A 67,583-nucleotide genomic window follows, 5' to 3' on the forward strand; every position below is an offset into this window, starting at 1 on the left:
ATGTCCTGTTTTTAAAGTGCCAGTTGCTTCAAAACTATTGTTATTTTTTCTTAGCAGTTCACATTAACACCAACACTGAGCTAGCTGAGCCATTTATGTAGGCTAGATGTCTGTAGCCATCTGAAATTCAGATACATAGTTTGTATCAATAAATACGTCATAGCAAATTTATCCGTCTGTACTGACATGTACTGACAAAGATAAAGAAACGTGGGGAGAGTATTCATTTTGGCACAATTTATGTGTCCGCCTAGTGAAACGGGAAGAAGAGGCCAGCGCTGAAAATCTTGAAATCGTGAACTTCTCTTGGGAGATCTTGAATGGTAACATAGTGAGTGGAAAAACCTTGGCGTTAACAGGCATGAGTTCACTTTTACCACAGTTCAACTTATAACCTGATATATTACGAAATGCACCCAGTATATTCAATACTTGGGGAATGGATTTATCTGGATCTACCAGGAGCAAAAGTAAATCATCTGCATACAGACCTAGTTTATTCTCGACTCCTCCTCTAGTAATACTCACCACATTCCTATTTGCCCTCAATGCAATGGCAAGTGGCTCTATCATGATAGTGAATAACAGTGGAGGAAGTGGACATCCCTGCTTTGCTCCTCTGCCAAGTAGGAAGCAGAGGTGTCACCTTCTCAGAAAAAGTCTTTAAAAATTCAATTGGAAAGCCCGGGCCTGGGCCTGGGCCAGGGCACTTGCCACTTTGCATTGATCTCAGGGCTTGGACAAATTCCTCAGTTGTAAAGGGTTTCTCCAGATCAGCCTACTGGTCAGTGTTAATGGAGGGTAAATCAAAATTTTAAAAGAAGTGATTTAAATGTTATGGACTGTGGATTTCCCTGAGAGGTGTAAGTCTACGTTTTTAAACTCAGTGTTTATTGTAAGTGGGTCGATTGAGGGACCAGTGGGTGTGTCAGTTTGGATAATATGATTTGAGGATGATGTTTGATGGAGTTGGTTTACAACTTACTCAAATTCGTTAAGATTATGTCTAGTTCCCTGTAGCATTTCTGCATCATCTTTTGAAACCAACAACTCAAACTCAGCCCTAACTGTGAGAATTTCTTTGTAGAGATCAGGGCTAGGTGACAAGACATAATTTGATTCTAGGTTTAATAAAAGCTGGCAAAGTTTAGCCCTGTTTGCAGCATCCTGCATCCAAAAGAAACAGATTGATATGAGAGAATAAGTGGTGAACACGGGTGTTCACCAATGTGTAGTATATTTTTGGGTTAAGGAGGCACATTTGTCCACCCGGAGAGGCTAAAGTGTCCAATCATAGAAAACCTGTTAAATATTAAAAAAAAAAAAAAAAAAAAAAAAAAGGATTGTGAGAATTTGGTTAAAGGGGAAATTTGGCATTCAACACCCCGGACTCCACTCCCCCATCCACCCCCATCCAAACGAATGGCAGGAGCACCAACATCCGGAATCGCTCCAGCCGGAAGCACGGGACTGCAACCTCGAAGCCTGCCCCAATGCACCCCAATGGGGCATACGCAAACGGAGATGTGAATGGAGTTGTGAAAAGCAGCTGACATTATCAATAGGCAGTGGCGGTTCTGCCTATGTTGCCGCCCTAGGCGAAATTACTGGCTTGTGCCCTTCCATGTTACTACTCCTACTGCCCCCCCACCCCCCACTCTTAAAATCTTACGTTCTAAATTCTTAAGTTCTTGATAGAGTTACAGCTACACAAATGATTGTTAGTGTATTGTTCATGTAATACAGTAATTTTAACAATAGTAATATACATATATTTTTAATTAATAATTCACAGCAGATAATGTCTATGCAAGCAGTGGCTTTTTAAAGCACTTTAAACTTCCTGCATTTCAAAATAGACCTAATGTTAGTTATTCAATGCTTTTTCAAATAAAACAGATTACTGTGTAAATTGGTTCTTTGCTACTGATGACACATGAGTGAGAGAGGTATAGCTCGTGGCTAAAACTACAAAAAAATATCTAGCCATCGCCTAGTTGTATGTTGATGGCATTCCTTAGTGTTAAATATAGATCAATAGCTTCCAGAGGGCTTTTACTGGGGAACTGTAAGCCCAGTTCCTCAACAAGTATCATGCAAAGATCAAATATATCTTCATCACAAAGAACAGAACTCCAAAACACACATTTTCCTGAAAATATCCTCAGTGTCCTCAGTGTCCCATAACTCTGGAGTGGAGTACATCACATTTGGGATTCCATAGGGCACATTTGGGTTGGACACAGGTTGGATTCGGTGTGAATTCCGGACATCTTTAATGTTATTCAGCTCTTCCTAAAGACAAATATAAACTACTATAACTACTATAATGACCAAAATGAAACAACATACTGGATAATCACATTAATCACTGAATAAGTCATAGTCATGTGTCATTTTAATGGCCTGATATAATGTTTTGCAAATAGTCCATGTGTGACCACATTAACACCTAATCATCATACCTGAACTAGTCCCGTTATGCACAGCTGAAGTATGGCCTTGTCCAGTAAACCTCCATCAAACCCTCCTTCATCCCGTAGTTCCCCAAGAAGCTGGATCCAATATTCCATACCCTCTTTCCGGAGGATGCCCCACCAACTCTCAATGCGTTGGTTTGCTGTACTCACTCCAGTGAGGTAGCTTCGCTCTCCCAACAAATCATCCTCATGGTTTGTGCGTAAACGTCTGCAGCCTTTGTACAAGACAGTTTTCTGTGCCACGGTCAGTGCGCACAAGTTTGGGACAGATATTTAGTTTTTCTGAAGATTCTACAAAATAGCCTCCAATAACTCTCGGGTCACTGCTGGTTTTGTAGGCATTCAGCCAAATTATTTTCTGAGAGAAGCCGTCAATACACCCATTAATACACACACCAAAAGGTTTTAACTTGTCATATGAATCGATGTGCCAGCGGTAATTGGGTCCCTGTGAGAAGTACTGTCTCCTATGAAGCCTCCGTTGCTGTCTGTAAGCTGACCCTTTGGGATCAAGCTCAGCCAATATAACTCTGACTTCTTCTTTTTTTGCTCCTAAATCTGCGCAGTCCTTCCTTCGGCTGAGCCTGTTGTCCTTCAGTATGCGCATCAAATGATTCCGGCTTATAACAATCCCATGTCTACGTGCAGGAGCAGCAAGAATTTCACTGTATGACATTCCAAGATGAAAATAAAACTTGATTAGCTCAGTTCTCTCCATTATATGGTTGCTGTTTGCATCGGAAGTCATTAGAGACACATATGAGTATAGACCCTTTCACAGCTTGTAAACAATGTGACGTAATATGGGGGGCGCGGCTTAGCTGGAGGTAAAACATCTCAAACGTGCTAGCTTGTCAATGCGGATTAGCATGTTTTAACGGAGTGTTTATGCTAAAATGGACGAGGAAAACGACAATTTTAGTGGATATGTGAGTACACTCACTCTTCACGACCATGAATGTTATCTAAAAAAAATTGACTCTCGCTGATGGGACGAAATTCCCCAACCCCTACACGATCACTCATTGGATGGACGATTTGACGGTACTGCTCGAAATATATTACAAAAGAAAGATAGCCTATTACAAGAGATATTACAAGAAGTCAGCGGAACCACTGCGGGGCTTAACGCAGCATGCTACTCCTGCCTGGGGTCCGTTTCACGAAGCAGGTTCAACAAACTCTCGGCATAATCTCATGCGTGGTCTTCTAACCATCTCCTGACGAATATTTAATGCTCTGCGCAGTATCACTGCACCTTCATCCACGGGATCTTTGTCGAAAGGACATGCCATGTTCATGAAAACAGTCGCCACCTAACTACTAATGGACTTCAAATAAAGGCCTACTGACTGTTTTTTTTTTGTTTTTTTTTTAAATTAACAGACGGCAGAACTAATATGCCACACCAAAACTGGCCTTCTGACTGACTGACTGAATGAATGAATGAATGAATGAGGAAGTTATCGTGTAATAATAATAATACTACCGTGTGTGGCTGAAAGAGGGCGGACACAGAGAGAAACTCAAGGTTTCATGAGAAAAACCTGGTCCCAACCAGGTTAGTTTCATGGAGTCTGTTACTGCGGTAACTGACCGAGAGTTTAAGTTACCTCCCTCTGTGAAACAGGCTAGAGTTACCCCTCTTTCTCTGCTTTGACTTACCTCCCTCTGTGAACAGGCTAGAGTTACCCCTCTGTCTCTGCTTTGACTTACCTCCCTCTGTGAAACGGAAAACTCAGAGTTTCCCTCATTTCAGGGTTAACAGACTCAGAGTTGTTACTAAACCTGCTTTGTGAAACGGACCGCTGGACAACACTGAGTTAGGTAGCAGTTAGCATTAGCGTCAACATGTAAATACCTAATGTTATTTCAGTCACTATTTAGTCTAGTCCATGAGGTTATTCAGGCTGCAACTGGTGATATATTGCATATTAACCACCTTACCTGATATGAAGTGTGCGCTGCAAATACGGGCGTTTTTTGATTATATTTTCGGTCTGTGCTGGCTGAGTACAACTCCCGCCAGCAGGAGGTGCTATTTTCCTTTGTGTTCATTTTATGTGTGTTCCAGGAGCCAATAGAAATAGTTGAGAGAAACCAGGAAACAGGAAGTGTTGTGGCTGATAGGGAGAGAGATTATTTGAGTTGTGACTTACCTGCATCCATCCACCTTTGTTGTTCATGCAAAGCATTGTCTGTAAGTACTTCTTGTGTTTAACATGTCTTTGAGCAGTATTTCAGACAATTTCTGGGTTTAGAAATGTTTTAATGGATCGCAGTGACGATGTTTATGCTGGTGGCATACAGTGGGTACGTACATGGTGATGTGATTTCAGAGTTTGCATCTTTGCTTCTTACAGAAATTATGATGTATATGCAGCTATATTTTGTTTATGGATATGTTTAGTGTGTTAATTACACAGGCCCTATTCATGTACTTTGTACTTTGTATGTGCTGCATACGTTTTATGTTCGCATTTGCACGCATTTGTAATGCATTTACATATGTTAATATTCACACTACAACCAATTATTTTTTTTGCAGTTTCACTCTGTTGTCATGTGGAGGAAAACGTCTTAATAAAGAAGACAACACTCCTGTCATTTGTCAAAGAGTTTATCTGTCTGCTTAGCTGTGTTCAGCTCGAACAGTGAGAGCAGAACACGGTCCAATCCTTTCGTTTAATCGCGTTCAACCACCGCTGTCTACGATTTTTTTGAGTTGCAACTGCTGGTATTCGATACAATTTTAAGTTTGTGTTTTTAGTTTTTAGGTTTTGGCACCCAAAAACACAGCAGGACCGCATTCTTCGTACAGAGTGTACAGTGCTTGCCTCCAGCTTCAGTTTGTTTTGCCTCCAGCTAGCGTCGTGACGTCACAGTGACGTATGTCATGAGGGGTTCTATAGTATAGTTCATAGTGTGCACAAGATAAATAACTTGTGTGCATAAGATACTTATTTTGTGCACACAAGATAATTATCTTGTGCGCACAAGATAAAAAAAAAATACCACTTTTTGGGACTTTAGGGGCTCCGTAGGCTTCTAATTCAGCTACAGCAGGTCCTGTAACAGTAAGGCGATAACTCAGATAAACAGTCTCATTCTACTCAATAAATACCACATTCATTTATGCAAATATAGAAAATACCTGTGCTTCAAAAAAAAAGTTCATGTTTCAAGTTTCATCTTGATTGTTAGTTAAGGCAATTCCTTTGCAACAAGGAAGTATTATAAGAAACAGTTTTTGCTTTAAACAGCAAGACTGAATGACTTGAATGACTTTTTTATGTTTCTAAAATGTATTTAGGAAAGTGAATCAACTGTAAGAGTATATACTGAAGTATTCATAATTGTTCATTAAAATAAAACAAAAATTTCCTGTAGAATATCTAATTCTGTGAATTTCTCTATATCCATCCTTTTTGATGAAAAGGGTTTTTTTTCTTTCAATTGATTTGGCATACTTAGCAAAACAAAGGTCCATGTCGTCAATACTATGCAACTCCTCTTTTTGCCCCTTGAGACGAGTGTATTTTCAAGAGCAGTCCTCCTCTCTCTTAGTTGGTCAAATTACTGCTCCAGCACTTGTCACACATCCTGATGAGCTGCCTGACTTGAAACAACATCTAGCCTGAGGTTGAGGTAGCTAATATCCACATGGCCACCACAGGCATCAGGGGGCAGGTAGTGAGTGCAGTCAATCTACAACAACAATAACAAGACATACTGATCCTCCCTGTGTTTTTTTAATTGTGTTTATGATGAATGTTTACGTGTTAATTTACATTGTTAATGCTTTCCTGTGTTGTTGCAGCAACGACTGCCCTGCTTTGTGGCGATTAGCCTCACACTGACTATGTTAAAAATATGTAAAGCAATTTCATGTGCATTTCTTTGTAGTAAAATGGCACCTGGCAATATGAGAGTCATTTATAGTCAGCCTGTTGTTATTCCCTGGTTTCCTCTAAGTTTGTACCAGCCAGACAACACAGTCCTTCTAATCCAACCTCTTTGCCATTATCAGTTTCAAGTTTCATTCAAAGCTTCTATGAAATGGCAATGAATTGAAGCTCAGAGACAGTAAATAATCCAAGTAATCCAACAGGAGCTCTGTTAGAGTAAAATGTGAACCTCATTTTTTTGGACAAACACATGCAATTTGCTGAGGGGAAAAATGATTGTGGGTGTGTTTACCAATGGTGCAGCTGTGACATGCACAAAAGAAACTAGATTATTATGAGCAATCTAGAGTGTAGACACCTGACTGGTTCAGAAATTATGTTCAGGTTCGGTCACGTTGGCGTTATTTTAGTGAAAAATGATGGACCCAGACTCTGCTCTGAGCAACTTCCTCTATAGAGCTGGAGTTTATGTGATGATACTGAAGGCAACATGTGGGCTATTGTAGGCAGTAAATGTAACCTTACGATGAAGGTCAAGTAAAATCTGGGGCTTGGGTCAGGTTCAGACAAAAAAAAAAAAAAAAAAAAAAAAAAAGCCTGTCGAGTTCAGGTTCATTCATTCATTCATCTTCTTAACCGCTTATCCTCACTAGGGTCGCGGGGGGGTGCTGGAGCCTATCCCAGCGCACATAGGGCGAAGGCAGTGAAACACCCTGGACAGGTCGCCAGTCCATCGCAGGGCAGACAGACAAACACTGACATTCACACACACAGTCATACCTAGGGGCAATTTAGCTTCTCCAATTCACCTAACTTGCATGTCTTTTGGATGGTGGGAGGAAACCGGAGTGCCCGGAGGAAACCCACGCAGACACGGGGAGAACATGCAAACTCCACACAGAAAGGACCTTGGGTGGGAATCGAACCCAGGACCTTCTCACTGTGAGGCGACAGTGCTAACCACTGCACCACCGTGCCGCCGAGTTCAGGTTGAGTTTGGTTACTATGCTCCTCTCAGGTTGGGTTCTGCCAAACTTAAGTGGCCCCTGAAGCAATCAGACTCTAAAGCAATCAGGTTAAGGTAAGAAATCGGGTAACATACTTACATGTGTAGTGTTATTTCGATTACTCATTCACCCCAGTTTAAATATAGGAGGGTTACCTGTTACTGCAGCTGACTGCTGTGTTGCAGCCACATGAAGCTGCTGCAATGCACCACAATACCTGGAACTTGCTTTCATGTTGTGCTGTTTTGGAATGAGTTGGGGATCAGAAATCAGGGCATTAACACTGTTTTCTAATTGCACCTGGGACTTCAGTTCCCAGGACAGCTTTAGCAGAGCACTGGATTATTTGTGGGGAATGAACAGATGAGGAATGAACAGATGAGACACCAAAAATACAAAAAAAAAAAAAAAAAAAAAAAACAGGCAGAGGTACAAAGACATCAGGCGAAGAGAGAAGTTCAAAAACAGGCACAGGTCAAAAACAGGCACAAGTCAGAAAGATCCAAACAGGCAAAAAACACTGCAGCAAGCAGGAGCCAAACCTACAATCTGGCAAACTACAACGCCCAGCTGACTGGTATGAATGCTTGTTAATAAACGAATTAACAAGCAACGGGTGTGGCAGAATGAGCAGGCTGATTGACACTGCAGGAGGAGTGTCAGTGGGCGTGGTTGGTGTAGTGGAGGGAAGAAGCTGGCAGATGTTGACTGGAGACTGAGCAAAGGTGTGTGTGTGTAGGAGAAGCTGCAGGAAGGTGGGGATTAAGAGAAGCAGGAAGCTACAGAAGTGTCCATGACAGAGATACAGAAGGTAAAACTTGAAGCACTAGCTTACAAGTGGCCTGTACAACATGCAGCTTGTTGTTAGTTAGTTAGTTTTTATTTTTCTCAGAGTGTCATACACCATTAATGGTGCCCAGCCTTATGGGCTTACAGGACACTACAAAAGAATAAAAAGTCAAAAAGGATGGCAAAACAAAACAAGCTACATTAGATATAATGGCGAGCTACCTCACAGCAAAGAGAGTAGACTTGTGCAGCTGAAATGCATCTGACAGATATTTACCGAGTGGAAACACTTCTTTGGTAAACAAATATTGCAACATTGATTCATCGGAGACTAGATAACAGTCAGAAACTTACAGCAGAGATTGAGTCTAAGAGTATGGTACAATGGACAATAGAGTAAAAAGGGGTGGGATTTGCTATGCAAACCCTCAATAAGCTATGCGTATGCAGGACCATGAATCAGCCTTAAGTGGTCTCTCTCTCATAACTGAGTTTTTTTTGTTGTTTGTTTGTTTGTTTTGTTTTTACAATTTAAGGCCCCATGTCATGCGGAAATCTTGACGATCCAAAAGAATAGGGCACTCGCTGGGTGCGAGTGTATGAACCAGATAACATACACAGTTTGCCTTAGCAACTTTCAAAGCATTGTTGTCATGAGATATGGGGAGCTGCTTAGTTGGAAAATAACCACGTCTGATATGACAGTGGCACTGACGAAATCCCATAATGTGGGGGTAAAAACACATCCTTCGAGCCGGAATTGAACCAGCGACCTAAGGATTACTGCCACTCTGATCCTACAGTCCTCCGCTCTACCAGCTGAGCTATCGAAGGGCCTGGGCTGGTTCCTCCCCTTGTCCTGTTTTGACACATTTTTAAAAGGTAATTGGCCCAACAGTCTCACTGTAATTGACTCCAAGTTAGGAAAAGCTGAAGAAGAGCAAGGAAGATCGTTGTTACTTGGCTACCAAACACTGTCAGACTCAATCCAAGTGCCAACTTTTAGTGGGTGCTTACAGTATTTTGCTTTGGAAAGATTTCCATGAATGCTGTGATTCATGCATACAAACCTTGTGCTGCACCACCCAGCGTTCTTCCAAATACGTGTGAGGGTTTTGGTTTTTCAGAAAACGTGATGCAGTATGAGATGTTCCACAGTTTCATCCGGTCCACCGCACTTGCAGATTTGACATAACGTAGGACTGCCAGCTTTAATCTGAGGTTGGCAGCAAGCTCCCTGATGGTCTAGTGGCAAGGATTCAGCGCTGTCACCGCCGCGGCCAGGGTTCGATTCCCGGTCAGGGAAAGCTCCCTGCGAGCCCCTGAAGGCTTTAACTCTCTTAATGTGCTGTTGGCTTGTGTATGTGAGGAGCCATGTTTGTCCAAAAGCCATGCTTTGAGTCTTGGCTCCATGCACACAAAAACCCTCTGCTGTGCCAATCAGCTGTCTCCAAATAGGGATACACTTCTTGCGCTTCAGGGGAACGTGATGCAGTGCCGAACTACTGGCCTTAAATACCAAACAAGCAGCTCGCTCACCGCCGCAGTCCGTCTTCCATTCCCAATCCGTGAAAGCGTGTCCCCCAGCGTTTAAGCTCCTCAGAGTCTCCTCTCTATTTGTATGGTATTGCTCTCCAGCTTGCTCAATTCTGTGAAGAGCGGCATTCCTCGAAGAGCAAGGTTCAGCAACGTTTTGAGTTTGGGCCTCATGCATATTTGCCTTGTGCTGTCACACCCAGTGTTTCCCAAAACATGATGACACCTTTGTTTTCAGAAAACAAGAAGCAGTGTTGCTTTGCACAGTTTAATTCGGTCCAAAGTGTTTGCAGATTTGACAGAATTTAGTACTCTTGGCCTCAAGGTTGATTACGCAATTAGCTCCATGATGATCTAGTAGCTAGGATGTGACACTCTCACCGCCACAGCCTGGGTTTGATTCCTGTTCAGGGAAAGCTCCCGCCTCTACCTCCGCTCTTCCACAGGACCACGCTTGCTTTGACTTTGTCACTTGCAGCGGGAGAGAGAGGGTCCAGTATGCTGAGGGGCAGGAGCTGGCCAGTACGGGGGTCGAACCCGCGACCTTGGCGTTATTAGCACCACGCTCTGACCAGCTGAGCTAACCGGCCTGCCGGTGGGCCCCGTCCTACCAAAGTCCATTCCATAGTCAAAGAGAGGAAGTGACAGCCAATGCAGAGAAAGGTCCCGACGCAGAGATACGACAAGGTGTGGGCTCCCTCCTGCTGAGCCGCTTTGACCGGGGAATTAGCTCAAATGGGAGAGCGCTCGCTTAGCATGCGAGAGGCAGCGGGATCGATACCCGCATTCTCCAAGCTACGTGTCTTTTTCATGACACGAGTTTGTGCACGTTCTCTACAAGCACCCGGAGGCATCGTGTGACCGATGCTGGTAATGTTTGAGGACTACGCGCTGCAGACTTTGCTGGTGTTGTAAAGCCTGCCTTTTTCGGGCCTTGACTTTCACCTTTGCAGCTGGCAGCAGCATTCTGTCAGCTTGCTTGCAGTGGCAGTGAAAACATGTGCTGCTAAGGCTCGCAGCCACAGGTTATGTATTTCCGAAATTTGGCTTTTACTAGGAATGGGCATTTTCAGTGACTTCAATATTCGAGTACTCGAATTGCATTATGAACGAGTAATCGATCACTCGCGAATACAATATTTTACCGGGAAAAAAAAAAATCTTAAAAATCACTTAACATTGGTTCCGCTGGTGTTTCCAGTCGGACACGGACCTCCCCGACATGGCCTATTGTTTACTAAAAAGCAGGCTTACGGCTGTCAGAGAACATTGTTACATCACACTTAACCATTCATGTGAATAAACAGCCAACACTGTAAACCAAGCGCAATTCCAGATGCATTTATTGAACAACCGCAACAGGTCCTTCAATCACGTTGTTGTAACATTGAGCTGCCAAACGTCACAGCGCTATGGACCTCTGTTCTGTGTTGCTTAACACGTAACTCTCAATCAACAGCCTAAATCATAGACACAAAGCTCAAATAAATCTATAAATAAATTAACGCCACCTATCTTGCACTGCACGCTAGCATTGTCCTTATTGTCAAAGTATTTCCACACATCACTCTTCCTAGTCGCGGCTGACATGGTTCATGTAACGCCAAATGAGTCGTAGCCTCAAGCCTCAAGTTTGGAAATCACGAACCAGGGAATCATGGAGTTAAAGAGCGCTCGGGGCAAAGTGGGAGCTGTGTATCCTTGGACTGATGCTGACCAAATGCAAAGACAAACACAGGTTTACCTGTGCTTTGCCGAAACCCGGGATTGAACCAGGGACCTTTAGATCTTCAGTCTAACGCTCTCCCAACTGAGCTATTTCGGCACAAGCCCGCCAGAGTTTGTAGTCCCTAAGACGCATCTCCGCACTGTGCAAGGTACTTCCAAAGGACATTGAAAGCGACGCTTGTCCCAAGAGCAGAAATATCCAAATTCCTATTCTCCAAACAGGGGCTTTTCTTCAGCTGCATAAGCAGGCGCTTTTGCTTGGGAAGTACTCGGCTGCTCTGGTGGATTGCGCGTAGGTTGACTGTTGACCCGGTGCAACAGGCAACCAGGAAGCCAAGGAGCCAACCCTTTGCGAAGCAGCCGGCGATGGCATCAGGAAGCCGCGACTTCGCCTGTGCCCGAAGTTTCAAGACTCACACTGGCACGGTCAAATACCCGAATGCCTTTCAGTTTAAACCCTGGAATTCCTTTGATTCCATCATACTCGCGGACGGAGGAATTCGGGAGCTGGCGTCGTTGCCGCTGACCCTCACGGAGAGGGCTGGCTCCTAAAACACCAGCCAACCACGAAGGGAGTCGAACCCTCAATCTTCTGATCCGAAGTCAGACGCCTTGTCCTTTAGGCCACGTGGTCCTTTGGAGGCTGTGCCCAAACGTTGTGCCGGGCTGCGACATGAGTCCAAGCCAGACAAGCTCGTCATTCCTTCCGTGAAACAGGGCAAAACATGGCTACCGATTGGTCAGCGACAAATCTGCACCACTTGCTGCCGTGCAGCGGTTGCTTTGCCAGGCAAGGCATGTTCTTGGAGGGGGATTCCTGAATCTGTCTGGACAGTGGCGAGCTTCACCTGTGACTCGAAGTCACAAAGACTCTGCTCCGTTGATGTGATTTTGTGACTCATTTTGAGATGGGGGAGATTCAAGAAAAAGAAAAAAAAAAAAAACAAAAAACAAAAAAAGTCCTCTGCCCCGTGTGAGGTTCGAACTCACGGCCTTCAGATTATGAGACTGACGCGCTGCCTACTGCGCCAACGAGGCTGTCCGACGGCTTCCTTGCAACCCCTGACCCGAGCAGTTGTTTGGTGGAATCTGAGAACGTGCCGCAGTCTTCATGCCGTGCAGATTTGAGTACTGACTATTTCACCTTCGGGGGAGACACAGTTTGGGGTTCCTTTCAAAAAGAGGCATTGGTCGGCCCAGGCTGTTCTCTCCGACCCTGTCTGACCAGCACTCAAGCTCAAATCGCCAAGCCCTGCTCTACGCCCTATTAGCACATGGGCTCTCTTGCGAAGACCGTCTTCCCTGAATAGTGTTGCGTCTTCTTCCGGCCAAAAGTAGGCAAGCGGACTCAATAGCAGTTTGAGATTCAATTCTGACCCATATGTGCGATGAGTCTCAGCTGGTTTTCTCATGAGGCGTCTGTGACTAGTTGAAGCTGCAACTTTTGGCAGGGCTAAGCATTGAGAAAAACAAGGTCCCCAACGACACTGGCTGCCAGAGGGCCACGCTTGCTTTGACTTTGTCACTTGCAGCGGGAGAGAGAGGGTCCAGTATGCTGAGGGGCAGGAGCTGGCCAGTACGGGGGTCGAACCCGCGACCTTGGCGTTATTAGCACCACGCTCTGACCAGCTGAGCTAACCGGCCTGCCGGTGGGCCCCGTCCTACCAAAGTCCATTCCATAGTCAAAGAGAGGAAGTGACAGCCAATGCAGAGAAAGGTCCCGACGCAGAGATACGACAAGGTGTGGGCTCCCTCCTGCTGAGCCGCTTTGACCGGGGAATTAGCTCAAATGGGAGAGCGCTCGCTTAGCATGCGAGAGGCAGCGGGATCGATACCCGCATTCTCCAAGCTACGTGTCTTTTTCATGACACGAGTTTGTGCACGTTCTCTACAAGCACCCGGAGGCATCGTGTGACCGATGCTGGTAATGTTTGAGGACTACGCGCTGCAGACTTTGCTGGTGTTGTAAAGCCTGCCTTTTTCGGGCCTTGACTTTCACCTTTGCAGCTGGCAGCAGCATTCTGTCAGCTTGCTTGCAGTGGCAGTGAAAACATGTGCTGCTAAGGCTCGCAGCCACAGGTTATGTATTTCCGAAATTTGGCTTTTACTAGGAATGGGCATTTTCAGTGACTTCAATATTCGAGTACTCGAATTGCATTATGAACGAGTAATCGATCACTCGCGAATACAATATTTTACCGGGAAAAAAAAAAATCCAGGAGGTCCGCACTTAACATTGGTTCCGCTGGTGTTTCCAGTCGGACACGGACCTCCCCGACATGGCCTATTGTTTACTAAAAAGCAGGCTTACGGCTGTCAGAGAACATTGTTACATCACACTTAACCATTCATGTGAATAAACAGCCAACACTGTAAACCAAGCGCAATTCCAGATGCATTTATTGAACAACCGCAACAGGTCCTTCAATCACGTTGTTGTAACATTGAGCTGCCAAACGTCACAGCGCTATGGACCTCTGTTCTGTGTTGCTTAACACGTAACTCTCAATCAACAGCCTAAATCATAGACACAAAGCTCAAATAAATCTATAAATAAATTAACGCCACCTATCTTGCACTGCACGCTAGCATTGTCCTTATTGTCAAAGTATTTCCACACATCACTCTTGCTAGTCGCGGCTGACATGGTTCATGTAACGCCAAATGAGTCGTAGCCTCAAGCCTCAAGTTTGGAAATCACGAACCAGGGAATCATGGAGTTAAAGAGCGCTCGGGGCAAAGTGGGAGCTGTGTATCCTTGGACTGATGCTGACCAAATGCAAAGACAAACACAGGTTTACCTGTGCTTTGCCGAAACCCGGGATTGAACCAGGGACCTTTAGATCTTCAGTCTAACGCTCTCCCAACTGAGCTATTTCGGCACAAGCCCACCAGAGTTTGTAGTCCCTAAGACGCATCTCCGCACTGTGCAAGGTACTTCCAAAGGACATTGAAAGCGACGCTTGTCCCAAGAGCAGAAATATCCAAATTCCTATTCTCCAAACAGGGGCTTTTCTTCAGCTGCATAAGCAGGCGCTTTTGCTTGGGAAGTACTCGGCTGCTCTGGTGGATTGCGCGTAGGTTGACTGTTGACCCGGTGCAACAGGCAACCAGGAAGCCAAGAAGCCAACCCTTTGCGAAGCAGCCGGCGATGGCATCAGGAAGCCGCGACTTCGCCTGTGCCCGAAGTTTCAAGACTCACACTGGCACGGTCAAATACCCGAATGCCTTTCAGTTTAAACCCTGGAATTCCTTTGATTCCATCATACTCGCGGACGGAGGAATTCGGGAGCTGGCGTCGTTGCCGCTGACCCTCACGGAGAGGGCTGGCTCCTAAAACACCAGCCAACCACGAAGGGAGTCGAACCCTCAATCTTCTGATCCGAAGTCAGACGCCTTGTCCTTTAGGCCACGTGGTCCTTTGGAGGCTGTGCCCAAACGTTGTGCCGGGCTGCGACATGAGTCCAAGCCAGACAAGCTCGTCATTCCTTCCGTGAAACAGGGCAAAACATGGCTACCAATTGGTCAGCGACAAATCTGCACCACTTGCTGCCGTGCAGCGGTTGCTTTGCCAGGCAAGGCATGTTCTTGGAGGGGGATTCCTGAATCTGTCTGGACAGTGGCGAGCTTCACCTGTGACTCGAAGTCACAAAGACTCTGCTCCGTTGATGTGATTTTGTGACTCATTTTGAGATGGGGGAGATTTAAGAAAAAGAAAAAAAAAAAAACAAAAAACAAAAAAAGTCCTCTGCCCCGTGTGAGGTTCGAACTCACGGCCTTCAGATTATGAGACTGACGCGCTGCCTACTGCGCCAACGAGGCTGTCCGAGGGCTTCCTTGCAACCCCTGACCCGAGCAGTTGTTTGGTGGAATCTGAGAACGTGCCGCAGTCTTCATGCCGTGCAGATTTGAGTACTGACTATTTCACCTTCGGGGGAGACACAGTTTGGGGTTCCTTTCAAAAAGAGGCATTGGTCGGCCCAGGCTGTTCTCTCCGACCCTGTCTGACCAGCACTCAAGCTCAAATCGCCAAGCCCTGCTCTACGCCCTATTAGCACATGGGCTCTCTTGCGAAGACCGTCTTCCCTGAATAGTGTTGCGTCTTCTTCCGGCCAAAAGTAGGCAAGCGGACTCAATAGCAGTTTGAGATTCAATTCTGACCCATATGTGCGATGAGTCTCAGCTGGTTTTCTCATGAGGCGTCTGTGACTAGTTGAAGCTGCAACTTTTGGCAGGGCTAAGCATTGAGAAAAACAAGGTCCCCAACGACACTGGCTGCCAGAGGGCCACGCTTGCTTTGACTTTGTCACTTGCAGCGGGAGAGAGAGGGTCCAGTATGCTGAGGGGCAGGAGCTGGCCAGTACGGGGGTCGAACCCGCGACCTTGGCGTTATTAGCACCACGCTCTGACCAGCTGAGCTAACCGGCCTGCCGGTGGGCCCCGTCCTACCAAAGTCCATTCCATAGTCAAAGAGAGGAAGTGACAGCCAATGCAGAGAAAGGTCCCGACGCAAAGATACGACAAGGTGTGGGCTCCCTCCTGCTGAGCCGCTTTGACCGGGGAATTAGCTCAAATGGGAGAGCGCTCGCTTAGCATGCGAGAGGCAGCGGGATCGATACCCGCATTCTCCAAGCTACGTGTCTTTTTCATGACACGAGTTTGTGCACGTTCTCTACAAGCACCCGGAGGCATCGTGTGACCGATGCTGGTAATGTTTGAGGACTACGCGCTGCAGACTTTGCTGGTGTTGTAAAGCCTGCCTTTTTCGGGCCTTGACTTTCACCTTTGCAGCTGGCAGCAGCATTCTGTCAGCTTGCTTGCAGTGGCAGTGAAAACATGTGCTGCTAAGGCTCGCAGCCACAGGTTATGTATTTCCGAAATTTGGCTTTTACTAGGAATGGGCATTTTCAGTGATTTCAATATTCGAGTACTCGAATTGCATTATGAACGAGTAATCGATCACTCGCGAATACAATATTTTACCGGGAAAAAAAAAAATCCAGGAGGTCCGCACTTAACATTGGTTCCGCTGGTGTTTCCAGTCGGACACGGACCTCCCCGACATGGCCTATTGTTTACTAAAAAGCAGGCTTACGGCTGTCAGAGAACATTGTTACATCACACTTAACCATTCATGTGAATAAACAGCCAACACTGTAAACCAAGCGCAATTCCAGATGCATTTATTGAACAACCGCAACAGGTCCTTCAATCACGTTGTTGTAACATTGAGCTGCCAAACGTCACAGCGCTATGGACCTCTGTTCTGTGTTGCTTAACACGTAACTCTCAATCAACAGCCTAAATCATAGACACAAAGCTCAAATAAATCTATAAATAAATTAACGCCACCTATCTTGCACTGCACGCTAGCATTGTCCTTATTGTCAAAGTATTTCCACACATCACTCTTGCTAGTCGCGGCTGACATGGTTCATGTAACGCCAAATGAGTCGTAGCCTCAAGCCTCAAGTTTGGAAATCACGAACCAGGGAATCATGGAGTTAAAGAGCGCTCGGGGCAAAGTGGGAGCTGTGTATCCTTGGACTGATGCTGACCAAATGCAAAGACAAACACAGGTTTACCTGTGCTTTGCCGAAACCCGGGATTGAACCAGGGACCTTTAGATCTTCAGTCTAACGCTCTCCCAACTGAGCTATTTCGGCACAAGCCCACCAGAGTTTGTAGTCCCTAAGACGCATCTCCGCACTGTGCAAGGTACTTCCAAAGGACATTGAAAGCGACGCTTGTCCCAAGAGCAGAAATATCCAAATTCCTATTCTCCAAACAGGGGCTTTTCTTCAGCTGCATAAGCAGGCGCTTTTGCTTGGGAAGTACTCGGCTGCTCTGGTGGATTGCGCGTAGGTTGACTGTTGACCCGGTGCAACAGGCAACCAGGAAGCCAAGAAGCCAACCCTTTGCGAAGCAGCCGGCGATGGCATCAGGAAGCCGCGACTTCGCCTGTGCCCGAAGTTTCAAGACTCACACTGGCACGGTCAAATACCCGAATGCCTTTCAGTTTAAACCCTGGAATTCCTTTGATTCCATCATACTCGCGGACGGAGGAATTCGGGAGCTGGCGTCGTTGCCGCTGACCCTCACGGAGAGGGCTGGCTCCTAAAACACCAGCCAACCACGAAGGGAGTCGAACCCTCAATCTTCTGATCCGAAGTCAGACGCCTTGTCCTTTAGGCCACGTGGTCCTTTGGAGGCTGTGCCCAAACGTTGTGCCGGGCTGCGACATGAGTCCAAGCCAGACAAGCTCGTCATTCCTTCCGTGAAACAGGGCAAAACATGGCTACCAATTGGTCAGCGACAAATCTGCACCACTTGCTGCCGTGCAGCGGTTGCTTTGCCAGGCAAGGCATGTTCTTGGAGGGGGATTCCTGAATCTGTCTGGACAGTGGCGAGCTTCACCTGTGACTCGAAGTCACAAAGACTCTGCTCCGTTGATGTGATTTTGTGACTCATTTTGAGATGGGGGAGATTTAAGAAAAAGAAAAAAAAAAAAAACAAAAAACAAAAAAAGTCCTCTGCCCCGTGTGAGGTTCGAACTCACGGCCTTCAGATTATGAGACTGACGCGCTGCCTACTGCGCCAACGAGGCTGTCCGAGGGCTTCCTTGCAACCCCTGACCCGAGCAGTTGTTTGGTGGAATCTGAGAACGTGCCGCAGTCTTCATGCCGTGCAGATTTGAGTACTGACTATTTCACCTTCGGGGGAGACACAGTTTGGGGTTCCTTTCAAAAAGAGGCATTGGTCGGCCCAGGCTGTTCTCTCCGACCCTGTCTGACCAGCACTCAAGCTCAAATCGCCAAGCCCTGCTCTACGCCCTATTAGCACATGGGCTCTCTTGCGAAGACCGTCTTCCCTGAATAGTGTTGCGTCTTCTTCCGGCCAAAAGTAGGCAAGCGGACTCAATAGCAGTTTGAGATTCAATTCTGACCCATATGTGCGATGAGTCTCAGCTGGTTTTCTCATGAGGCGTCTGTGACTAGTTGAAGCTGCAACTTTTGGCAGGGCTAAGCATTGAGAAAAACAAGGTCCCCAACGACACTGGCTGCCAGAGGGCCACGCTTGCTTTGACTTTGTCACTTGCAGCGGGAGAGAGAGGGTCCAGTATGCTGAGGGGCAGGAGCTGGCCAGTACGGGGGTCGAACCCGCGACCTTGGCGTTATTAGCACCACGCTCTGACCAGCTGAGCTAACCGGCCTGCCGGTGGGCCCCGTCCTACCAAAGTCCATTCCATAGTCAAAGAGAGGAAGTGACAGCCAATGCAGAGAAAGGTCCCGACGCAAAGATACGACAAGGTGTGGGCTCCCTCCTGCTGAGCCGCTTTGACCGGGGAATTAGCTCAAATGGGAGAGCGCTCGCTTAGCATGCGAGAGGCAGCGGGATCGATACCCGCATTCTCCAAGCTACGTGTCTTTTTCATGACACGAGTTTGTGCACGTTCTCTACAAGCACCCGGAGGCATCGTGTGACCGATGCTGGTAATGTTTGAGGACTACGCGCTGCAGACTTTGCTGGTGTTGTAAAGCCTGCCTTTTTCGGGCCTTGACTTTCACCTTTGCAGCTGGCAGCAGCATTCTGTCAGCTTGCTTGCAGTGGCAGTGAAAACATGTGCTGCTAAGGCTCGCAGCCACAGGTTATGTATTTCCGAAATTTGGCTTTTACTAGGAATGGGCATTTTCAGTGATTTCAATATTCGAGTACTCGAATTGCATTATGAACGAGTAATCGATCACTCGCGAATACAATATTTTACCGGGAAAAAAAAAAATCCAGGAGGTCCGCACTTAACATTGGTTCCGCTGGTGTTTCCAGTCGGACACGGACCTCCCCGACATGGCCTATTGTTTACTAAAAAGCAGGCTTACGGCTGTCAGAGAACATTGTTACATCACACTTAACCATTCATGTGAATAAACAGCCAACACTGTAAACCAAGCGCAATTCCAGATGCATTTATTGAACAACCGCAACAGGTCCTTCAATCACGTTGTTGTAACATTGAGCTGCCAAACGTCACAGCGCTATGGACCTCTGTTCTGTGTTGCTTAACACGTAACTCTCAATCAACAGCCTAAATCATAGACACAAAGCTCAAATAAATCTATAAATAAATTAACGCCACCTATCTTGCACTGCACGCTAGCATTGTCCTTATTGTCAAAGTATTTCCACACATCACTCTTGCTAGTCGCGGCTGACATGGTTCATGTAACGCCAAATGAGTCGTAGCCTCAAGCCTCAAGTTTGGAAATCACGAACCAGGGAATCATGGAGTTAAAGAGCGCTCGGGGCAAAGTGGGAGCTGTGTATCCTTGGACTGATGCTGACCAAATGCAAAGACAAACACAGGTTTACCTGTGCTTTGCCGAAACCCGGGATTGAACCAGGGACCTTTAGATCTTCAGTCTAACGCTCTCCCAACTGAGCTATTTCGGCACAAGCCCACCAGAGTTTGTAGTCCCTAAGACGCATCTCCGCACTGTGCAAGGTACTTCCAAAGGACATTGAAAGCGACGCTTGTCCCAAGAGCAGAAATATCCAAATTCCTATTCTCCAAACAGGGGCTTTTCTTCAGCTGCATAAGCAGGCGCTTTTGCTTGGGAAGTACTCGGCTGCTCTGGTGGATTGCGCGTAGGTTGACTGTTGACCCGGTGGAACAGGCAACCAGGAAGCCAAGAAGCCAACCCTTTGCGAAGCAGCCGGCGATGGCATCAGGAAGCCGCGACTTCGCCTGTGCCCGAAGTTTCAAGACTCACACTGGCACGGTCAAATACCCGAATGCCTTTCAGTTTAAACCCTGGAATTCCTTTGATTCCATCATACTCGCGGACGGAGGAATTCGGGAGCTGGCGTCGTTGCCGCTGACCCTCACGGAGAGGGCTGGCTCCTAAAACACCAGCCAACCACGAAGGGAGTCGAACCCTCAATCTTCTGATCCGAAGTCAGACGCCTTGTCCTTTAGGCCACGTGGTCCTTTGGAGGCTGTGCCCAAACGTTGTGCCGGGCTGCGACATGAGTCCAAGCCAGACAAGCTCGTCATTCCTTCCGTGAAACAGGGCAAAACATGGCTACCAATTGGTCAGCGACAAATCTGCACCACTTGCTGCCGTGCAGCGGTTGCTTTGCCAGGCAAGGCATGTTCTTGGAGGGGGATTCCTGAATCTGTCTGGACAGTGGCGAGCTTCACCTGTGACTCGAAGTCACAAAGACTCTGCTCCGTTGATGTGATTTTGTGACTCATTTTGAGATGGGGGAGATTTAAGAAAAAGAAAAAAAAAAAAAAACAAAAAACAAAAAAAGTCCTCTGCCCCGTGTGAGGTTCGAACTCACGGCCTTCAGATTATGAGACTGACGCGCTGCCTACTGCGCCAACGAGGCTGTCCGAGGGCTTCCTTGCAACCCCTGACCCGAGCAGTTGTTTGGTGGAATCTGAGAACGTGCCGCAGTCTTCATGCCGTGCAGATTTGAGTACTGACTATTTCACCTTCGGGGGAGACACAGTTTGGGGTTCCTTTCAAAAAGAGGCATTGGTCGGCCCAGGCTGTTCTCTCCGACCCTGTCTGACCAGCACTCAAGCTCAAATCGCCAAGCCCTGCTCTACGCCCTATTAGCACATGGGCTCTCTTGCGAAGACCGTCTTCCCTGAATAGTGTTGCGTCTTCTTCCGGCCAAAAGTAGGCAAGCGGACTCAATAGCAGTTTGAGATTCAATTCTCACCCATATGTGCGATGAGTCTCAGCTGGTTTTCTCATGAGGCGTCTGTGACTAGTTGAAGCTGCAACTTTTGGCAGGGCTAAGCATTGAGAAAAACAAGGTCCCCAACGACACTGGCTGCCAGAGGGCCACGCTTGCTTTGACTTTGTCACTTGCAGCGGGAGAGAGAGGGTCCAGTATGCTGAGGGGCAGGAGCTGGCCAGTACGGGGGTCGAACCCGCGACCTTGGCGTTATTAGCACCACGCTCTGACCAGCTGAGCTAACCGGCCTGCCGGTGGGCCCCGTCCTACCAAAGTCCATTCCATAGTCAAAGAGAGGAAGTGACAGCCAATGCAGAGAAAGGTCCCGACGCAGAGATACGACAAGGTGTGGGCTCCCTCCTGCTGAGCCGCTTTGACCGGGGAATTAGCTCAAATGGGAGAGCGCTCGCTTAGCATGCGAGAGGCAGCGGGATCGATACCCGCATTCTCCAAGCTACGTGTCTTTTTCATGACACGAGTTTGTGCACGTTCTCTACAAGCACCCGGAGGCATCGTGTGACCGATGCTGGTAATGTTTGAGGACTACGCGCTGCAGACTTTGCTGGTGTTGTAAAGCCTGCCTTTTTCGGGCCTTGACTTTCACCTTTGCAGCTGGCAGCAGCATTCTGTCAGCTTGCTTGCAGTGGCAGTGAAAACATGTGCTGCTAAGGCTCGCAGCCACAGGTTATGTATTTCCGAAATTTGGCTTTTACTAGGAATGGGCATTTTCAGTGATTTCAATATTCGAGTACTCGAATTGCATTATGAACGAGTAATCGATCACTCGCGAATACAATATTTTACCGGGAAAAAAAAAAATCCAGGAGGTCCGCACTTAACATTGGTTCCGCTGGTGTTTCCAGTCGGACACGGACCTCCCCGACATGGCCTATTGTTTACTAAAAAGCAGGCTTACGGCTGTCAGAGAACATTGTTACATCACACTTAACCATTCATGTGAATAAACAGCCAACACTGTAAACCAAGCGCAATTCCAGATGCATTTATTGAACAACCGCAACAGGTCCTTCAATCACGTTGTTGTAACATTGAGCTGCCAAACGTCACAGCGCTATGGACCTCTGTTCTGTGTTGCTTAACACGTAACTCTCAATCAACAGCCTAAATCATAGACACAAAGCTCAAATAAATCTATAAATAAATTAACGCCACCTATCTTGCACTGCACGCTAGCATTGTCCTTATTGTCAAAGTATTTCCACACATCACTCTTGCTAGTCGCGGCTGACATGGTTCATGTAACGCCAAATGAGTCGTAGCCTCAAGCCTCAAGTTTGGAAATCACGAACCAGGGAATCATGGAGTTAAAGAGCGCTCGGGGCAAAGTGGGAGCTGTGTATCCTTGGACTGATGCTGACCAAATGCAAAGACAAACACAGGTTTACCTGTGCTTTGCCGAAACCCGGGATTGAACCAGGGACCTTTAGATCTTCAGTCTAACGCTCTCCCAACTGAGCTATTTCGGCACAAGCCCACCAGAGTTTGTAGTCCCTAAGACGCATCTCCGCACTGTGCAAGGTACTTCCAAAGGACATTGAAAGCGACGCTTGTCCCAAGAGCAGAAATATCCAAATTCCTATTCTCCAAACAGGGGCTTTTCTTCAGCTGCATAAGCAGGCGCTTTTGCTTGGGAAGTACTCGGCTGCTCTGGTGGATTGCGCGTAGGTTGACTGTTGACCCGGTGGAACAGGCAACCAGGAAGCCAAGAAGCCAACCCTTTGCGAAGCAGCCGGCGATGGCATCAGGAAGCCGCGACTTCGCCTGTGCCCGAAGTTTCAAGACTCACACTGGCACGGTCAAATACCCGAATGCCTTTCAGTTTAAACCCTGGAATTCCTTTGATTCCATCATACTCGCGGACGGAGGAATTCGGGAGCTGGCGTCGTTGCCGCTGACCCTCACGGAGAGGGCTGGCTCCTAAAACACCAGCCAACCACGAAGGGAGTCGAACCCTCAATCTTCTGATCCGAAGTCAGACGCCTTGTCCTTTAGGCCACGTGGTCCTTTGGAGGCTGTGCCCAAACGTTGTGCCGGGCTGCGACATGAGTCCAAGCCAGACAAGCTCGTCATTCCTTCCGTGAAACAGGGCAAAACATGGCTACCAATTGGTCAGCGACAAATCTGCACCACTTGCTGCCGTGCAGCGGTTGCTTTGCCAGGCAAGGCATGTTCTTGGAGGGGGATTCCTGAATCTGTCTGGACAGTGGCGAGCTTCACCTGTGACTCGAAGTCACAAAGACTCTGCTCCGTTGATGTGATTTTGTGACTCATTTTGAGATGGGGGAGATTTAAGAAAAAGAAAAAAAAAAAAAACAAAAAACAAAAAAAGTCCTCTGCCCCGTGTGAGGTTCGAACTCACGGCCTTCAGATTATGAGACTGACGCGCTGCCTACTGCGCCAACGAGGCTGTCCGAGGGCTTCCTTGCAACCCCTGACCCGAGCAGTTGTTTGGTGGAATCTGAGAACGTGCCGCAGTCTTCATGCCGTGCAGATTTGAGTACTGACTATTTCACCTTCGGGGGAGACACAGTTTGGGGTTCCTTTCAAAAAGAGGCATTGGTCGGCCCAGGCTGTTCTCTCCGACCCTGTCTGACCAGCACTCAAGCTCAAATCGCCAAGCCCTGCTCTACGCCCTATTAGCACATGGGCTCTCTTGCGAAGACCGTCTTCCCTGAATAGTGTTGCGTCTTCTTCCGGCCAAAAGTAGGCAAGCGGACTCAATAGCAGTTTGAGATTCAATTCTGACCCATATGTGCGATGAGTCTCAGCTGGTTTTCTCATGAGGCGTCTGTGACTAGTTGAAGCTGCAACTTTTGGCAGGGCTAAGCATTGAGAAAAACAAGGTCCCCAACGACACTGGCTGCCAGAGGGCCACGCTTGCTTTGACTTTGTCACTTGCAGCGGGAGAGAGAGGGTCCAGTATGCTGAGGGGCAGGAGCTGGCCAGTACGGGGGTCGAACCCGCGACCTTGGCGTTATTAGCACCACGCTCTGACCAGCTGAGCTAACCGGCCTGCCGGTGGGCCCCGTCCTACCAAAGTCCATTCCATAGTCAAAGAGAGGAAGTGACAGCCAATGCAGAGAAAGGTCCCGACGCAAAGATACGACAAGGTGTGGGCTCCCTCCTGCTGAGCCGCTTTGACCGGGGAATTAGCTCAAATGGGAGAGCGCTCGCTTAGCATGCGAGAGGCAGCGGGATCGATACCCGCATTCTCCAAGCTACGTGTCTTTTTCATGACACGAGTTTGTGCACGTTCTCTACAAGCACCCGGAGGCATCGTGTGACCGATGCTGGTAATGTTTGAGGACTACGCGCTGCAGACTTTGCTGGTGTTGTAAAGCCTGCCTTTTTCGGGCCTTGACTTTCACCTTTGCAGCTGGCAGCAGCATTCTGTCAGCTTGCTTGCAGTGGCAGTGAAAACATGTGCTGCTAAGGCTCGCAGCCACAGGTTATGTATTTCCGAAATTTGGCTTTTACTAGGAATGGGCATTTTCAGTGATTTCAATATTCGAGTACTCGAATTGCATTATGAACGAGTAATCGATCACTCGCGAATACAATATTTTACCGGGAAAAAAAAAAATCCAGGAGGTCCGCACTTAACATTGGTTCCGCTGGTGTTTCCAGTCGGACACGGACCTCCCCGACATGGCCTATTGTTTACTAAAAAGCAGGCTTACGGCTGTCAGAGAACATTGTTACATCACACTTAACCATTCATGTGAATAAACAGCCAACACTGTAAACCAAGCGCAATTCCAGATGCATTTATTGAACAACCGCAACAGGTCCTTCAATCACGTTGTTGTAACATTGAGCTGCCAAACGTCACAGCGCTATGGACCTCTGTTCTGTGTTGCTTAACACGTAACTCTCAATCAACAGCCTAAATCATAGACACAAAGCTCAAATAAATCTATAAATAAATTAACGCCACCTATCTTGCACTGCACGCTAGCATTGTCCTTATTGTCAAAGTATTTCCACACATCACTCTTGCTAGTCGCGGCTGACATGGTTCATGTAACGCCAAATGAGTCGTAGCCTCAAGCCTCAAGTTTGGAAATCACGAACCAGGGAATCATGGAGTTAAAGAGCGCTCGGGGCAAAGTGGGAGCTGTGTATCCTTGGACTGATGCTGACCAAATGCAAAGACAAACACAGGTTTACCTGTGCTTTGCCGAAACCCGGGATTGAACCAGGGACCTTTAGATCTTCAGTCTAACGCTCTCCCAACTGAGCTATTTCGGCACAAGCCCACCAGAGTTTGTAGTCCCTAAGACGCATCTCCGCACTGTGCAAGGTACTTCCAAAGGACATTGAAAGCGACGCTTGTCCCAAGAGCAGAAATATCCAAATTCCTATTCTCCAAACAGGGGCTTTTCTTCAGCTGCATAAGCAGGCGCTTTTGCTTGGGAAGTACTCGGCTGCTCTGGTGGATTGCGCGTAGGTTGACTGTTGACCCGGTGCAACAGGCAACCAGGAAGCCAAGAAGCCAACCCTTTGCGAAGCAGCCGGCGATGGCATCAGGAAGCCGCGACTTCGCCTGTGCCCGAAGTTTCAAGACTCACACTGGCACGGTCAAATACCCGAATGCCTTTCAGTTTAAACCCTGGAATTCCTTTGATTCCATCATACTCGCGGACGGAGGAATTCGGGAGCTGGCGTCGTTGCCGCTGACCCTCACGGAGAGGGCTGGCTCCTAAAACACCAGCCAACCACGAAGGGAGTCGAACCCTCAATCTTCTGATCCGAAGTCAGACGCCTTGTCCTTTAGGCCACGTGGTCCTTTGGAGGCTGTGCCCAAACGTTGTGCCGGGCTGCGACATGAGTCCAAGCCAGACAAGCTCGTCATTCCTTCCGTGAAACAGGGCAAAACATGGCTACCAATTGGTCAGCGACAAATCTGCACCACTTGCTGCCGTGCAGCGGTTGCTTTGCCAGGCAAGGCATGTTCTTGGAGGGGGATTCCTGAATCTGTCTGGACAGTGGCGAGCTTCACCTGTGACTCGAAGTCACAAAGACTCTGCTCCGTTGATGTGATTTTGTGACTCATTTTGAGATGGGGGAGATTTAAGAAAAAGAAAAAAAAAAAAACAAAAAACAAAAAAAGTCCTCTGCCCCGTGTGAGGTTCGAACTCACGGCCTTCAGATTATGAGACTGACGCGCTGCCTACTGCGCCAACGAGGCTGTCCGAGGGCTTCCTTGCAACCCCTGACCCGAGCAGTTGTTTGGTGGAATCTGAGAACGTGCCGCAGTCTTCATGCCGTGCAGATTTGAGTACTGACTATTTCACCTTCGGGGGAGACACAGTTTGGGGTTCCTTTCAAAAAGAGGCATTGGTCGGCCCAGGCTGTTCTCTCCGACCCTGTCTGACCAGCACTCAAGCTCAAATCGCCAAGCCCTGCTCTACGCCCTATTAGCACATGGGCTCTCTTGCGAAGACCGTCTTCCCTGAATAGTGTTGCGTCTTCTTCCGGCCAAAAGTAGGCAAGCGGACTCAATAGCAGTTTGAGATTCAATTCTGACCCATATGTGCGATGAGTCTCAGCTGGTTTTCTCATGAGGCGTCTGTGACTAGTTGAAGCTGCAACTTTTGGCAGGGCTAAGCATTGAGAAAAACAAGGTCCCCAACGACACTGGCTGCCAGAGGGCCACGCTTGCTTTGACTTTGTCACTTGCAGCGGGAGAGAGAGGGTCCAGTATGCTGAGGGGCAGGAGCTGGCCAGTACGGGGGTCGAACCCGCGACCTTGGCGTTATTAGCACCACGCTCTGACCAGCTGAGCTAACCGGCCTGCCGGTGGGCCCCGTCCTACCAAAGTCCATTCCATAGTCAAAGAGAGGAAGTGACAGCCAATGCAGAGAAAGGTCCCGACGCAAAGATACGACAAGGTGTGGGCTCCCTCCTGCTGAGCCGCTTTGACCGGGGAATTAGCTCAAATGGGAGAGCGCTCGCTTAGCATGCGAGAGGCAGCGGGATCGATACCCGCATTCTCCAAGCTACGTGTCTTTTTCATGACACGAGTTTGTGCACGTTCTCTACAAGCACCCGGAGGCATCGTGTGACCGATGCTGGTAATGTTTGAGGACTACGCGCTGCAGACTTTGCTGGTGTTGTAAAGCCTGCCTTTTTCGGGCCTTGACTTTCACCTTTGCAGCTGGCAGCAGCATTCTGTCAGCTTGCTTGCAGTGGCAGTGAAAACATGTGCTGCTAAGGCTCGCAGCCACAGGTTATGTATTTCCGAAATTTGGCTTTTACTAGGAATGGGCATTTTCAGTGATTTCAATATTCGAGTACTCGAATTGCATTATGAACGAGTAATCGATCACTCGCGAATACAATATTTTACCGGGAAAAAAAAAAATCCAGGAGGTCCGCACTTAACATTGGTTCCGCTGGTGTTTCCAGTCGGACACGGACCTCCCCGACATGGCCTATTGTTTACTAAAAAGCAGGCTTACGGCTGTCAGAGAACATTGTTACATCACACTTAACCATTCATGTGAATAAACAGCCAACACTGTAAACCAAGCGCAATTCCAGATGCATTTATTGAACAACCGCAACAGGTCCTTCAATCACGTTGTTGTAACATTGAGCTGCCAAACGTCACAGCGCTATGGACCTCTGTTCTGTGTTGCTTAACACGTAACTCTCAATCAACAGCCTAAATCATAGACACAAAGCTCAAATAAATCTATAAATAAATTAACGCCACCTATCTTGCACTGCACGCTAGCATTGTCCTTATTGTCAAAGTATTTCCACACATCACTCTTGCTAGTCGCGGCTGACATGGTTCATGTAACGCCAAATGAGTCGTAGCCTCAAGCCTCAAGTTTGGAAATCACGAACCAGGGAATCATGGAGTTAAAGAGCGCTCGGGGCAAAGTGGGAGCTGTGTATCCTTGGACTGATGCTGACCAAATGCAAAGACAAACACAGGTTTACCTGTGCTTTGCCGAAACCCGGGATTGAACCAGGGACCTTTAGATCTTCAGTCTAACGCTCTCCCAACTGAGCTATTTCGGCACAAGCCCACCAGAGTTTGTAGTCCCTAAGACGCATCTCCGCACTGTGCAAGGTACTTCCAAAGGACATTGAAAGCGACGCTTGTCCCAAGAGCAGAAATATCCAAATTCCTATTCTCCAAACAGGGGCTTTTCTTCAGCTGCATAAGCAGGCGCTTTTGCTTGGGAAGTACTCGGCTGCTCTGGTGGATTGCGCGTAGGTTGACTGTTGACCCGGTGGAACAGGCAACCAGGAAGCCAAGAAGCCAACCCTTTGCGAAGCAGCCGGCGATGGCATCAGGAAGCCGCGACTTCGCCTGTGCCCGAAGTTTCAAGACTCACACTGGCACGGTCAAATACCCGAATGCCTTTCAGTTTAAACCCTGGAATTCCTTTGATTCCATCATACTCGCGGACGGAGGAATTCGGGAGCTGGCGTCGTTGCCGCTGACCCTCACGGAGAGGGCTGGCTCCTAAAACACCAGCCAACCACGAAGGGAGTCGAACCCTCAATCTTCTGATCCGAAGTCAGACGCCTTGTCCTTTAGGCCACGTGGTCCTTTGGAGGCTGTGCCCAAACGTTGTGCCGGGCTGCGACATGAGTCCAAGCCAGACAAGCTCGTCATTCCTTCCGTGAAACAGGGCAAAACATGGCTACCAATTGGTCAGCGACAAATCTGCACCACTTGCTGCCGTGCAGCGGTTGCTTTGCCAGGCAAGGCATGTTCTTGGAGGGGGATTCCTGAATCTGTCTGGACAGTGGCGAGCTTCACCTGTGACTCGAAGTCACAAAGACTCTGCTCCGTTGATGTGATTTTGTGACTCATTTTGAGATGGGGGAGATTTAAGAAAAAGAAAAAAAAAAAAAACAAAAAACAAAAAAAGTCCTCTGCCCCGTGTGAGGTTCGAACTCACGGCCTTCAGATTATGAGACTGACGCGCTGCCTACTGCGCCAACGAGGCTGTCCGAGGGCTTCCTTGCAACCCCTGACCCGAGCAGTTGTTTGGTGGAATCTGAGAACGTGCCGCAGTCTTCATGCCGTGCAGATTTGAGTACTGACTATTTCACCTTCGGGGGAGACACAGTTTGGGGTTCCTTTCAAAAAGAGGCATTGGTCGGCCCAGGCTGTTCTCTCCGACCCTGTCTGACCAGCACTCAAGCTCAAATCGCCAAGCCCTGCTCTACGCCCTATTAGCACATGGGCTCTCTTGCGAAGACCGTCTTCCCTGAATAGTGTTGCGTCTTCTTCCGGCCAAAAGTAGGCAAGCGGACTCAATAGCAGTTTGAGATTCAATTCTGACCCATATGTGCGATGAGTCTCAGCTGGTTTTCTCATGAGGCGTCTGTGACTAGTTGAAGCTGCAACTTTTGGCAGGGCTAAGCATTGAGAAAAACAAGGTCCCCAACGACACTGGCTGCCAGAGGGCCACGCTTGCTTTGACTTTGTCACTTGCAGCGGGAGAGAGAGGGTCCAGTATGCTGAGGGGCAGGAGCTGGCCAGTACGGGGGTCGAACCCGCGACCTTGGCGTTATTAGCACCACGCTCTGACCAGCTGAGCTAACCGGCCTGCCGGTGGGCCCCGTCCTACCAAAGTCCATTCCATAGTCAAAGAGAGGAAGTGACAGCCAATGCAGAGAAAGGTCCCGACGCAGAGATACGACAAGGTGTGGGCTCCCTCCTGCTGAGCCGCTTTGACCGGGGAATTAGCTCAAATGGGAGAGCGCTCGCTTAGCATGCGAGAGGCAGCGGGATCGATACCCGCATTCTCCAAGCTACGTGTCTTTTTCATGACACGAGTTTGTGCACGTTCTCTACAAGCACCCGGAGGCATCGTGTGACCGATGCTGGTAATGTTTGAGGACTACGCGCTGCAGACTTTGCTGGTGTTGTAAAGCCTGCCTTTTTCGGGCCTTGACTTTCACCTTTGCAGCTGGCAGCAGCATTCTGTCAGCTTGCTTGCAGTGGCAGTGAAAACATGTGCTGCTAAGGCTCGCAGCCACAGGTTATGTATTTCCGAAATTTGGCTTTTACTAGGAATGGGCATTTTCAGTGATTTCAATATTCGAGTACTCGAATTGCATTATGAACGAGTAATCGATCACTCGCGAATACAATATTTTACCGGGAAAAAAAAAAATCCAGGAGGTCCGCACTTAACATTGGTTCCGCTGGTGTTTCCAGTCGGACACGGACCTCCCCGACATGGCCTATTGTTTACTAAAAAGCAGGCTTACGGCTGTCAGAGAACATTGTTACATCACACTTAACCATTCATGTGAATAAACAGCCAACACTGTAAACCAAGCGCAATTCCAGATGCATTTATTGAACAACCGCAACAGGTCCTTCAATCACGTTGTTGTAACATTGAGCTGCCAAACGTCACAGCGCTATGGACCTCTGTTCTGTGTTGCTTAACACGTAACTCTCAATCAACAGCCTAAATCATAGACACAAAGCTCAAATAAATCTATAAATAAATTAACGCCACCTATCTTGCACTGCACGCTAGCATTGTCCTTATTGTCAAAGTATTTCCACACATCACTCTTGCTAGTCGCGGCTGACATGGTTCATGTAACGCCAAATGAGTCGTAGCCTCAAGCCTCAAGTTTGGAAATCACGAACCAGGGAATCATGGAGTTAAAGAGCGCTCGGGGCAAAGTGGGAGCTGTGTATCCTTGGACTGGTGCTGACCAAATGCAAAGACAAACACAGGTTTACCTGTGCTTTGCCGAAACCCGGGATTGAACCAGGGACCTTTAGATCTTCAGTCTAACGCTCTCCCAACTGAGCTATTTCGGCACAAGCCCACCAGAGTTTGTAGTCCCTAAGACGCATCTCCGCACTGTGCAAGGTACTTCCAAAGGACATTGAAAGCGACGCTTGTCCCAAGAGCAGAAATATCCAAATTCCTATTCTCCAAACAGGGGCTTTTCTTCAGCTGCATAAGCAGGCGCTTTTGCTTGGGAAGTACTCGGCTGCTCTGGTGGATTGCGCGTAGGTTGACTGTTGACCCGGTGGAACAGGCAACCAGGAAGCCACGAAGCCAACCCTTTGCGAAGCAGCCGGCGATGGCATCAGGAAGCCTCGACTTCGCCTGTGCCCAAAGTTTCAAGACTCACACTGGCACGGTCAAACACCCGAATGCCTTTCAGTTTAAACCCTGGAATTCCTTTGATTCCATCATACTCGCGGACGGAGGAATTCAGGAGCTGGCGTCGTTGCCGCTGACCCTCACGGAGAGGGCACGGAGAGGGCTGGCTCCTAACACACCAGCCAACCACGAAGGGAGTCGAACCCTCAATCTTCTGATCCGAAGTCAGACGCCTTGTCCTTTAGGCCACGTGGTCCTTTGGAGGCTGTGCCCAAACGTTGTGCCGGGCTGCGACATGAGTCCAAGCCAGACAAGCTCATCATTCCTTCCGTGAAACAGGGCAAAACATGGCTACCAATTGGTCAGCGACAAATCTGCACCACTTGCTGCCGTGCAGCGGTTGCTTTGCCAGGCAAGGCATGTTCTTGGAGGGGGATTCCTGAATCTGTCTGGACAGTGGCAAGCTTCACCTGTGACTCGAAGTCACAAAGACTCTGCTCCGTTGATGTGATTTTGTGACTCATTTTGAGATGGGGGAGATTCAAGAAAAAGAAAAAAACAAACAAAAAAAAAAAACAAAACAAAAAAAGCCCTCTGCCCCGTGTGAGGTTCGAACTCACGGCCTTCAGATTATGAGACTGACGCGCTGCCTACTGCGCCAACGAGGCTGTCCGAGGGCTTCCTTGCAACCCCTGACCCGAGCAGTTGTTTGGTGGAATCTGAGAACGTGCCGCAGTCTTCATGCCGTGCAGATTTGAGTACTGACTATTTCACCTTCGGGGGAGACACAGTTTGGGGTTCCTTTCAAAAAGAGGCATTGGTCGGCCCAGGCTGTTCTCTCCGACCCTGTCTGACCAGTACTCAAGCTCAAATCGCCAAGCCCTGCTCTACGCCCTATGAATAGTGTTGCCTCTTCTTCCGGCCAAAAGTAGGCAAGCGGACTCAATAGCAGTTTGAGATTCAATTCTGACCCATATGTGCGATGAGTCTCAGCTGGTTTTCTCATGAGGCGTCTGTGACTAGTTGAAGCTGCAACTTTTGGCAGGGCTAAGCATTGAGAAAAACAAGGTCCCCAACGACACTGGCTGCCAGAGGACCACGCTTGCTTTGACTTTGTCACTTGCAGCGGGAGAGAGAGGGTCCAGTATGCTGAGGGGCAGGAGCTGGCCAGTACGGGGGTCGAACCCGCGACCTTGGCGTTATTAGCACCACGCTCTGACCAGCTGAGCTAACCGGCCTGCCGGTGGGTCCCGTCCTACCAAAGTCCATTCCATAGTCAAAGAGAGGAAGTGACAGCCAATGCAGAGAAAGGTCCCGACGCAGAGATACGACAAGGTGTGGGCTCCCTCCTGCTGAGCCACTTTGAGCGGGGAATTAGCTCAAATGGGAGAGCGCTCGCTTAGCATGCGAGAGGCAGCGGGATCGATACCCGCATTCTCCAAGCTACGTGTCTTTTTCATGACACGAGTTTGTGCACGTTCTCTACAAGCACCCGGAGGCATCGTGTGACCGATGCTGGTAATGTTTGAGTTTCATTCTCCAAGTGATTTCTCATTTTCAAGACTTGAGTTTGTGCATGTTCTCTACAAGCCCCCATGTTTCTGGCATTCTAAAGCCAGCCTTTTTCAGGCCTTGACTCTAACTGTAAGTGGTAGGTAGTGGTTACAGGTCAGATTTGAACATAGCTGTAAGAGGAAACTAAAAAAGAAATTGGGGGAGATATTACACTCAAGAAAATCCAACAAGCCATAAAAAGTTCTGGGAAATCCCCTGGGGGAGATGGCTTCCCTCCTGATTTTTTTTTAAAGTGTTTTCTCATGTTTTAGCTCCAAAGGTATTCATAGTTCATAGATGCACTTAAAAAAGGTAGTATGCCAGAGAGTAAGAATCCTCAGAAGTGTGGAAGCTATCATCCTGTCTCATTAATAAATGTGAATATCAAAATATTGGCTAAGATCTTAGCTTCAAGACTGGAGAAGTACTTGCCCAGTCTTATTCACCTGGACCAAGTGGGTTTTATTAAGGGGAGGTCTTCTGCAGATGATGTTCGTAGGTTATTGCATTTGATTTGGCACACAACAAATAACACTGAACCTATTGTTGCTTTCTCCCTTGATGCTGGGTGTTTGATAGAGTGGAGTGGAGGTGTTTATTTAGGATAATACATAGGTTTGGGTTAGACTCTTCATTTATAAATTGGGTTAGGCTGCTGTATAGTAATACTAAAGCCTCAGTACTAACAAATGGGACATAGCACTATCCTTTGAGCCCACTGATTTTTGCCTTAGCACTAGAGCCTCTGGCGGCTGCCATTAGATGTAATTCAAATATTGAGGGCATTCATGCAGGAAACATATATTATTGTTACACACAGATGATGTATTGTTACTAACTTCAAATCCACAAACAGCTGTACCTCATGGGCTCTGGTTTCGCAGACCGGGTGAGGTGGGGGCACAGCGCAGCTGCACTTCGCCAACTGGGTATGGCCAGGTGGATTTTGCAAGTTTGGCATGCCGTGCGCCGTGGCGCAAGTACTCTGCCGTCCCTCCTACCGGCGCAAAGGATGAGAGAAGGCGTGGAGTGGGTTTGACACTGCCGATTCACTTTAAACCAATGAAATGAGCCCCTGACCTTGCCTTTAAAATGCGCTGCATGAAGACGTAATGAACGTTTACACAATTGACATGGAGGTCTGCTGTCCCGGGCAAGGCGGAGCCGGTGTAGTGGAAGTTCGGCTGACCGGCGCGCAGTGCGCACACGTCACCAAAACCTCACAGGCAGATTTCCGAAATGTCAGGCACATTAAAAATGCATTAAATACCGACAAAAAACACTATTCAATGCTACTATCTCAATCAGCACATAAATTTATCTCCATATTGACTGTCCTGTCACAACTGATGTCAGATCAAAGGAGATTGGCACCGTTTGTGCTGATTGTGAGGTTTTGGTGAAGTGTGCACACTGCGCGCCAGTCAGCCAAAGTTCCACTACACCAGCTGCATTCCGTCTTGCGCTGAAAATAGATGTGGTTTCAGATGGCGAGCTTTGAGCACACCTCGGCGAAGCCTTTTGACACAAAACTATCACTACGCCAAGCTGACCAAGTTGAAGCATGACTATGTATGTCGATAATGCTTACCCTGTGACCCTTTTCTTTTTTTATCTTTTTAAATGTTATTTATTTATTTATCTGTTGTATGTTCCTAATTATCTTCTTTGTTTGTCTTTGTCTTTTGTGATGTAGCTGTTTTTGTTGAAAAGCAATAAAAAGTGAATTGATAAAAAATTTTCAACCTGTTTTTTTTTTTTTTTTTTTTTTTTTTTTTTGAGGACACACTTCTAATATTGATATTGCTCCCTAACAGACCTTTGGGCTTACATCTTGGATCAATAACCTTGACATGATTTAATGTTTTCAGAAGGGCTACATCATATTTATGTCCTTGTCCCATGGCATGACAAATGCACTTTTCATTGTTTTTGTGTGATAAGGAAGGTCTTGGGGCCACATAAATACTGTCCTATGCATTAAAAGTGCACACAGCCCGTTTTTTGAAACTCTCCCTGTAAAACGAGCGGATTGCACTTCTGTTACTTCATGATGTCTTGAAGACGGTGACTCCACCCAAAGCTCGCCTCCGCTCCCCAGGCAACAAGCTCACAAGCTAGCGAACTTAGCCAGTCCACCTCCACTCCCCAGGCAACAAGCTCACAAGCTAGCGAAATCAGCCTGTCCGCCTCCACTCCCCAAGCAACAAGCTCACACACAAATGTTTGTTACAACTAAAACCGCCAGACTTTGAACCATCGGTGTTCGCAAAATTTTCAAATAGGAAGAGTATTGAATACAGAGTAGCCTTGCATCTTATTGAGTGGATAGTGACTAAGACTGTCATTACGTCAATGGAGTTTTCACATTCTTTTTTGCAAAAACACATTACCTTTTAGCAGACATTATTGTTATTTTGATTAGCGTTACTCCGTACTGTGACATTTGCTTGTTAACGTTACAACATATTTAACAAACATAACTTACCATTCTGAATCCTGTAATAAACGGATTTGAGGTGGTTCGGTGTCTCCTGCCGTGTGTGATGCGGGATCTGAGTCTGGCTCAAACATGTACAGTCGTACAACAGCATGCTTAGCGGTAGCCATGACAATCTTATAGATCTATATAAAATGATAATTCCTGTTTACTGGTTAGCACTGTTTAGCAGCGTATGTTTCAGTTACTTGTCTGTGATTGGCCCAACCCTATGTCACTCAGAAAACAGTCAGCCAATCAGTGGAGAGATGCTGATTCTCTCTTCTGATTGGCTAAATGAACCGTGCTGCCAGAGCTCCGGGAGTAAGGCAAGAGAAAGGAGCTGTAAAACTTTATTTAGCAGACCACAGGTACTCAAAACCGCAAATACATCTTGCAGGGATATCAACAGTTAAAATAAACCCTGGAAAAGTGTACAGCATGGGGCCTTTAATTGAGTAACATGTGTTGTCAGCTAAAGAACGTGCTACCAGAGGTAGCTGAATGCCATCAGCTCTATAAAAGGATAGGCATTTCTAGAAAAAGTTGAAATGATCTATAAACAGCATTCTAAAACCTCTGCAAGTTGACAGTAGCCAGGAGTTAAGACTTAGGGTCTGGCTAAAATGGCCGACTCCTCTGCCATGGGTTGGAATGGGGCCAGAAATAAACATTGACCTACGACAGTCCTTCAGGGTGTTGAGCTTGATAAAGTCCTTTTTGAGTACCTCGGATGCCTGCCTGAGGATGTCATTATAGCCAATGTGCAGGACAAGGCTCCGAGCAGAAGGACAGCTGGCCAGAATTGATGGAATCCTGTCTGTTAAGTTGGATATCATAGTGCCAGGGGAGCAGGGTGTCTGAGCAAACTTTCCCCTGACATTCCTGATGATGGAATCATCATCACTACTACTAGGACCAAGGGAGCTGGAGATCTCTCCGGTACAGTAGGCCCTGAGGAAACTTGAACTGATGGGTGGGCCCAAGGGGAGGCAGTGGTCAAGTGAGGTCATTTTCCATTTGTTACTGAGAGTATATTCTGATTTGCCACAGCAGTAAATTGAATAGGTCTCGGTGGTGACAATTTCTCCTCTGAATTGGAGGGAAAGGGCAGTTGGCCACCTGTCATACACCTGGCAAGTTGCAGAGAGGCTGTGGTGGGATGGGACTGATACATCACTGAGGGGCTGGGCTCAATCGACTTTGTTACCAAGGGTGAAAAGTCCAGGATCTCGTTTTTATTCATCAGTGCAATATGATGGACTGCTGGCAGGCATAAGATATGCTTCCAGCTGTGCTCACAGCTTTGTCTGCCTGCAACACACTCAGGTTCACATTTGCATTCCCATGTATCCTGTTGGTGAGGAGCTGTGCTTTCAAGGGTCATACCACCATGTGTCATATGTGGCTGGTTGAAACAAATTATGGAATATGAAAGGTCATTTTGAGACCAGGCTCACGTTCTAGCTATGATTCCTTCTGAGTCCAAATTTTAGGAGCTATTTTATTGAGTGTAGGTGTTAGTGACTTATTTTGACCACAAGGGTGTACTCTAGTTCTGTTTAGTTCTGTTTATTTGGGTTAATTGGCAGCCACCCAGATGCAGGTGCATTAAATGAAGCTGAAATCAGTTTGAGTTGAATGGTGGTGGGGAGCACAGTTTTTACCGACCTCCAGCCGTAATCCAGCCACAATCTTTGTGTTACAGCCAACATCTAATTTAACGGAAAAGCTCTATTTTTTGTAGGCCTAATTATTTTTTGTTGCAATAAATGGGAACATCACCCAAAGGAGACCATTTCTGTACAGTGTTTATTTTTCTGGAGTCGAAGTCAAGACATTCCTTATGCCACCATTATGACTAATTAAGTTTTGTTTTTTTGATAATGACCACAATTTTTTTTTTTTTTTTTTGACTCTGGTAAAATGTAAAATTGGAGATTCTATTAACTTCTGAAAGAAATTACAACCATGATAATGCTCAGTGAATGAACACGATAGACATTGTACCCGGTATGTTGAAGTGCTGACTCTGGAAAATATGAAAATGTGTTCACTGAATATGCAAAAGATGTTGTAGAAAAAAAAATCAGCCTAGTCTGAGGGGGCCAGATGAGCAGGTTTTTTTTTCTGAATTGGTTTTATACTTTATATTATTTGTAATTTAAATCCTATAATATTATACAACTATACGCAAGACCGAAGAGCCATTTATTTTGCACAAACATGTCAGTACTCAGATATCTACCACTGTGTATCAGTCCATGTTACCACCAATATGTGTTTTTGTTTGTGCTGAATCTATCATATGTTTGAACCAGTGTCATCAATGGCATGTGCTGTATCGGTTTGACTTTATCAGTTAAGACCTTAAGAGCTCCTTCACACACATGCATACACACACAAACACAAACACAAACACAGAAAGCCACCCACCCACTCACACATACACACACACACATAAATAATAATAAAAAAGAAGATAACCACAATATACAAATAGCAAATGAAATAGAATGGGAAGCAGGGATGTCATAACTATCTCTTTTTAAACCACTAGATGGCAGCAAATAAATGGTTTAATATAGTCTCTCTCTCTCTCTCTCTCTCTCTCTCTCTCTCTCTCTCTCTCTCTCTCTCTCTCTGTGTGTGTGTGTGTGTGTGTGTGTGTGTGTGTGTGTGTGTTCTGCTTGTCGATGAGGTTTGAAAACCTACTGCAGATTCTTGGGTCATGGGACATGTTGCACATCTCTGATCTAGGCATGAATCTACTGAAAAGAGTGGCACCACAGGTTTTATAGTCAGCTGTAAAACTGCAGTTTTTCATACATTGTGGCCTCTCTTACAAAAAAAAAAAAAAAAAAAAAAAAAAAAAAAAAGACAGTGCTGGAGAGGAGCTGCTGCACAGTGGGTTGTTGCCCGTACAGTTCACCGAAGAAAAATCTGTGATGAAAATTTAACAGCTCAAAATGTCAGCAGGCTGTAGGTGAGAGAAGTGGATCTGTGGCCGATGGTTTGCTGGAAACAATTACTGTTAATGTGCCTTTGAGCAAGGCATTTAGCACCAACTGTTCGGGTGGAGATGCCCGTTCCATGCTAAAGGTTAAAAACTGGTTTCCATCCTGCCTCCCAGCTTTTACCATTGCGTCAGAAAGCCACATTCATAACACAGACACTAGATTACAAAGCCCGCACCAGGTAGCTACAGGATAACCCAGATCAGCGAAGTCGGGCCGGAGGACAAAAAATCTGCTTCAGGATATTGCGACAAAAAAACGCTGGCCGGAGAAAAGCGCAAGATGCACAGCCTGAGCTCCCAAAACACTGAGCAGCTGGGGCTTCTCTGCATCAAAGCAGAGAGCAGCGCTGGGTGTTAGGATGGATATTGTGGATGGATGCGTTTACCTTTTTACACACACACACACACACACACACACACACACACACACACACACACACACACACACACACACACACACACACACACACACACACACACACACACACACACACACACGAGGGATTCATTCCTCCGTGCTAGTGGAAGAGCACGAGTGAATAACGCTGCCGTTGCATCTCTTGAAAAATATCGGCTACGTCAGGATTTTACGATAACGGCCGGGAGAGAGGAGAGGTGAGGACAGAGGAAGAGAAAAGAAGAGAGGACAGGAGAGGAGAGGAGAGCGGAAGAGAAAAGAAAAGAAAAGAAGAGAAGAGATGAGAGGAGAGGAGAGGAGAGGAGAAGAGGTCCAGGGGTGAATGGCGCCGCCGCCGCATCTCTGGAAGGGTGCGCACGGTTTCGATGAGTGACCCGCAGCAGCACCAGCAAGCCAAGCCCACCGGTGTCAGGGCTGATAGCACCTATAAAAAGCACGACAGCCATTCTCTCAGCGGGTGTCTGTCACCAGAATATTGCTCGGCTCTTCCCACCTTCTCTGTGGTCGAGTTGCACGCCACCTACTTGGGATTATTTGCTCCCATTCATTTTCTACATAGGAGCATCAGCCAATCGCCATGTCTCACGGCTGGGGATACGGACCAACTAACGGTGAGGCATTTCTAGCCCTTACAGGATTTATTTAGAGGTTAGGTTTAAACAGAATGAAGTGCGCAAACTGTGCAATGCTGCCATACAGCCAGAGAATAGAATCAAGTAGGCTAGACAAAAACAGAATAGTAAAGAAGCATAAAGGAAGCATTTGTATTAATTTACAGTTTTTATAGTCTTCTCAGTTTGTGTGGTTTTATAATTTTATGCTTAACTCATCAACAGGTAAGTGAGTCGAATATAAAGAGTAGCCTATTTTTTTAACTGTTTTTTTAATTGAATTAATAAGTGCTATAGATCATAAAGTCATCATTATTATTATTATTATTATTATTATTATTATTATTATTATTATTATTATTATTGCAGGACCAGAGAAATGGGCCGAAGGTTTTCCCATTGCTAATGGGCCGAGACAGTCTCCTATCAACATTGTCCCAGCTGAGGCCCAGTACGACTCCTCTCTGAAGGCTCTGAAACTCAAGTATGACCCATCCAACTCCCAGGGCATTCTCAACAACGGACACTCCTTCCAGGTGGACTTTGTGGACGATGCAGATACTTCAAGTAAGCACAGCTCAGCTATCTTGTCTAGTTCTGGAAACAAATTACAGCTAGAGCTGCATTGGAGATCACATCAGCAAAGTTCTGCCTGCACTTAACTGTTTCAGTTGCCCTTTAAATAATGTTGTACTACTACTACTAGTAGTTTTAGTACTACTACTACTACTATACTACTACTACTACTGCTACTACTAACAATAATAACAATAACAATAACAATTAATAGTTTAAAAAATCTTTTAGTTAATGTTTTTTTTTTAACCTTTGCACTTGATAAATTGCAGCACTTTTTGTTTGGTGCAGAGCTCCTTCAGTAATCTATTTAGAAAACAATGACCATTTATATAACGTTTGCAGAATTTTATCTTTAACTAAGTCAACATACCTGAAACTATTTCACAATTAGAGGAAACAGTTTGAACTTTAACCCTATAAAGCCATTCGTATCATATATATACACGTTTTCAATTCCGTTTTTCGTTTTCAGTTTAATCAATACTTGACCAAAATACTGTTGTATACCTTTGAACACTTTCCCTGTTCAGCCTGGACCATAGCATTGGCACTTCAAGTACATATCATATATCATACACCAGAAAGGTCGTGTAATAACATATTTTTTGATTTTTTATATATATATATATATATTGTTATAGGAGTAAATAAAGGGTTCAATTTCAAAAAATTGGAACTTTCTGCCAATTCTTTCATAGTTCAGGCTTCATAGGGTTAAGCATATATTCATTAGCCTGTTCATTTCACCTACTAAGTAACATAAGGCGACATGGACCCATGGTACCATTCAGCACTAGTTAGTTAATGTCTTTATCATAATCTGACCTTCTTGTTTACTTACACTGCTATGTAGTGGCAGATAAGCGGGGCTGATGACGTGAGTATTGCATGAACTCACCCTAATCAACCATTCAGTTTTCTCACTATCTGGAGGTCAACAGGACATCTGAACCACCGTTCTCTCGGTTGTCCTAACACAGTTTCCCCCATATTCATGCAGCATTGGTGGGCCATGTCAGCAAGAAAAAATACAACAGCTGCAGCAAATGAAATGTAAATAATAACATCATTACAAGGCTTGATTTCCTCGCCAAGCACTATTCAAACTCATCAAAATGTTTGTAGAATTTGTGCCTTTGTCATAAAGTAATAAAATATGAGCGGCTTGCATATGCATTCAAAATATTGTAGTTACAGAATTCAGCTGAATTTGCTCAAGTTTCATAGGATTAATAATAGATGCTACGAAATCCACTTTCAAACCAAATATAGGTAACTTTGCCTTTCCTGTCCTGCACCTACACTCCTGAACTGCATTCTAGACATTTCGTGGAACTCCTTCTAATTTGTCCCCTTTGCCTCCCCTCCCAGCCCTGACTGGAGGTCCTATTTCTGGGACCTACCGTCTGAGACAGTTTCATTTCCACTGGGGAGCCAGCGATGACAGGGGCTCAGAGCACACCGTTAACAACATCAAATTCCCCTGTGAGGTACTGTTCTGCTGGAGTTCACTAAAAACACCAATTTATGCCACCACACTGCATGTTTTACAGGCTGCATGATGCAAACTCTTACTTATATAGCTCCAAATTGCAGCATCTGTTTTAAACCTGCAATAGTGTTCTAAACCTGCAAAATCATTTAATGTTTCATCACTGAAGTCCAGAAAATGAAAGAAAGGTTCTTCAGAGTGATGCCATAGGAGAATCTTTTTCTGTTCCACATCAAAGCTTTCAGACAATGGTTCTTTAAGGAATCATTTTTCTAATTTCTTTTAAAGGTGTGTCAAAAAGCCATAAAAAATTTCTTTGAGGAGCCAGTAGTCGTTACTTAAGAAGAGATAAAACATAAATGAATACAGCAGTCAGTGCTCAGTTCTTAAAAATAAAAATAAATGTGTCAACTGGAACCAAAAATGGTTCTTCAGATTGGTGCTATGGGAGAACCATTCCACAAAGAACCTTTCAGGCTATGTTCCATTTTTCTTCAAAGGTCTCCCAAAATGGTGATGGTTTCAGTTCAAATCAAATAACACTCCAATTAGAAAGAGACTGTATAGTGCAAAGTTGTCAGGCTTGGCGGATTACTCTGACAGCTGAAGAAATTTCTCCTTGCAGTTGGTCATAATGAGAGCTATCTGCTACTGCAGTGCTCTGGCAGTGGGCTTGATTGCACTGCAGAGTGATGTGAGCATTTTTTTTTGTGAATAAAATGACAGCTGCTTGTGTAGCAACTGAGGTGCAACAACATACACATATTGCACTTGCAATGCAGTGTTAGTGAATCTGGGGCTATATGGCTTCCTTTTAGCGCAGGGTTATGGAAGAAATAAAGAAGTTCAGCTGACACTTTCAATTTCACTTCTTGTGAGGAGTAGTTGTTGCCCACTTCCTCATTTAGGCTGATAGTGCATAATTTAAAGCCTTTCCAAATTAAATCCTTCATCTACCTCTGGCCGAATCTCAATTTGTGGTGGCAGGTATTAAGTCTTTTGGCAGCATAAATGTTTTGCAACTGGGAAACTGTTATCACCCCCAAGAGGGGAGGAGTGATCTGTTATCACAGGCACAGCTCCTGCTGGCTCTCACTCCCCACCCTACTTTTCACATCTTCCATGTGTACAAGGAGCAGACAGAAACAGGGTGTTTGAGCTCTTTAAACTGTCCACTCTTATTTCAGTAGCAAAGCTCATGGTATTGCTGTAATATCACTTTGCCATTACTTTAAAATATCAAATTTATTGTAAAAAAGGGATTATAAAAAAAAGATGCACATTTTTTGTTCTACTTAAGTCCCCAACAAAGATATGTCCCTACCAGATGAGGATAGCCCTGCCTCTCAAACTTGCCAAAGAGGATTAATGAGAAAATGAGAAAAAGTTAAAACCACACTGTTTTGCTTGTGTAAAGTTTAAACAAAATTAGCTCCTGACTTAGCTCTGTTTCCTTGATTAGCTTCATTTGGTGCACTGGAACACAAAGTACCCAAGCTTTGGAGAGGCAGCCAGCCAGCCTGATGGACTCGCTGTGGTCGGGGTTTTCCTCAAGGTAATTAATTGGTAATTGATCAATATCATCTCTGCTTTTTTGTCTCTATTATTGAATGAATACGGCTATGAAGTTGAAGTTATTAGTAATTCTAAAACAATAATGTAATGGGAATCCGATTGTTGTGTGTTACATAGATTGGTGCTGCCAACCCCAGGTTGCAAAAAGTTCTGGACAGCCTGGATGCAATCAAGTCAAAGGTAAGCTAACACTGCACAATATAAAAAGACAACTTTTTTCAGAATTGGCAAATATAATTATTTTCATGTATACCCTGCATGTAGAGTAACCTTTCATTATCATGCTCATTAATGCACGAGTTGTTTTTCTTGGGCAAAGAAATGATAACAAACAGATCTTTGTCTGTCTCTTTCTTTCCTCCTGCAGGGCAAGCAGACCAACTTTGCTAACTTTGACCCAAAGACTCTTCTTCCTGGTTCTCTGGACTACTGGACCTACGATGGCTCCCTGACCACACCCCCACTGCTGGAGAGTGTCACCTGGATTGTCCTTAAGGAGCCAATCAGTGTCAGCCCAGCCCAGGTACTTTCTGGTTTGGTCAAGGAATGTATATTGAAGGAAGGAACAGTATGTCACTGAGTAGCGTTTTTGACCAAAATGTGTGACAACACTATGTCAGCCATTTGGGTTCCCATCTTTTCCTTCTTTTATATGTTCCTTGGTTTCAGTTACTGTACAACACTACTATTGCCACTGCTATCACTACTACCACCACGACTGCCAATATCACTATCACAACTACTACTAGCAATAAAAACAAAATAGCAAACAAACAGAGAAAAAAATATCAAATTTAGAAGTGCTAGGTGGGGAAGGGATACAGAGGTTATATCTTTTATCTATCAACGAAATCTTTGATTTAACCACATTTACAATGACACCCGTTCAGAAAACTCAAAAAGTCAAAAAAGAAGTCCAAGGAACAGCATTTAAATGAAATCAAATTCATAGTCAGATGCCTCAGTGTTATCAGAGTATCTGGCTTCAGCATAACCTGTCTGAAGATCTCAGGCCAACAGATGCACTGATGTTCATTTCAACAGTGAAAGTCAGGTATCCTTTTCATGGGCCATAGGTGCTTCTTGTAGGTCAACTTCAGATTTTTTCATATTCATATTGATCCTGTTTATCTACGTTCAGTGGAATTCATTCTCAAGCTTTGTTCAAAACCCCACAAAACTTTATCTTAAATTCTAGTGGAAATCCCACCGGAAGATTACAAATACAGTAGCCTATGTCTTGCGGAGTTACAAGGAAATATGTATAAAATGATGCACCATACAGCTAGATGTTTTCTATTTAATGAACAGTGCAGCTACAAACAATGGTATCTTAGCTTTGAATGTTTCAATCAATGGAAGCGTGATGCAGCTTTAAAGAAGCATTGCAATGGAAATTTAAGGGAAAGTCAGAGTATACAAGGGGATAAACATACAAGATAGCATAATATTACTTCTTAAAGCCAAAAAAAAAAAAAAAAATGAGAAAACAAGTTATTCTCAGAAGAGGAACTTCATTCATTTTCCCCAGTGAATACCAGGAGATGTGCAAGAAACTGTGAACAGCAAACATACAGTACAGTGTATGGCCACACATAGCCCCATGCACCTCCAATATCAGCCTACATTGTGAACATATGGTGTACATTTTGCCAGCATGATCATCAGATCTGAGGTCTGATCCAGCACAATTCTAAATCAGGAGAGAAACCATCATCAACTGTCTCTTTCTTGGTTTTCCCAGTAGGATGGACAAGAAAGAGAATTGAAAAACTAGGAATAAACTAGGAATAAACCAAAAAAGCAGAAAAAAAGCAGAAAGCTACAGTATTTTTCTGTGATTACTCATCCATCATGCCATTAAAAATAAGGTTTCAGTCATTTCATAATGTGAGAAAAAAAGAAATGTATTGTCAGTGACAAATACCAAAGGGCAATTATTCAGGAAGGCTTTGTTCTATATCGGGATTTCAAAATATGATGAATCATCCCTGTTTATTGGTCGGTCTGAAGAGTGTGTTGTGTTTGACTCTTTAGTCAAGTTGCTAGACTAAAACAAGAGCAAACCTGCAAGCAGATAATTTTTTTTTGTAAATAGTAGGAATACTTTTTGGATAATCCAATAAATTAAAAACTACGACAAAGTAAATTTCAGATGTAAGCTGGGGGGAATTTCCCTGGAAATAGTCCCTGATGCCTCAGTGAAGTTTCTGAGGATTTTTCCTGTACTGCACAGTGCAGTGGCCAGTGGAGGGCAAGTAGCATTGAACTTTAGTTTGAGAGCCAAACAGTAAAACAACACCACAGCCACAGCTGCCCTGGATTATACACTGGCTATAGTCTAAATATAACTGGCAAGGTCATGCATGTGTACGTGCATGAACATACACAAGCTTTTGTTTGTGTTAGTCCTAAATGCAGGAATTTTTCTTGGCAGTCAACCTGCTATTTGCTAGTTCAGCACAGGATTTTAGTCATCTAGTCTGGTGAAGGCTGGTTCTCCTTTCTTAAGTAAGCTGGAAGAGTTTAATGCAAATTATACAAACATAAGGAGAGAAGCGCAATGGCTCAACCAATAGTGAAAATATAAAACAGACTCCTGGATAAATATGGAAAATCATTTTCAGAGAGTGCTGGCCATTATTTAATACTTCTAAGCTCTAAACAGCCATTCTCGTATGGTTTTATAACACTTCCACTTCTTTAGGTTGTCAAAACACTTAAAAGGTCAAGCGTGTATGGAGCTATGTCATGGTTTAGCTGGGAGGGTCAGAGCTAGCCGCCCTGTGTTAAAGTTAGATTACACTATCTCAGCGGACCTTTGTAGCTCTGTATTGAGGGCTGACTGTGTCATTAGTGGTTAGTAAACTTAGTTAATCTCTCGACAGAGGTAACCCACCCACACCAGTGCATCATGACCTGATGTATTTCTTGAGCCCACAAACTCTTATATTCTTTGGCATTATTAGTAGTGTCTTTTTTTATTGTTATTAAATGACTATCTATAGGAAATGTGTGACAGTTTCTATATATGTAATGATTATGCTATAAAACAAACAATCACAAAAGCAATAATAAATAATATGTAATTCATTTTTTGCCAGCCAGGGGGGTCAGTATGTTTCTTTAAATTGCCTGTGCATGAATGTACAATTATCACATTTGCCTAGCTAAAGAATTGCTTACAGATGACCCCTTCTTACTTAGAGCACTGCTGGTTTCCTGTCTGCCATATGGGGTTTAATACATGCACCATGACAAATGCTAAAGCCCAGTGCTGTGCACATAGCTGAATGAGTCTGAGGGAAATTAAATCCCAGAGACCAAGTTCACCAGTTAACTAATGGCTAAATGGCTCCCAGGGGAGTCTTGTTTATTGTGGCTTTAGCCGCTACACACACGCACGCACGCAGGCGCACACGCACACACACACACAGTCAAGTCTTTAACTCTCACTGTTCAATCCAAGCTGTAAACTATGGCACACAAGCTAAATCTGCTCCAGAGCAGGAAAACAAAGTGGCTCAATTACTTGACACATTTTCCTTGTTCATACTAGCACTGTGAACATCATCAGGCTAGTTGCATCAGGCAGTGTAGGGAGGGCTGTTTAGGTGGACCATATGTACTCAAAAGATAACTACAGTCCATCAGCAGCGCAGGACGTGCAGCCTCCCTGTGCTATGCTGGGTGTAGAATCAGCTGGTGTAAGTGAGGCAGCTTGCTTCACTGAAGTGGTATCTAAGACACTGTGAGCACATGGCCCCAGAGGACACTGTAACCCTGACTCGCAGGGAGGGTGGAATAGTAGCATGAACTGAACTGAATCAAATAGATCAGGATGTCTCATGTTCCCGCTCAAACCCAAAGCTGAGCGTGTTGCTGTTAACAGAGAGCTCAGGGGCTGCAAGGAAAACGACAGTATGTCATTCTGTGTGCTGGATGATACAAGGTTTGACAGCAACCACCAAGCTGTCAAGCAAGCCTCTCAGCTCGCTAAGCTGAAGTTTTCTTCCTCCTTCCTCATTTCTTCCTCCCCATTAGATGGCGAAGTTCCGCAGCCTGCTCTTCAGCGGTGACGGAGAGGCTCCCTGCTGCATGGTGGACAACTACCGCCCCCCTCAGCCACTGAAGGGGCGTAAGGTCCGGGCCTCCTTCAAATAAAGTCCTGTTCATTGTCATCGCTTCTCCCCCATCCTGCCTATCCTTCTTTCTCATCATCTCATCACTACCGTTGTTTTCCATCTGCTGCAAACTAAAATTATATTTGTCCTACTGGCTTCAAATCAGCAAGTAAAAATCATACGCCCCTTCTTTCCATAACTATTGGCTGAACCCAAGAGAATGCTAAGACCCTTTATTGACTACACTAAGAACATTAAAGATGTTTAAGCCTTGATACAACTGAGACATGGACTGTACAACTCAAGTCTGGTGTTGTAGTTGCTCGTGAGGATATTGTTGTACTTTCCTTGCTAAATAATACTATAGGTGTGAAGGGCTAATGGTCCCGGGAAAATCTGACCCTGAAAAACAATGAGACAGGCACAATGCCTTCAGCCATGGCCCCACCCCTACTCATCTTGTCTCCTTAGCATATTATGCGTTTTATTTTCTACTGCCACAACTTGCACTTAATAACTTATGTAAAATATATCTAATTTATAATATTTCTGTGTGCCAATTTAGTTGGTATTTATAATAGCCAACACCAGTCAAATGTTAATTGCAAATATTTTAAATTTATTTTTGTTTTATTATTGAAAATTGTATACATACGCATCAAATTGTATACACACATGAAAAACAAATCTCAAACTATCTAAATATTAAAAAGAGACTCTTTAGGCAGCCATATATTATGGGATTATTTGTGCTAGAGCAGATAGTAATGCAATCTGGTCATTCTGCCTGCACACACACACACACACACACACACACGCATCCCCTCTAATCTCATATGATGATGTCATTGCCAGATTATGATTATGGTCCGCTGTGGATGGATGTAAGTTACATGCAGGGCTAGTGTTACTGAATTTCTTTCCTCAGTTTTTTCAATCTGTTCTGTAAAAGCACAGAAACAGCACGCTATGCCTGCTTTGACAGCAAAAGCCTTTATCCATTTCCCAATGCTTTTATCTATGCATTTCATTGTGTCTTGAATTCTGTTGCTGACAGCTACTGAGATTTTTGATGCTCACAGTTTTATTACTGCCACATTATGTCAATTTGAAACAGAGGGACTATATTAACAGAAAAAAAAAGAAGTATGGACATTGGATTTTGTCAGTGGTGACTACCATCCTGCACCACAGCTGTCCCTGAGCAACTGGTGCCTCTATGCAAGTTGATTTTTAGAAGAGTGAACACGTCAAGATGATGATGCTGGAAGATAGTGCTACATATTATCAGCTGATTGTATCGATTTAGCCACCAATCCTTTCCACCGATAGCTTCATAGCTTTATGAAAGACATGCCATTCCATTTTTTTATTGCAACTATGACAACTGAACTACCTATCACCCCAGTGCATTTATCATTATGTCTTAACACTCATTTAAGAGATCAGAATTATGTTGGAAAAAATATTTTTGATAAACAGCATTAAATTATAACAAACTCACACAGGTGAGCGTAATTCATGACTTCCTTGTATCCATGGTTAAAGGATTTTTTTTTTGTTCATTTGTTTTTTTTTCTTTCTTTTATTACTTGAATTGTTTATTCTTTGGTGAAAATCTTGAAATTCAAGTCATTATTTCACCCAAAAAGTGATAGGAGACCAGCACAATATTTATTTTTAGCTTTTATATTGATGTTGTATCTGAAAAAAAAAAAGCTTTTAAGAGCGTGAACACACTGAAACAGCAATAGCCCTTTAAAATGTCATTTGGAATTATTGTCACATCAGTAAAGAAAAAATATTTTGTTTGTATCTGTGATGTCATCAATGGAAAGGAATTTCATCAATAAAAATAAATTCATGACTCTCAGTTGTCTGTATCAGCATTCTTTCTTGCAAATTCTGCATAGGTTCACTGTGCAAACTTGCAGAGGTCAGGCTGAAGTGAGGACCCTTTAAATATGAAATGCCACATAAAAATACTCTTTAGGCAGATCCAGAATTCTGCACATCATTTCCAACATAATGGGTCTAAAGAATTAAATAAAAACCTCAGCTCAGATCAGGCTCAGTTCTAATGAACTATGTGATCTGTGTTAATTTGTCCAGTCTTACATTGCAGTTATAATTGCACCTTGCTGCTGTCCAGTGCAAACCATGTATTTCCAGAATGTCAACAGTCAGAAACCAAAAAAAAAAAAAAAAGCTTGACAAAGTGCATTTTTTCAGTTTTTCAGTAGTTTATACATTTGGGTTTGTTTGACTTCTTTGCCGTGTGAAATGAACACTGTAAATAGCATCAACTAATCCACTGATTTGAACTACAGCAAATGGACTACAAGTGTGAAAATGTCCCAAATGCTGGCAGGACTAAAACATGTGAATGAGAGTCACCGTTGGGCATTTGCATCAGAGGCAGAATTGTAAATAAATATCAGAATTTATTTTATGTGCTCTTTCTGGTGTATACATGTGAATTAATTCATATTGTACAGGTGTGTGATTGTTATTAGACAATAAGCTTGGTGCTCAGTAAGGCTGAGCACCAAGATCATAGGACAGCCTCTTTTGCAACTATATCTGAAGAGCAGGCTGTTAAGAAGGGCAACCTTCAGCTGACACAAGCCACTGTCTCAACAACCAGTAAGATCTGCTGCCCTCTGGAAAGAGATGCTGATCCCTGCCCCTGAAAACCAAGAGAGCCATGGCTACTTTTGTCCCAACATCTATTAGACTGCTAAATGAACGGTAAGGCCCCCCAGGTTCGATTCCGGCCTGGGCCCTGTGTTGAATGCCATCTCCCCTCTTTCCTGTCTCTGTCTACTGTCACTGTCCAGTAAAAAAAAATCTCTTTTAAAATCTACCTCGCATAAGGTAAAATTTTAAACATCAAAGACTTTCAGTAAGTAGAATTTGAAGGACTGTTATGTCTATCAGGATTTCACCACTGGGCTTTGGGTTAAGTGCAAGATGAGTTGCTGTTGTTAGCTGTCGATGGTCTTATATAAGAGTGTTTGTCTGTTTGTTGGTGTCTCTACCGACATCCCTTTGTTAGAGTCCTCAGCATCACAGATCATTAGTGTGGCTGGAAGGTCTTTGTTGGGCAGTTGGCACTCACACAGTCACTCAGTCTGTCTCTGACCATCTCTGTCACTTTGTCAGCTCCACTGTTGAAAGGGGGGTTGGGAGGAGGGTGGAGGTGGCAGGGGGATAAAAGAAAGAGAGAGGAAAAAAGAGCGAGTGGAAAAATTAGGAACTAAAGTGCAATGGACACACTTATTTCCTACTGTTAATGTGCCATGCCTTCACTTCCCTGAGAGACAGAGAGCAGAAATGAGAGCTAATATGAATGAAGACGACAAGGGAATGTTAAGGACCAATCAAGGGAAGAGAGGACGTGAAATGAAGGGATGGAGAAGATTTCCTTACTGGCCCATAACTCAAACTGGGTAATACAGAAATGTCCAGTTGGCATGAAACCAAGCATGAAATCATAAATTTTTACCAAATAGTAGGTGATATCTACACTGTTACAGTTCAATTTTTCAGTTTTAAAGGGGACATTTATCATTTTATCAACCTCTATTGGCAACTATAGGAAATGCACCACCATTAGTGTGTGTAGCACAGCTTAAAGATGACCAACAGAATTTATGGCTACTTGTGAGCCAAGTGGGTCCTCGAACAACAACAAAAACACTTGTCATGGGATTTTCAAGCACATGGTTGAGGACTTATGAACATGCCATGAGCATGGATGTAAATTTGCACATTATTGCGTGGAGAGGGAGGGCTTGGACTCGCACATCTTCCCATTTTTTTTGTTTGTCTTTGCTCACTCAAGAACCAAAATGGGAGAAGAAAAGAGTCACACCTGAGTTTGAGAGAGCAAAGAAATGAAAACATGACTTCATTTTCTTTTTGATTATTTGGAAGAAAAATTGGAATCATCATAGGTGCTGTGGTTTTCCTATGGCAAAAAAAAAAAAATTGAATAATAAACATCACTCTTTCCCATGGTGACCTGTGATTTGGCTTATATCTTTTCCACCTTTGCTAGATGCATATGGTCCAGTGTGCACCAGACATCACATCTATTACTTAAAACAACACTTACACAATATTAATTGAAAGTATATGTTAGTGATACTTATCATTAACCATTTAAAAAAATTAAAATAATCAAGAGTTCTCTGTGCTTTTTGGTCCACTGCTACAAATGTAGGCACACACAAAATGGTACTAAATAAAGTCACTGCAAACAACAACAAAAATACATTACACTTACAATATAATGCAAGTGACAAAAATCAAAACTGTCCCTCTCAGCTTTAGCTTCTAGATCACCTGGGGAAACCTTTCATGCTGTCTATCTCGCCAAAATGGAATGGATCCAGTGTCTCTTTTCCTTTCTTTAACTAAAAGCAGGACATTGTCATTGAACATGTGACACTTTTCAGTCCATACGGCTCTTCACACTACACTTAGCCCCACGCTAAGGCCCCAGCTAGACCTGGGCTGTCTTTGCTACTTAGAATGTCAGATACTGTATCTCCACTGTTGGCCCAGGCCTACAGCGAAACCCCACTCTAGAGCAGGGCTAAGGTCTGCAGTTTGAATGAACGTTACAACAACAGCAATAGCATACTTTTGAAAAGCAACAAAATGTTTTTTGTCCAATCAAAACTACGCTGCAGTGTTTTGAGGACATTAACCCTTTGATTTTCAAGTGTGAATGCCAACTGTCAGCCCAGGGTTAAAGACTAACAGGACTTTTGGCTGCAATAAGCTCTGCGCTACAAGTGGGAACCCAAGTATGAAAAGGGCTAATGTCTGTTTGATCCTGTGGAAGTCACCAGCTCCAGAACTGTGACAAACCAAACATTTTCATATTTTCACCCTCACACTTGATTCATTGCACTGTTCCATCAGTCTCTAATGCAGGTGTCTGCTCTTAAAAGCTCCAGAGTTCAAACTCTGACTTAATGACACCTGTTCCATTCTTCAAAATGATTTTTTTTGGTTTTGTTTGGCTCATGCTAAAAAGATAAGTCTCGCTGTCATTGAAGAAGTGGTTTGGAAACTGCTTCTCTTTCATTAAGACCATTAAGACTGCTGTTTTGACTCTATTTTTACCAAATGGAGTCGGGCATTTCTTGTTTGCTTGGCTTTATATCTTGGATGTAGATGCTGCTCTGTCTTGTACACATAGTACGTTCGCTTGTTATACTGGTGCTCCGGTGGTGTGGTTACTTAGGTCTGCCTTGAGTTGCTTTGGATGAAAATGACTTGGTTTGTGAAAATCTCTCCAGTGTGTGTTGTTCATAAATGTAAAATCTGAGAAAGCATTACCAAATGGTCTGTGAACAAAATATTCAGGGACATTACATTTCTTGAAGCTCTAGGCCTATTTGTAGCACTTCTACATACAGTATTCTCACAGCCATCTGACACACTAGACTGCCTTCCAAACAAATCAGATTTTTTTACAGCTCAGTTGACCTTTTGAAACCTGAGCAAATTCACTTGATTTTGCCGAAAAATGTGGCAAAAAGCAGCAAAGTAGCATGAAATGATCCAAAAATGAACAAGAAATCAGAAAAACAAAACAAAACAATAAAATGACTAGAAAATTTGCACACAAATGTATTTAAAAATCCAAAAAGGGACGGCACTTCAACAATTTAACCTATTTTAAAAAAATAATTTTAACAAATAATGAAAGCCATTTTATATGCAATAGTATGAACACCCTAATTAGACATCTTTATGCCGTAGCTTTGGGGCTGCTGCAAAGGGGGACAAATCTGTTGACTGGGGAGCCATGTTCAAGTTAGAGTACTTTTTCAACTCGTGTGTCGTGTCTCCTTGAAAGCCTGTGAGTGGGTCTCTGTGTGTGTGTGTGTGTGTGTGTGTGTGTGTGTGTGTGTGTGTGTGTGAGTGAGTGAGAGAGAGAGAGAGAGAGAGAGAGAGAGAGGGAGGGAGTCTTAGGTGTTGGGTGGGGTCTGCTCTCTGTCTGTTATCTTCCCACAGCCACTGACTAGAAAGAGCACTACATTTCTTAGAATGTAATTACACAGAAGTGTTATCAGCTCTCAGGGAGTGAGACTTATAAGGACAGAGAGGGAAAGCCACAGTCAGAAGTCAGATGGGTGGTGTGGATGCAAATATATGGTAATACACTTCTCTAATGGTGCTTTTTCTTGAACGTGCGAGCTTTAGTCTTATATAATGACACGTACATTTGAAATATTTCATGCGGTGTTTATGCATTGTGCTCACCTGCATTTTTAAACTAAGAGACTGTGGCTGTGTGCTGATTTTAAGTCACCAACTTCAGTTTCAAGTACGCTGTCCTGACTAGGAGAAAACTGATATTGTGAAAGCATTCCAGTACATCACAAAGCCATTAGTACATTGCATTTTCATTCAAGTGAGTATACAAAGTGGCACAAATAAGAAATCAAGTTGTAGAGCTAGAATGATGTGGGTAAATTTACATTTTGTTATTTGCGAGGAAATAAAAAAAAGAAAGAAAGAGCATTCTCATAATTTAAACTCACAACGATATCATATCTGACCAAGGAAACAGAAGAATGTACATGCACCAATACACACACACACACACACACACACACACACACAGAAATTCACACACAATCAAACACTTAGAGACACAGCTTTTAAAAACTAGCTCTAAGGGGTCCCACACATTCAGCTTCTCTAAGAACCCTACCAGACGACAAAATTTTGGGTCAAAAAAAAAAAAAAAAAAAAGCCCAACCCAGGCCTGATTTTTTGGGAGTCTGAGCCCCCCAGAAAATCTGTCCACATTCGACCCAAGCCCAAACCCACGTCTGGCCCGAACCCGTATTTCCACTTAAAGAGACAAATAAATAAATAAAGGAACAAACCAATGAATGAATGAATGAACGAATGAATGCAGAATTAAATAAAATGGTTTATTACAACACCCATGCTTTAAACATGACACCGACCCAACCTGAAAAAAAATCTTGTGCGATTCTGCCAAGCTCAGTGGAACAGTCAGAGCTGTGCAAAGTGAACGTCCGTCTATAAAGCTGCTGTTTACCTGACGCTTGTTTCACCAACGCCTCCTCTGGCTTCACACGTCAGATCCACAGCTGGGGATGAGCACCTGCCCACTTGCATTCAAGTTCAACTTCAGGTGTTTGTCCCCAGTCAGGGTCGCTATATAGACATTGCTAACTTTGCCTGCAGATTTTGCCAAGGCAGCCAGGGACTATACTATGGTGCATGCACTCCTTTTGCACATGACCCAAAAGATGGTGAACTCACTGACCAAAGGCATGTCAGTGTACTCTGAACACTAGAGGGCATTTACTGGTCTTGTATTAAGTGTCATGCATAATTTGTCATAATCTGCCTAACTCCCTTGCTGTATGCTCAATATTATTTTTTTTTCTTTTTAATTTTGGTCCTACTAACGACCAAATAACCATGCCATCCTCTCTCTCTTGCTCTGCAGTATTTCCTGCCCCTCTCCACTGTCTGCTGATTGATAGAAACCCATGAAACACTGTCATAATTGCAGCTATTAATTGCGATAACCAGACATTGGCAGAAACATCACTGGTCTAAAAAAATGACTGGCACAATGACATCAGTGTATGTGTAGCACGCATATCCTTTGATAGAATATAAAAGAGCCTTTTATGAAACTGGAAGGACTTTCTGCATCACAGACTGGGTCACTGTTTGGGGGGAGAAAAACACAAAGGCAAAGAGAGAGCGAGAGAGAGAGACAGAGAGAGAGACATGAATTCTCACTGAGGATTGTTTCAAGAGGAAATAGTGATGTTATTGTTGGGGATTTATGAGTATGAAGGTTGTGTTGTGTTTGTAAATTTGGCTTCTGTTAATCCTTTGGCTTGTACAAACTCTGTGGGCTAATGATGGGGTGATGCATGACTAATCGTATGTGCTAAAACCGACTAAATATTGCATAACTAAAGGAATCCCTTACTATCTCACAGCCCTCGCTCCCACTCTCTCTCTGTCTCACACACACACACACACACACACACACACTCACTCACTCACATAACCACCCCCGTGTCTCTCAATCACAAACAATGCCACTCTTTCCAAGGCCCAATGCTGATGGTAACCATGGCAACTGCATGTTCATATCTCATGAACTATAGAAAAGGGGGATGGGGGCATACAGAGGGACAGTGATTGAGTGGGTGAGAGAAAGAAAGAAAGAGAGAGAGAGCGAGAGCACATGCAGTTCACAGGCAGACATTAGAGAGGTGTTTATCTGTCAACAAAAGATTGTGGCTGCTTGTCCTCATGGGAAACAGCTGTCTCACTTCAGCAGAGGCAACGCATCGGGATCAGCTGAGCACAAGCCATTAGACTAACCATTTGTCTATTTTTTAAAATTTATTTCAAACAAACAATACACTATGGTCATTTAAAATAGACTCATTTGTTTTCTGGAACACATCGAAACAAAATACAACAAAAAACAAACAAACAAAAAAGACATAGAAATGAAATATGAGTGTGCAGATAAGAATCCCATTCAGGGCTTATAGAGACCTCGACAAGTTTATACATTTTAATGGAGGAAAAAATAGCTTCTGTTTGCTTCTGAAACAAGCAAAAACGCAAAAACGCAAAATCTTACCAAGATTATTTGTCTTATTTCAAGTCAAAAATGTCTTATTTCTAGTCAAAATATCTCATTACACTTAAAATAAAACATGATCACCTCAGAAGCAAATTGTTTTTAGACAATTTTCACTTGTTTCAAGTGAAAATTCACTTGAAACAAGTGAAAATTTGCTTGTTTCATTGGCAAAATTTGCCAGTGGAAAAAGTGAAAATTCACTTGAAATAAGTGAAAATTAGCTAGAAACAAGAAACAAATTTTGCCAATGAAACAAGCAAATTTTCACTTGTTTCAAGCAAATTTTCACTTGAAACAAGAGACAGTTTTTGCAGTGAATGAATCAGAGCAGGAGTGAAGGAAAAATACATAATGATGGAATTACTTTGTAAAAAAAAAAAAAAAAAGTTTCCTTTAAATGTTCAAAGTGCTGAAGAGGTTTGAAGTGGATCAGTGTAAGTATTAAATGAGTGGGCCCCTCCGACCTTCACTGAGTATTTATCCCTGAGTGGTGGCCTAGATGACCATGGGAGCCCCCGACACCACTAAATAAATAAATAAATAACACATTTTGTAATAGCACAATGTTAAAATATCAGCGGAGTCCTAACAACGTAGAATCATGTCGGGGCTGCGGCTGAGCAGGGACGGCAGGACCCACGAGGTGCCACATTTTGGTCAGATTTGTCAGTCCTGTCAGTTTGGTTTCACTTTGACTGGCTGATCAAAATGAAGCGGTTGTATCCCTCTGGCTCGCAGAAGCTTTGGTTGAAAAAAGCCCAAGGAAGGTCAGCTCGGGATAGAGGAAGGTAAAAACTCACATGAGATGATGTCATTTATTCATTCAGAACCAGGGGCTGCTTGAAAGACCACAACAGTATTTTGAATGTTTGGCTCATATACTCCAGTGTACCCATGTTTTACATTGCAGCAGACCATTTTACAAATCATACGGGGTACTACAAATGTTAAGACATATAATCAAGAGCCCTCAATTTTCAAATATGAAGTTTTGGTTTGAACACCCACCTTACAATGTTCTGCTTCTGCGGTTCACAAAGTCGTCGCCATTCATAAACAACGGAACTGGCCGCTGTGAGAAGATAACTGGGTATTCATCAAAACAAAACTGTGATGCTGCTTTTTGGAAAACCAATGTGGTTGACTTTATCATGGTGATGGGATACTGGTGTGAAGAAAGTTTGAATGGAAACCAGTGGCTGGGTGAAAGGTATAAAAATTGATACCTGAGTGATACCTGAGTTCTAAAATACAATAAAGTTTTATTTCCAACTTGCTGTTTTATGATCAGGAATATGTGGAAATATGTGGAGGTTTAATTTGTCCAACATACACTATATTACCAAAAGTATTCGCTCACCTGCCTTTACTCATACTATGAACTGAAGTGCCATCCCATTCTTAACCCATAGAGTTCAATATGATGTCGGTCCACCTTTTGCAGCTATTACAGCTTCAACTCTTCTGGGAAGACTGTCCACAAGGTTGAGGAGAGTGTTTATAGGAATTTTTGACCATTCTTCCAAAAGCGCATTGGTGAGGTCACACACTGATGTTGGTCGAGAAGGCCTGGCTCTCAGTCTCCGCTCTAATTCATCCCAAAGGTGTTCTATCGGGTTCAGGTCAGGACTCTGTGCAGGCCAGTCAAGTTCATCCACACCAGACTCTGTCATCCATGTCTTTATGGACCTTGCTTTGTGCACTGGTGCACAATCATGTTGGAAGAGGAAGGGGCCCGCTCCAAACTGTTCCCACAAGGTTGGGAGCATGGAATTGTCCAAAATGTTTTGGTATCCTGAAGCATTCAAAGTTCCTTTCACTGGAACTAAGGGGCCAAGCCCAGCTCCTGAAAAACAACCCCACACCATAATTCCTCCTCCACCAAATTTCACAGTCGGCACAATGCAGTCTGAAATGTACCGTTCTCCTGGCAACCTCCAAACCCAGACTCGTCCATCAGATTGCCAGATGGAAAAGCGTGATTCATCACTCCAGAGAACGCGTCTCCACTGCTCTAGAGGCCAGTGGCGGCGTGCTTTACACCATTGCATCCGACGCTTTGCATTGCACTTGGTGATGTGTGGCTTGGCTGCAGCTGCTCGGCCATGGAAACCCATTCCATGAAGCTCTCTGCGTACTGTACTTGGGCTAATCTGAAGGTCACATGAAGTTTGTAGCTCTGTAGCAATTGACTGTGCAGAAAGTCGGCGACCTCTTTGCACTATGCGCTTCAGCATCCGCTGACCCCTCTCCGTCACTTTACGTGGCCTACCACTTCGTGGCTGAGTTGCTGTTGTTCCCAAACGCTTCCATTTTGTTATAATAGAGCTGACAGTTGACTGTGGAATATTTAGGAGCGAGGAAATTTCACGACTGGATTTGTTGCACAGGTGGCATCCTATGACAGTTCCACGCTGGAATTCACTGAGCTCCTGAGAGCGGCCCATTCTTTCACAAATGTCTTGTTTCACAGTCTGCATGCCTGAGTGCTTGATTTTATACACCTGTGGCCAGGCCAAGTGATTAGGACACCTGATTCTGATCATTTGAATGGGTGAGCGAATACTTTTGGTAATATAGTGTATGAGCTTTTCAAAATTATATAGATGCTGTTACAATTAATAAAGAAGTTAACTCCAAATGTTTGCTGGTGCCTGGTTGGGTAAATTCTTCAACGTCTGTGGAGACAGAAAAAGACTGACTGCAAATGTCCGCAAAGGTAAAAACCTACAAGTTAACTGGATGGGTGGGTGTGTGGACATCAGAGTGGACATCAGAGTTGATCTTTCAGATCATGGAACAGTGTAAAATAAACAGGAGGTTTACCACTAAGCTACTTCAAAGAAGGGTCATTATGAAGAACATCCCCGTGCTTCAAAGTCATACACTTCACTTTGCCAGTCCATGGGCTAAACTATAACATTTTGGCTACATGGTTATCAGAAAGAAAAATCGAATTTTCCCAGTTAGATTTACCAATTTTGTTGGTTCGTACAACCCATAACTCCTATTACTCTGATAACATCTGAGGGAACACAAAAGAAAATCAAAGGCTTGGTAGATCTGATAGGCTGAATGTCTCTGTAGCTCCGCCACATCAGATATCACCTCAGAGCAACATGAACCAAGAGAGTATCTACTAATAACTCTGCATTATCAGGAGAGAGTAAGATAGGAGGTTTATTATGTAACTGCATCTTTTGTGTGTGTGCGTGTGTTTACGTATTATTTGCACACACACACGCATGTGTGCGTGTGTGTGTGTCTGTATTTGTGTCCACATGCATGACTATGTCTGCACGCCCTTGTGTGTGTGTGTTCCTATCTATGCCCCAGGCACTCTGTGCAGAATACTAATTAGCTAGTGTAGTAAAGCACTGAATTTCCCAAGAGAGAGGTGATTATGCTGTCCACACAACACAATGTGAGGGTAACCTCTCCGTGACCTTACACTGTACCAAAATAACACAGGCAAAGCACAAAACATGGCTGGACAAAAACTGATCCAACAAGCTTGAGAAGAATGTTCATACTTACACTAAACGTCTTAAAAATGTAGAAGTTCTTTTTTATAATAATAAAAAAAAATAGAAACAGTAATCATATGAGTACAGTAATACAACAGTAAATCACTACACAGTTGATATTAATATACATTCAAACCTACAGGTCACTGTTTTTGGTGTGAGCCATAGTGTGAAATTGACTGTTGCATTTTATTATTTGCTTTAACTGGACACCATCAAACTGCAAGTGAGCCAGGGCTTCACATGGACTCAAAATTGGAGACAAAATTTTGGTAACTTGCTTTAAGCACTACACAAACTACACTTATCCCTGGGATAACAATAATTTCACACTTTCAACTTAGAATGTGGGATTTCCGCACGCTTACCTCACTTCTTACCCTTACTAAACCCTATTCCAGAGCTGGGCTATCCCTGATTTTACCGGGGATAAATCTTAGGGTTAAGGTTAAGATCTGCAGTGTGACACGAGCCAAACCTAAGCTTTTGGCTACAGTAAGCTTAGGGCTTAAGTTTGCCAGTGGATTAGGAATGGAGGTGTGAAAGGAGCTTTAGAGATTTTGTTGGTGATCAAAACAAATCTGATTCCAGTCCCTGTGACTTTAGCTGAGCATGGTCGATTCGTCTGCACTCATCCTCATTGCTGTTCATGCATATTAACAATACTCAAGCAAACTGCTGAATATGATCATCAGTCCAGTCAACTAAGCATTTTTCTCATCTAGCCAAACGAGCTGAACTAAAGAAATAAACAATACAGGGTTTTTAAAAAAAAAAACTGCTCCAGGCATGCTTGTTATGAATGCACTCAAAAGTTTTAATATCAGGATATACCCTGCTCCTTGCTTTGGCAAGTTTTTTTTTTTTTTTTTTTTTTTTTGTCAAACATACTGTATCCCTTGTTTCTCATCAAAATACTCACACACCAACCACGTAACGTACACGTAAAAATTTCTTCTCCTCTTACCATTGTATTTTCTTGTCAAGTATTTTACAATAAAAATAGGACTCAAACTATAACCCTAATTTAAAAAAAGAAACATGTTAAAGCAGTAATAGATGAATAGATAAATAAAATAAATATATCAAAGTTAAATTATTCACTTTCTCTCAGTGGACATTTTCACACAGCATAGCTGCTCTGCTGGCCATCAGGAAATGACAGTAATTACCACGATTCTTTACTGACCCTTGTTTAAAAAATACCTTCGGAAACAAAGGAACAACCCCATCAATCACTGTGTGGAATCTGTGGCCCTCTTTAGGGTTAATGGCATCTGGTTTGCTCATGTGAATACATTTAATGCCAGCCAGATGTTTGTATAGGCCTCATATGGACCTGGAGTGTGTTATGGCCAAAGACTCCCATAGCTTCCACCGATGTGACTTGGTTACTTAATGGGATTCTTGAGAACTTCTAAATTTGCTATCATTTGTATTTTAGATTCATTGTGCTTGCTAGTTTGTTAGATGTCTGGAACAAAAACAAACAAACAAACAAACAAACAAACAAACAAACAACAAAATAAATAAATAAATAAATAAATAAAAATAAATAAATGCTGTGAAAGCACATAGTGACTGTATACAGTTAAGAGCACAGAGGTGTTGCATCGTTGTATGACTCATGAATTTGACTTATTATCTCTGACAATGGCATTGGAAATGGGTTATGTTTTCCCCCATTTTATTTCCCTGTTTGTATTTTGCTAGCAGGATATCTCTAAAAGTTCTGAATGGGTTTTGCATGAAACTTGGCAGGAAGTTTAGTCATGTAGCAAGGAAGTACTGATCAGCTTTTCACACTGATTGGCCAAAGAGGATGTGGTGGGCATGATTACATTTTGGTGAATATCCAACGTGTGGAACTGGAGTTTCTTCACAATTACATAGTGTTGGTCGAGGTATACACTTTACTGAGTGCTGTCCACTCGACCATCTTTGAAAGACTGTTTTTCTACTACTGCCAAAGAGGAGAAACCTCTGGCAGGGGGTTATGTGGCCACCTCTACCCATCTGCATGTCTGTCTGTCTGTCTGTCTGTCAGCTGACTTTTGGTGCCAACTGGCCACCAGGGCTCGGCAGTGGGTGCGGCTTAGAACAACCAGGGTAGGAGTTTCAAAACCAACCCATGTGGCATAACAAAAACCCAGGTAGGATGGTCTTGGGTCAAGGCAGCAATGGCCAACTTTCCCCTCTGACTGGCCAAAAGGTGTGTGTCCTATGACAACAGTATTGCCTAAAGGGGACGGGGCTAGACACAAGCAGTGCTGTGGTTTCCAGCTGTGACCTTGGCGGGGGCCTGAGTTCTACTGAGTACCTTCTAGTTATGATGGGGTAAAAAAGTGTGTGCTGATGCTTCACAAGCCACTTAACTGTTATCAGTAACATTAACTATTTACCAGCTACAATAACAAAAACTGTTGCAACTTTTATAATAGTGACCAAATAGGCCCATCCACAGCAATGGCTGGGCCCAGTGAATGAGCCATCCCCAAATCTGCTTTACTCATATCAATGCTTCGATGTCCAAGATGGCTGGAGGGAGGGTGGGTGTCCTGCGGGCTGGCTGGTGGTCACAGGGGGCTCAGGGTCAGGGTGAGAGCTAGGTGACTGGACTGGACAGTTGGAGGGTGGCTGGCTGGCTGGTTGGTGGTCAGTGGGGTCTTAGGTGAATGGAGGTCATGGAGTACTAGTGCGATGATTCCGGGTGTACCAGGGGCATGACAGGTAAATGTTGAGAGTAACTATGACTCTCTTTTCCCTTTTTCTTCCATTATGTGCAGCTTTTTCACAAATCAGCAGCTTTCTCTTATTTTGCGCCATGGTCATGGAACAATCTTCAGAACACATTACAGCTTAATGATTTGGTCTCCCTGGGAGAGTTCAAAGCTCTGATAAAAAACTGTCTTACTGAAGAGTGCAGTTGCTACTCCTAAGCTGGATTTTGTTGTATGTGTCTGTTGTCCTTTGTCTGTTCTTAACATGTTTTATTGTAGAATTTTTGCAACTCTGTAACAGTGTGCTCTTCTTGGCCAGGTCTCCCTCGAAAAATAGATTTTAATCTCAAGGGATTTCCTGGTTAAATAAAGGTTAAATAAAATAAATAAATAAAATCAGTTATTATGTTTTTGTTGATGTTTTATAAATCATATATTATGGATTATTTTTTAAGTATTACAAAGATCAGGGACAAAACTGTTCAAAAACTGTTCACCCTAATATTTGTTAATCAAATGTTATCTAATATGTAATATCTGCAGCATATAATTTTTAACAGAGGTAGTAAACCTGCTAACTAAGTGATGCCAAAACCATTCCTGCCATCTCTGTCTATCCATTATGACACAATGGCTATATGGTGTTTTTTTTTTTAAAATACATTAGTTATTGTTCAGATAATATCATTTATAGTATTTCTTATTGATTAATAATTATGTGATAGTTAATAAACAAAGATAAATTCTAACCATAGCAGGCCTTTTTACAGTTGCAAACATGTTGGCCAAAGTTATATTTTTTTACCAAGACGGTACAAAAAACTTCCTGAAAGATTTTACTGGAAAATTGAACCAAAATTTAAAAAAAAAAAAAAAAAAAAAAAAGGAATATAAACATACCATTGTTTTTTATATACTTGGCAAGTGGCTAAAATGTTAGGAATGGAGTGATATACCCAGGGGTATTGAGGTATTGGTTTTCTATACTGTTTTTAGGAAATGTATGTGTGTGTTTTCCCTCACAGTATGTGTGTGTGTGTGTGTGTGTGTGTGTGCGTGTGTTTGTGTGTGTGTGTGTGTCTCCCTGTGTGTAGATGTATTTCCAGATTGCTTTCGGCAAACCTCATAGCAAGGATTTGTTTCTGTTGTACTGTGTATCCTTTCTGCAATCAGCTAGGTTCCAAATGTGATTTGGGGACTGGAAAAGGCAGAAAAAAGGAAGTTGAGTGAAGGAGTCAGCCTGCCATACTCTGATTGTGAGCCACATCACAACAGACAGGAAGTAACTGTTTGTTATCTTTTCTGATAGAAAATGAAAATGTTGTATTGCATGTACACCTTCCATGTAGTGGCAAGATCTATTCAGTGCACAGAGGCCTTTCAGACGCTGTTGGTGTCATTGTTTCACTGTGACAGTGATGCAAGATAAAACCCAGCGAATGCTATGAAATGCACGCATGCACACCCACACCCACAACCCATGGTCAGACTGCTGTGCACGCAGTTACAGAGAAAAACGGTGAGCCTATGTAAAGGCCATAGTGATAGTGTTTTTATAGTGTATATTGATATCCTTGTGTACTGAAAATAAGTTTTCCCATTGTGAAAGACTACTAAGACCAAGTCAAGTCAAGTCTAGAGAAATACAATCAAGAGGTAACACAGAGATATATGCAGGCATATTCGTAGCAATCTAAAGTACATAGTGAAATTATCTATTTATTGGAATGACTTTTTTCCCATTGTGAAACGTGTATGATATCAGTGAAATGTGAACCACATACAATAGACTTTATGAGTCTCTATTGGCGGTTTTCCACTAGCACCTACTCGGCTCGACTCGGCTCGATTCTACTCGCCTCAACACGGTTTCAGTGGTTTTCCATTACAACTGAGTACCACCTCATTGTGGGTGGAGTCGTCATAGCAAGGCGTTTCACGGTTGCTGTTGCCGTTTTTTTTTTTTTTTTTTTTTTTTTTTAAATGCCGGGTTTGGTTTTCATGGACGAGTTGCTCTCATGTGTCGTCACTCCTTGTCCAATCAGTGGCCTTCACGCCATTTACGTCACATTTTCGGCTCGACTCAGCTTGACTCAGCTCGCTTGGAACCCCGGCTGAGTAGGTACTTAAATAGTACCTGCTACCAGGTACTACCATCTAATGGAAAAGCTTACAAACCAAGTAGAGTCGAGCTGAGTCAAGCCGAGTAGGTACTAGTGGAAAAGCGCCATATGTCATTTGCAATATGCAATGAACATGAAACTTAACTGTGAAAAGCTGCTAATATCACTGGCCATGTTAAATGATTTACAACATAGACCTATGTTATGTTATGTTGATTTGAAATGTTTGTGTTTTGAAGTGACATTTTCCCCACTGTGAAATATCTGTGATACTATGGAAAGAGTTATGATGATAGATTAAGGTGTCACACAGACACTGTCCCCACTGTCCAGCTGACCATATAGTTTTGCATGGTTTAAAGTGCTCTGTTAGGACTTAATGCACAGAAACATAAAATAACACAAATAAAATCTATGCACAATACTTATTAAGAATCTCAATGTTAGCAAAACTTTTATTGTTTCAGTGAACACACCAACATCCACATATACATATTTACACGTACCCAAAGACACACACACACACTTACCTTTGCCAAGCATGGCGTGCATGCTGGTGATAGACCTGGTGTTGTGTATTCAGGCCAGCCACTGTAGATTACAGTGTGAATGGAATACAAAGCCCACCCTGATAAGATGTACTGCTGGTTACAGAGGCTGCCTGCTTTGCCGCACCGCCAGTGCATTTGAGTGTGAGGCATTTGACCCTTTTCTGTCAAAGTGTGAAAAAGTGCTGTTATCCCGTCTGCTTTGATTTAATCCTTGAAATTTGCATATACATAAATCACATTTAGTCCGGATTCTGATGAGCTGGCTAAAATACACAAAATACATTAGCAATTTCCTTGAAATTGAGTGACAAGAAAATAGAAGAGAGATTTTTAAAGGGGCAGTTCACCCATTTTGAAAAATGTCATATTATTTCTCTTCCCCTACAGCTGTTCTGTAGGACAGTAGTGGTGCTATCTTGCTCTCATTGTTACTGAGTGCTGGACACTGGCTGGATGCTGGGGGTGGACTTCCCACCAGCTAACATTTTTAAAAATATCCACCTTAATAACTTGTGTAGCATATTTTTTACAGTGCAAAATGGCATTAAAAGTGTCTGATTTGAGTACTGTGGAGAAAGTTGGTATTGTTAACCTCCAACATACGTACATGTCCTCAGTGAAAACACAATAGCAAACTCAAGCGATCTACTTCGTCTCTGTGGTGGCTACTGCTGCTCTGGAGTCATATAGGGAGAGCAGAAGCTACTGAATCTTTCCAAACGTCGATAACAGGGAGAATACAGCTGTATGCACACAATAATTTGGGCAAAATTATCATTTGTGTGCACACAGCAGTCATATGTGCATTTTAGTTTCTGAAAGTGATATTTTTAAAGGGATGTTAAACATTCTCAGTGGCAGGAGGCTAACAGTTAGCATTTGGAGCATCCAGCCAGTATCCAGCACTCAGTAACAATGAGAGGAAGATAGCACCACTACTGTGCTACAGAACAGCTGGGAGGGAGTGACATAATATCACATTTTTCAAAATGGGTGAACTATCCCTTTCAAGCTGCACAAGGCTGTCTTATCAGTATGAAACACAAAGTTTGACAACAGCAGAGAAGAGTGAACTCCATCCCCACTAATACAACCACCCTGTCTACCTCAATTCTGATTCTGGTAAGACACTGATCATGCAAAAAGGGGATCAGTTCAGAATTAGGGAGATGGTCCTATTGTTTTCATATCCAAAATGTATATCTGCATAAATACAGCACACATTTTCCTAATGTTTATTTATTTATTTTCAATTTTTATTTTATTTTATTTTATTTTTTTAAATAAGAGAATCTTTTACAAACTGTGCATTTCCGATGCAAACATATTTTGGGACTGCCCAGTTTTGTCATTGCATGTGTAACTTGACTTACATTATAGTCAAAGTAGAATCAAACATTCCTTTTCCAGTTGAGACCTGTGTGAAAACATTCCATGAACAGCTTCATAGATGTGTTAAACATGACATTAACTCATATATACACACTGTTGTGGCGTTAAACCGTTCTATTTCAGTACCGAAAGCACTTGACATTTCAGTTTGGTCTTGGTTATGCCCAATACTAAAGGTCAAACTGAAGGAAAGATCGTTCTCCTTCTGAACGTGTTTACAGTGCCAATATTGACTCTGAGATAGTGCAGCAAACACAAACAGCTTAAAACATCACAAGACGCCTGGACTGGACTGCAAATCTCCAAGGATAAAATCTGTCTGCAGAACAGAACAGAACAGAACAGAACAGAACAGAACAGAACAGAACAGAACAGAACAGAACAGAACAGAACAGAACAGAACAGAATAGAATAGAACAGATAACCAAGAGCTGGGTCAAAATGATATCCTAATTCATCAACCTTTCTCTGATTAATCTGATTAACATTTTTGTCCTATTTGTCACAGTAGGCCAATTAGCACTCTATTTATTTATATCAACTGGGAAAATATCATGAGTTTGATAAAATAGTCAGATTACTGTCTTGGATCTATAGATCAGCACAGCTGTGTAGAACATTTGATGAAACTGAACAACAACAACAATAAACAATCAAAAAAAAAAAGTTTGAGGCCCTCTTCATTTGGATTCAGGCTCCATCTAGTGGTTTAATGGCACATTGTCATATATACATCTTACACATAAAGTATAGCATGGCACCCTCTGCTGCAGGCTGACTTTACTGACATTCCGTCAGGACTGAAAGCTTTTCTCTCTCTCTCTGTCAAGTTGTCCATGTCATGGTGTCCAGTTGCCTATTTTTAAGGACAGAGACAGGTCAAAGTTTTGAAAAAGCCCATTTTTTTTTTTTTTTTGTAGTAAACCACATGCATTTAAGCGAAAAAAGAAATCAATTTGTGGTTGGGTTACAGATCTATTTCATCAGGGACGAGGAACAAAATACATTAAACTCAAAGAACGAATGCTTTGTACCAGATTAAGAAAACGATCATTTTCATCTGCAGTCCTCAGGCAGCTAGATGTTAAAAACAACATAAAATCACAAAGTACAGCGAAAACATACAACATAAAAGCAAAAAATAAACAATAACATCATAGGTGTACAATAAGACACCAACAAAATAACCTCCCCAAACCCCATCTCTCCCTTCCCCTTCTACTAAATATAGCCTACTCTCTCTCTCTCTCTCTCTCGCTCACACACACACACACACACACACACACACACACACTAAAACCCACATGAATTAATGAGAACAAGTTAGATTTTGAAGAATCTTGACTTTTTTTTTTTTTTTTTACTTCACAAGAGAAAGTCTGAAAGTCTGCACAGACTTTTAAAT

General features: G+C 43.9%; 1 protein-coding gene, 1 long non-coding RNA gene and 36 other non-coding genes across 38 annotated transcripts in view; 11 read left to right on the plus strand and 27 right to left on the minus strand.

Moving 5' to 3' along the window:
• Positions 1-8,929: 8,929 nt before the first annotated feature.
• Positions 8,930-9,018, minus strand: trnay-gua (transfer RNA tyrosine (anticodon GUA)). Its single transcript is given in 2 exon segments — positions 8,930-8,965; positions 8,982-9,018. It is a non-coding gene; the product is annotated as a tRNA-Tyr (tRNA).
• Positions 9,019-10,236: 1,218 nt separating this feature from the next.
• On the minus strand, positions 10,237-10,310 carry trnai-aau (transfer RNA isoleucine (anticodon AAU)). Its single transcript has one exon. It is a non-coding gene; the product is annotated as a tRNA-Ile (tRNA).
• A 130-nt stretch (positions 10,311-10,440) lies between these two features.
• Positions 10,441-10,513, plus strand: trnaa-agc (transfer RNA alanine (anticodon AGC)). The gene has a single exon. It is a non-coding gene; the product is annotated as a tRNA-Ala (tRNA).
• Positions 10,514-11,472: 959 nt separating this feature from the next.
• Positions 11,473-11,545, minus strand: trnaf-gaa (transfer RNA phenylalanine (anticodon GAA)). Its single transcript has one exon. It is a non-coding gene; the product is annotated as a tRNA-Phe (tRNA).
• Positions 11,546-12,009: 464 nt separating this feature from the next.
• trnar-ucg (transfer RNA arginine (anticodon UCG)) lies at positions 12,010-12,082 on the minus strand. Its single transcript has one exon. It is a non-coding gene; the product is annotated as a tRNA-Arg (tRNA).
• A 331-nt stretch (positions 12,083-12,413) lies between these two features.
• Positions 12,414-12,486, minus strand: trnam-cau (transfer RNA methionine (anticodon CAU)). Its single transcript has one exon. It is a non-coding gene; the product is annotated as a tRNA-Met (tRNA).
• A 532-nt stretch (positions 12,487-13,018) lies between these two features.
• Positions 13,019-13,092, minus strand: trnai-aau (transfer RNA isoleucine (anticodon AAU)). Its single transcript has one exon. It is a non-coding gene; the product is annotated as a tRNA-Ile (tRNA).
• A 130-nt stretch (positions 13,093-13,222) lies between these two features.
• trnaa-agc (transfer RNA alanine (anticodon AGC)) lies at positions 13,223-13,295 on the plus strand. The gene has a single exon. It is a non-coding gene; the product is annotated as a tRNA-Ala (tRNA).
• A 962-nt stretch (positions 13,296-14,257) lies between these two features.
• trnaf-gaa (transfer RNA phenylalanine (anticodon GAA)) lies at positions 14,258-14,330 on the minus strand. Its single transcript has one exon. It is a non-coding gene; the product is annotated as a tRNA-Phe (tRNA).
• A 464-nt stretch (positions 14,331-14,794) lies between these two features.
• Positions 14,795-14,867, minus strand: trnar-ucg (transfer RNA arginine (anticodon UCG)). Its single transcript has one exon. It is a non-coding gene; the product is annotated as a tRNA-Arg (tRNA).
• Positions 14,868-15,802: 935 nt separating this feature from the next.
• Positions 15,803-15,876, minus strand: trnai-aau (transfer RNA isoleucine (anticodon AAU)). Its single transcript has one exon. It is a non-coding gene; the product is annotated as a tRNA-Ile (tRNA).
• A 130-nt stretch (positions 15,877-16,006) lies between these two features.
• Positions 16,007-16,079, plus strand: trnaa-agc (transfer RNA alanine (anticodon AGC)). The gene has a single exon. It is a non-coding gene; the product is annotated as a tRNA-Ala (tRNA).
• A 962-nt stretch (positions 16,080-17,041) lies between these two features.
• On the minus strand, positions 17,042-17,114 carry trnaf-gaa (transfer RNA phenylalanine (anticodon GAA)). The gene has a single exon. It is a non-coding gene; the product is annotated as a tRNA-Phe (tRNA).
• A 464-nt stretch (positions 17,115-17,578) lies between these two features.
• trnar-ucg (transfer RNA arginine (anticodon UCG)) lies at positions 17,579-17,651 on the minus strand. Its single transcript has one exon. It is a non-coding gene; the product is annotated as a tRNA-Arg (tRNA).
• A 936-nt stretch (positions 17,652-18,587) lies between these two features.
• trnai-aau (transfer RNA isoleucine (anticodon AAU)) lies at positions 18,588-18,661 on the minus strand. The gene has a single exon. It is a non-coding gene; the product is annotated as a tRNA-Ile (tRNA).
• Positions 18,662-18,791: 130 nt separating this feature from the next.
• Positions 18,792-18,864, plus strand: trnaa-agc (transfer RNA alanine (anticodon AGC)). Its single transcript has one exon. It is a non-coding gene; the product is annotated as a tRNA-Ala (tRNA).
• Positions 18,865-19,826: 962 nt separating this feature from the next.
• Positions 19,827-19,899, minus strand: trnaf-gaa (transfer RNA phenylalanine (anticodon GAA)). Its single transcript has one exon. It is a non-coding gene; the product is annotated as a tRNA-Phe (tRNA).
• Positions 19,900-20,363: 464 nt separating this feature from the next.
• Positions 20,364-20,436, minus strand: trnar-ucg (transfer RNA arginine (anticodon UCG)). Its single transcript has one exon. It is a non-coding gene; the product is annotated as a tRNA-Arg (tRNA).
• Positions 20,437-21,373: 937 nt separating this feature from the next.
• trnai-aau (transfer RNA isoleucine (anticodon AAU)) lies at positions 21,374-21,447 on the minus strand. Its single transcript has one exon. It is a non-coding gene; the product is annotated as a tRNA-Ile (tRNA).
• A 130-nt stretch (positions 21,448-21,577) lies between these two features.
• trnaa-agc (transfer RNA alanine (anticodon AGC)) lies at positions 21,578-21,650 on the plus strand. The gene has a single exon. It is a non-coding gene; the product is annotated as a tRNA-Ala (tRNA).
• Positions 21,651-22,612: 962 nt separating this feature from the next.
• On the minus strand, positions 22,613-22,685 carry trnaf-gaa (transfer RNA phenylalanine (anticodon GAA)). Its single transcript has one exon. It is a non-coding gene; the product is annotated as a tRNA-Phe (tRNA).
• Positions 22,686-23,149: 464 nt separating this feature from the next.
• On the minus strand, positions 23,150-23,222 carry trnar-ucg (transfer RNA arginine (anticodon UCG)). The gene has a single exon. It is a non-coding gene; the product is annotated as a tRNA-Arg (tRNA).
• Positions 23,223-24,158: 936 nt separating this feature from the next.
• On the minus strand, positions 24,159-24,232 carry trnai-aau (transfer RNA isoleucine (anticodon AAU)). The gene has a single exon. It is a non-coding gene; the product is annotated as a tRNA-Ile (tRNA).
• Positions 24,233-24,362: 130 nt separating this feature from the next.
• On the plus strand, positions 24,363-24,435 carry trnaa-agc (transfer RNA alanine (anticodon AGC)). The gene has a single exon. It is a non-coding gene; the product is annotated as a tRNA-Ala (tRNA).
• Positions 24,436-25,397: 962 nt separating this feature from the next.
• On the minus strand, positions 25,398-25,470 carry trnaf-gaa (transfer RNA phenylalanine (anticodon GAA)). Its single transcript has one exon. It is a non-coding gene; the product is annotated as a tRNA-Phe (tRNA).
• Positions 25,471-25,934: 464 nt separating this feature from the next.
• Positions 25,935-26,007, minus strand: trnar-ucg (transfer RNA arginine (anticodon UCG)). The gene has a single exon. It is a non-coding gene; the product is annotated as a tRNA-Arg (tRNA).
• A 935-nt stretch (positions 26,008-26,942) lies between these two features.
• Positions 26,943-27,016, minus strand: trnai-aau (transfer RNA isoleucine (anticodon AAU)). Its single transcript has one exon. It is a non-coding gene; the product is annotated as a tRNA-Ile (tRNA).
• Positions 27,017-27,146: 130 nt separating this feature from the next.
• On the plus strand, positions 27,147-27,219 carry trnaa-agc (transfer RNA alanine (anticodon AGC)). Its single transcript has one exon. It is a non-coding gene; the product is annotated as a tRNA-Ala (tRNA).
• Positions 27,220-28,181: 962 nt separating this feature from the next.
• Positions 28,182-28,254, minus strand: trnaf-gaa (transfer RNA phenylalanine (anticodon GAA)). Its single transcript has one exon. It is a non-coding gene; the product is annotated as a tRNA-Phe (tRNA).
• A 464-nt stretch (positions 28,255-28,718) lies between these two features.
• On the minus strand, positions 28,719-28,791 carry trnar-ucg (transfer RNA arginine (anticodon UCG)). The gene has a single exon. It is a non-coding gene; the product is annotated as a tRNA-Arg (tRNA).
• A 936-nt stretch (positions 28,792-29,727) lies between these two features.
• trnai-aau (transfer RNA isoleucine (anticodon AAU)) lies at positions 29,728-29,801 on the minus strand. Its single transcript has one exon. It is a non-coding gene; the product is annotated as a tRNA-Ile (tRNA).
• A 130-nt stretch (positions 29,802-29,931) lies between these two features.
• trnaa-agc (transfer RNA alanine (anticodon AGC)) lies at positions 29,932-30,004 on the plus strand. The gene has a single exon. It is a non-coding gene; the product is annotated as a tRNA-Ala (tRNA).
• A 962-nt stretch (positions 30,005-30,966) lies between these two features.
• On the minus strand, positions 30,967-31,039 carry trnaf-gaa (transfer RNA phenylalanine (anticodon GAA)). Its single transcript has one exon. It is a non-coding gene; the product is annotated as a tRNA-Phe (tRNA).
• Positions 31,040-31,514: 475 nt separating this feature from the next.
• On the minus strand, positions 31,515-31,587 carry trnar-ucg (transfer RNA arginine (anticodon UCG)). The gene has a single exon. It is a non-coding gene; the product is annotated as a tRNA-Arg (tRNA).
• Positions 31,588-32,495: 908 nt separating this feature from the next.
• Positions 32,496-32,569, minus strand: trnai-aau (transfer RNA isoleucine (anticodon AAU)). Its single transcript has one exon. It is a non-coding gene; the product is annotated as a tRNA-Ile (tRNA).
• Positions 32,570-32,699: 130 nt separating this feature from the next.
• On the plus strand, positions 32,700-32,772 carry trnaa-agc (transfer RNA alanine (anticodon AGC)). The gene has a single exon. It is a non-coding gene; the product is annotated as a tRNA-Ala (tRNA).
• A 6,254-nt stretch (positions 32,773-39,026) lies between these two features.
• Positions 39,027-48,929, plus strand: cahz (carbonic anhydrase). Its single transcript, XM_030074707.1, has 7 exons — positions 39,027-39,412; positions 39,782-39,979; positions 41,363-41,481; positions 42,946-43,038; positions 43,176-43,238; positions 43,426-43,581; positions 47,103-48,929. Exons 1-7 carry the CDS (start codon positions 39,379-39,381, stop codon positions 47,220-47,222), a joined length of 783 nt encoding a protein of 260 aa, XP_029930567.1. The 5' UTR covers positions 39,027-39,378; the 3' UTR covers positions 47,223-48,929.
• A 13,114-nt stretch (positions 48,930-62,043) lies between these two features.
• Positions 62,044-67,583, plus strand: part of LOC115375293 (uncharacterized) — an 18,341-nt gene continuing 12,801 nt past the window's right edge. Inside the window, exon 1 of the long non-coding RNA XR_003929699.1 lies at positions 62,044-62,056. This is a non-coding gene — a long non-coding RNA (uncharacterized LOC115375293). The remainder of the gene's footprint in view (positions 62,057-67,583) is intronic.

The sequence above is a fragment of the Myripristis murdjan genome, chromosome 17, assembly GCF_902150065.1.
Source record: "Myripristis murdjan chromosome 17, fMyrMur1.1, whole genome shotgun sequence".
NCBI classification, from domain to species: domain Eukaryota; kingdom Metazoa; phylum Chordata; class Actinopteri; order Holocentriformes; family Holocentridae; genus Myripristis; species Myripristis murdjan.

Bases quoted from the DNA above. Each gene is read 5' to 3' on its own strand.
- cahz (XM_030074707.1), top strand. From the start codon at position 39,379: ATGTCTCACGGCTGGGGATACGGACCAACTAACG. The intron at 41,482-42,945 runs GTACTGTTCTGC...TTCCTTGATTAG, and splicing joins ACATCAAATTCCCCTGTGAG to CTTCATTTGGTGCACTGGAA. The intron at 43,582-47,102 runs GTACTTTCTGGT...CCTCCCCATTAG, and splicing joins TCAGTGTCAGCCCAGCCCAG to ATGGCGAAGTTCCGCAGCCT.